Consider the following 71167-nt stretch of genomic DNA (forward strand, 5'->3'; position numbering starts at 1 on the left):
TTCATTTTCCCCCTTAATCCTGCCATGCTCGACTAGCTTCTTTGTCAGGAGTCTATGAGATATTGCATGACAGTTTTTAATTCCCTAAAACATTTCCAACAGCTTTTTCACAGAATAGGTTCTGTATTTACATGTGCATATAGAATGCACGAGGACACATTTTTATCTTGTGCTTTATTAGAAAGAGTGACACTATTCATTAGCGCGCTCTGTGCTGCTCTCTGGCATAGGGATGGATGTGAGCGGAGAGGACGGTTTGCCTTTGTAGCGCGCTCAACCTCCAGCATGAAAAAGTAATGACTTGAGCCTCTCAAAAGACAAAAGTTTACACTTGTTACTTAAAAAAAAAAACAACCAAACTAACCAAAAAACTATATTAAGGGAGTTTATATTTCCTTACTGAGTATTTAGGGCATGGCCACTACATGTTTTTCAGACCTTCCTCTATAACTCTGTGCTTTTAAATGTTAAATGAGAGTTTCCTATGGTCTTTGAATACTTGTGGTTAGTGCTTTGAGGAAAAAGCAAGCTTGTGAGATTCAAGGTAGCTCATACCTGGTGGACACATTACATTGGTAGCAAGAAAGTCAGAAAGCATTAGGAACTCCCACAAAGATAGGGGCCGTTGCAGGTGCACTCAGTGGTCAGTCCATGAGCGAGTGTGTGTAGCTATACGTACTCATGACGCATGAGATCAGGCACCCACACATGCACGGCATTCAGACACAGATAGATATAGTCACTGTATCTGTGTTGCTAATGTGCACAAGAGACCCTCAGGCGTACAGATCTCATTCAGTGAACATATATATAGGAACGCTGCCTGGGAGTGTGTTCAGAAGATCTCATGCACAAGTGTTCCTGCATGTGCGAGCAGGTCCCAGGCACAGATATAAGTAGGCTCAAGCTCAGTCTTGTATTTGTGGGGTCTTGAGACACAGTGTTGAGGTACTGGTGGGGGTGGGATTCACAAAAAAGGGGTGGAGGGTTTGCTGGCCACCTGCAGATGTGTATCTGTGGGGCTTGCATGTGGAATGTAGTTAGAAGCGAGTATGAACGGTGAACATAAATGTATATCCAACTGAGAATCAAATATTGGCATTTGAAAGTGGCAGTGGATATTGCAGTATATAGACTTGGGGATTTGCATAAGGTTCTGCATCAGAGAGAGAAAGACTTCAGGAACGGGGATTGAATGCATTTCCTTTTTTCTGGCAAAGGAGTGTTTTAAGCGGGTAGAGCAGCAGGGTGTAGGGGTTTCATGTTGTGGGAAGAGAACAGTGTGGCACACACGTGACTGTGCCTCCACCGACAGGGTGCACCGCGAGGGTGGACTCGGCTGTCCAAGTGTGTGTATACGGCAGGGATACCTGGGCGTTCTCGCCTCCATCGGGGACCATCACTTACAAACTATCTGAATTTCCTCTGGAACTGACCAGATACCTGTTCAGAGCAAGGAAGAAGCTCAGGCCAAAAAGCATCATAGTAAAAAAAAAAAAAAAAAAAAAGCATGCAAAGTAACCCAGGGAGGGCTTGTATGCAGTAAGCACCAACAGGCAGTAAATGATACCTTTCAGCTGACTGGCAATTACTGCCTTAGGACTGGGGGGGTGGGAGTTTGGGAATATGTGTAAACACTTCTGCATAGGCAATTCATCCTGAACAGCTGGTAACTTGTGGTGATACAGAAAACAGCTCCTAGCACCCACATAGGCTTTGTTGTGCCTGTAGGGTGCAGTACCTATAGGGAACTACCTAGAACTCACATCTGCTTAAGATGAGGATGGCTGACAGCACTGCCGGTGCTGGCTATGCCCCAAGTCATGATGGAAAGCTCTGGGAAAAGTTTTTGGTTAGCAATACCCGCACCTTGGATTTGTTTCACCAACTATGGTATCACTGCTGTACAAGCAGAGCAAATGAGATTGACCCTGCTTGTTGGTGTGGAAGGGCATGGCTTGGGTTCCTGGTGAGATGCTGAGGCCTCTCTTGATGGGGCAGGGCTGGTATTTCATAGGTAGATATTTTATTAAAGCTTTTTAATCTTGAGATCTGGTTTCTTCCCTGCTTCCCGCTCACCTGGAGCCACAGGATGGTGGCTCTGCTCTCTCATCCCCTGCCTCCCTCTTCCCTGAGAGCAGACAGGGCCAAGCCATGTGGGCTTCAGAACCTTGGGCAGAATCTCAGCATGAGTTCACTCTCTTTAAAAGCCAGGCCGTGTGTTTGGTGCTCTGGGGTACACGTGAGCATGAGGGAAGGGGTACCCCCACAGGGATGTGTCTCTGCTGTGGATGAAATACTGTCAAAACAAGCCCGATGTACCAATGGGCTCTCCAAATGCCCCTCTTTGGTGGATGCAGCTGGTTGTAGGCTTCCGGCACAGCCACGGCTGGATGCTGACGTTGGATATGCTGCTGACAGAGGGCATCCGCATCGCTGACCTTGATGGCTGTGTGTAAGTACAATGCCAAGGGTGCACGCTGCCGGCTGGGAAATGGCTGCCCAGAAGCTCCCTTGCCGGGAGCACCCAGGCGTAGAGGCCAGCCATCTACCAGCCGCTCAGTTTTACCTCGACCCTTGGGTCCCCACACCCAGCCTGCTGTGGGTGGGTCGCATCCACTCGTGCTTCTGTCAGCAGGCAACAGGCACTGAGGCGCTGGGATGCGGAAGGTTCTGGAAGAGCTTGGGGGTGCCCCACACGTGCGGCCATGGCACCCTCACCTCGCCCTCTGGCGCAGGGGTGCTTCGGCCTCGCCCTACCAGCCTGCTGCCAGTGCCAGCCCACCCAGGTGCATGGGGAGTACGGCCGCAGGGCTGCGGCCGTGGGCGCCGGCGGCTGGCAGCCAGGCGCAGGGGCCCCCGCCGCCGCCGGCACTGTCCTTCCCCCCCCCACCATGTGCGGTCTCGGGTGTGTGTGTGTGTGTGCGCGCGCGGAGAGGGGGGAGCGAGGGGGCGGACACAGTGGAAATTTCCACTCCCTGCAGCAGCCACAGCCGCCGCGGCGGCGGGAAGGAGGAAGGCGGGCGCAGGCCCTGAGCCGCCGCAGGGAGGGGAGGAGGAGGCGGCGGCCGCCCCGCGGCTCGGTCCCGCTGCCCGGCGGCGGGTGTCCCCCGCTCCCCTATCCCGCCCCCCCCCCATTCTCCCCGGGCCGGGGCGGCCGGGCAGCCCGCGGGCGGTGGCGGCCCCCCGGCGGGCGGGCGTGTGTGAGGCGAAGGCGGCGCTTGGCGCGGGCAGGGGGCGGCGCGGCGGAGCCTGCGCAGCTGCCGGCGCCCTTTAAGCCGCGCCGCCCGCCCGCCCGCCCGGGTCTGGGCGCAGCCTGGGAGCCGCGCGGGCAGGAGACGCTGCTGCCACCACCGCTTGTCGCCGGGGACGCGCCTTCCTCCTCCGGTCGTCCGTGCCCCCCCCCCCCCCCCCATCTCCTTCTCCGGCATCGCCGCCGCCCCCTCCTCCCCACCCTCAGCCCCGCCGCATCCCCGCTCCTCCCGCCACAGCCAGCTCTAAGATGCCCCGCTATGAACTGGCTTTGATCCTGAAAGCCATGCAGAGGGTGAGTGAGGGAGGGGAGACGGGAGGGAGGGAGCCAGGTGGGACCTGACAGACCCCCAGCCTCTCCTCGCCGCCGCCGAGTGCCGGCCTCCCCGCGGTGGCCGCACGCCGCGGCCCCGGCCGGCCCCTTCCCCGGGGCGAGCCCTGCCCTCCCCTCCGCACTCCGAGGCGGAGCTGCGCAGCGTGCTTCAGGCTTCTGTCTTTCTCTGCCCTCTCTCCTTCCCCTTTTTTTAATCATTCTCCCTCCCTCCCCGCTCCTTCAGAGAGTTTTGCTTAGTCGCTCCCCTCGAGCCGCAGTCCCCTCCTCACCCCCCCCCCCCCCCCCCCCCTTTCGGCCCGCAGGTAAGCAGATCCCACGCTTAGCGAAACAGATGCATTTCTCCCTCTCTTGTTTCCCCCCCCTTGCCTGGTGCGAGTGAACTTAGACTTCTCCTTGCTCCTGCACGCGGGTGCCAGCACGTCCCCCCCTTCCTCCGCAGCACCAGCGCTTTCCGTTTTTTTCCGTTGCCGTGTGCCCCCCCCCCCCCCCCCCGCCCCCGCCCCGCACCTGCCGTGGCCTCGCTGGGTACCTCCCTAGGTCGCAGCAGCCCCACGCCAGGTCACCTCGCCTGCGGGAGGCCTTGCGGTGAGCCTCGGCGGGGCGTGGGGGGGGGGGGAAGCAGGGACTAGCTCCGGCAGGCTTCCCCTCGTGGGGTGCCGGCTCCCTGCCTCTCCAGCCTCTCTCTGCACCAGGGGAGCCTCAAGAATCATTTTTCTTCTCTTTTTTTCCTGCCGCCGCTGGCACCAGTGGAGCTCCGCTGATGCGGCTCGCTGTGTCGCCCCCCCATGCGAAGGGTTGCTAGCCGTTGCCGCCTTTTTTTTTTTTTTTTTTTTTTTTTTTTTGTGGTGGCGTGATGATAAGCCGTGGTGTGAGCGAGTGAGGCTACATGATGCTCTTGCTGTTTTACGAGAGCTGAATCAGTGCGGGGGGTGTGCGTACTTGTCGGTAAATAATAATAATAATAAATAGAAGCATCCCGGTGTAGACGGAACCATTTATTTGGAAAATAATAGTTGATACTGGCCCTTCTCTAGTAGCTTTATAGCCTTGTTTATCTGCTACTTTCCAGCTTAATATACAGAGCTGGTGCTGGAATGTAGCAGCACTTCTGCTAGGCTGTAACCCTTCTGATCTGACCCAACGTGGGCATGCTTGCTCTCGCATTTAACCTTCATTTAAATGAACATGTGTATGTGTCATAGGATAGCAGGAAGCTAAATAGCGTTGCTGCGTTTCTTTTGTAGTTACGGGAGCATGTCTTCATGTATTACATGTGCTACATATACTGGTACATTTCCATTCATTTTACATGTACCATCCACATGTCAGGGTTGGCTTTTTTTTTTAACTTGGTTTAACTGCAGAAGCTGTAGTGGACTTCTCAGGTGAGTCCTCTAGTGGAGGAACACAGCAACAGGGGAAAAAAATCTGGTGACATTGCTGCACCACCTCATGGAGCAGCATTTGCTCTGACAAAAGCATGCTGCTTTTGGAGTTGGGTTGTCAACATGAGATTTTTTTTTTAATTATTTATTTTTCACACCCCTCCCCATCAGTGTATAAGCCATAGGTGAGGCGATGAGATGCTTTTTGCATGCATGCTGTTAATGTGGGAGATGCGTTATGTTGTGCAGACACTAGACATGCAGAGCAGGATAGAAAGCGTAGCGAATCTGACATAATACTGACACACGAATAAGCTGACTACTCTGAAAGGATGCCATGGAGTGCTGCCTAGTGGAAAGGATCTTTGGTTCCTAGGATCTAAGCACAGAGATGCAGGGATAAGCTTTTAGCTGTAAGATGCTTCTAATGAGCATCGATGCACTCAGGATTTAACATCTGCAACCTTTTCCTCTTTGAAGTTTGACTCTCTAGTATATTCTTTCCTGATAGATGTTCCTTAAGGTGTTTTTTAGCTCTGTGATTATGTTAAAACACTCAAGTTTTGGTTCAGGTATACTGCTGTTTTTAACCTGCCTTTGTTCTAACTCTAAAATTTAGAGAGTCTGTCTAGATGCTCGTTTTTTGTTGCTGTTGACAGTACACCAGATGTAGGGTGCTCTTTTTGTGTTCCAATATGTTGCTACTGCTGCCTTTCTCGTGTAGTGACAACACTTGAAAAACATTTCTCTGGTGGTTATGTGCTATATGGTGCTGCTGAATCCTGGCAAAAGGGTTGCTCTAAGGACCCCCATAGCATTACTTAATCTCAACCGTAATGCTAACTTAAATTAGTCAAGACATGGAGACCTGAATATGGGACTAGTAAAACAGTCTGAAATTACAGAATGACTACATAACTCCTTCCTGTAGAAGCTGGAGAGATCGTATACAGTCCTGAATAAATTACATGGCTTCTTAACAGTAGTGCTTCCTGATGAAGCTGCCCTGGGCAGGTGCTCACTGTCCTGCCGTGTCAGTCCCTGTGCATGGTGGCTGCGTGCTCTAGTGCCTACTTTAGTCTGAGGCTTGAGCAAGTGCTGAATGTTCTCTTGTTGTCTGTGGCATCCTTCCTCATCTCTGACGGCTCCCCTGCCTTGCAAAAAAAAAAAAAAAAGTCAGCCCCTGCTGCCTGGCTTTCTTGCACTTTAGAGCTGTTTTTAACTCCTGTGAGCTCCCTGGCAGCTTGAGCACAAACCTCAGAGCTACAGTCTGGTAGACTTCCACAGCTCTCTTCAGAGGCAAGCTTTGTGATTCTCTGGGGGTTTCCCCCACCCACAATTGTTTTTAATGGTTACATTTGGCATTTTCATAGATCTAGGCAGAGTAAATCCCTCAAATTAATTTTTGTTGCTTTAAACTCTGTTGCTCCCTAGCACTGCTTGTGTTCAAGTCAGGGATCCCTCCTCGCTCTTTTTTTGCATGTGGCTTCTGTTGTGAACCATGGAGTCTGTTGTGCAGCTGGTCTTCCCCCTACGCAGCTAGACTCGACATGGTTACAGGGTGAGCATGACCCCTCTCTCCTGCCTGATGCTCCTGTGTCCCCTTGCTTCTTGGCAAACTTCCTCAAAGCCTCTTCAGCTTTCCTTTTGTGTCTTAAAAATGCAACACCCAAGAGCCTGGGGGGGGGGGCAGTGGACTAGTGGAAAACTTTTACTTTCAAACTTTGTCACTAGTTATCTGCATGTAATTTTCACAAAAGCTCATGACTTCTTTCTGAAATCAAAGCTGAGCAGCCATTCTCTGTCCTGTTTTATAGGTAGTGTATGATCAGGTAATTGACTTGCACTAGAAATACTGGATTTGTAAATTGCCTTGATCAGCAGAGACCCCAGTCAGTGACTTTTAGGAAAGCAACACTTAAAAACCCTAAAAGCACCCCCAAAATAAATTAAATTAAAAACTGCTTCTCTGTGGTATCACTGTTTCACTGTTTTTGAAGGGTAGCTGCAGTGAGGGGCTTGGATTGTGTTCATTGATGTGTGAGTATATGGAGGAGATGCTTTGGGAGGAGACAAGTATAAGGCCAGTGAAGTGACTGGAACTTTGGGTGGAAATAATGAATTTTGCCCACGTGTGTAGCTTTCTACACTCCAACATGCAAATAACAAACAGTACGGGGTGTTTGCTAGCAGATTGGTTCAGTAGTGTACAGATGTGTGTAAACGGCATGTTGCCTACTCTCAGGAGCCTGAATCAAAGACTACAGTTGTGGTGAAGGTAGAGGTGCAAAATGAAGACACAGCTGTTCATGCTCTAACCTTTACTATTCATAGCAAAAGATGAACTTCTAATTACTTCTAACTTTCTCCCAGGAGAGTCATCTTTGGCGTTCAGCGGGGGGGATCATGGCACAGCAGGACCTTCAGCAGGAAAGGGTAGTGACCCGCTAGTGAATTAGCAGGAGTTCTCGCTTGCTGGAGAAAGGAAAGCTCTTCAGGGAGGCTTCCTCTTCCTACCCTTCCCGTCCTGCCGAAACTCCCTTGAGAGCCTGGGGAAGGAAGTTGGGGGGGGGGGGGGGTGTGGGGGGGAAGGGAAGGAAGAGCTGGAAATGGCTTCCTATTGCTCTGATGCTGTTTTGCAGACTGACCACAGGGCGGCAATGCAAGACACCCTCCAAGGAAAATTGGCAGCCTGGGGAGCCTAGGACAGACAGAGAAGGTGGCGGTATTCCCATGCTGTTCTTGCTGCTGCTCGACTCTTGGGACACCCATCTTCAACAAAACAACTTTGTAACTGGAACTGAAGTGAACGGACAGTCTGAAAATACTTTATATTAGAGTCTTTCACTAAGAATGAGGAAGCATATGGATATTTTTTAGCAGCATACTCTTCTCCCCCACTTCACCTGTAACAAAGGACAAATACATAGTATGTGTCGTGGTCTAAAACTGAATTGCCTTGTTTCAGCAAATACTTGGACTAGGGGACCCATCCACCCACCTCTGTAACACTGCAGTGAATCTGGGTTCTCAGTTTGGCTGGCATGTTCATACAGTGTAACTTGTCTTCAGCATCATGTTTGCCTTTGGAGTGGGTTGCCACCTTTCAAAAATTCCCTGCCTGCTGTGGAGATGGTTAGAGATTTTAGGAAAGCCATAGTAATGGGCAGAAGTGTTGCTTGACATCTTGACTATTACACTTAATTGCTGTGTAGGCAGCTGCAGCAATTGGGCTTTTGATATCTTAGTTGCTAGGAAGGAGAAGGGGAGAATGAAGAGGGCAGTAAGCAGGCAGATACTGGTTTTATTTTCTTTCCTTTCTGGTGAACCTACATGTTCTTACAGTTGAATTGTACATCTTCCCCACCCCGCCTCTCTACTTAGTAGGTTAAAATTACACAAAAGTTTTCCTCTGTTTCCTTTGACTTTTTTAGTAGGCTGAAACAGGCTTTTTTTCACCACATTATGCCGAGCAGGGAAGGAGCCTTGTGTTGGGGGTGGTGCTGGAAAGAAGGCCAGAGTTGGAACTAAAAGACAAGATTAGAAAACAACAAGATCTGGCATTGACTCCCTGTAGGAGTGAGCTTTTTGTTTTCTGCTTTAAGCATTTCCATAAGAATGACTAGATTTTGAAGTGTGTGATACAGACAGCATTTGAGAATGACACCCTCTTGGCTGGTGTTTGCTGCTTCTGAATCTTAAGACTTGAGAGTGGTCCTCTTTCTGCCAAGTGCCTGGCTTGGGTGTGGGGGGAGGTAGAGGATTATTCTCTTCTACAAAATAGTTTTAAGACTTCTTATGGCAGGTAGTTGCTAGCTAGATGAATGTGGCAAAGCTGTCCAGAGTGAGGACTAAGTTGATGGCAAGAATAAGGGACTTGAAGCCTCTTGGTTTATACAGGCTTCCACAGTGTATCGAGTGATGCGCTTCAGGGAGCGTATGTAATGGGATGCCCTGGTTAACTGTGCCACTCTTGCTCCCAAAGCCATAGAGCTGCAAGCCTGTGTGCTGAGGCAGGACTGTGGGCAGGCCCTTGTGCTGTGCTGGGACTGGCAGGCTTCAGTGGGAGCTGGCTAGCCCCTCTTCAGTGGGCAGGAATGGCAGCTTAATGTTTAAGATATGACTTCTGCTCTTTGCCCCCATTACCTACTTAGCAACGTGCTTTTTTCTCTTGGCTGTGTATCTCCCCTCATCTGTTCGCTGTGTGCATGTATACATGTGGATGCATCGTGTATATGAACAGGGGGATGCTTGTAAACTTCAGCATGAGAGCAGATTGTCTATCCTTTAACTCTTGAAAAAGAATGAAGGAGAACCTGTTGTGATAAAACAGCATTGTTGCTCTCCATTGTTGTAAAAACCCTTACAAGTGACTGACTCTTTTAAAGATGTCCGTTATATCACTTAAAATAAGCTGTTAAATTAATTCAAGTATGAATGTGTGTATATTTGCTTTCTTCTAATACGTCATACATACTGTATTTTGTAATGATGGAAGTTCGTTCTTTCTTCACACATTCTTTCAGGAGCTGATTTCTTCAGTTGCCTTATTCCAGAGCATGGAGCACTGGCAATTTCCACCCAAAAATTACTTTGGTGGTTGTTGATTATTCATCAAGTAACTTACCTTGCTTTTTGCCAGGCTCTAGCTAGAGCAGGCTGCCAATTCTTTGAGCCATAGCTGCCCAGACCTCTTCTGCTCCAAGTCTGTGGCAATGTAAGGGTTGCCTATATGGAAGCAGTTGCTTGATAGAGCTGCATATACCAGCCTCTGTGCAGCTTATCCGAGGGCAGCAGGAACCACCGGGCACCAGGTTGTTCCCTTCAAAACCACCTGGCCAGTGGAGCAGCAGGAATATCACTGGTGTACATTCTGTACAGGAGCTGATAAGAAGGTGAAAGGGCAGGAGGAAATAAAAGGGAGGACAGATAGGCAAATATAACTAGTTATGTAGAAGTGGAACAAGAAAGATGGGAAATAAAAATAAGGAAAATAAGGCAAGTTCTGTGTAAGTGAAGGACCTGTACTGTGGGAGCACTAGTGCAAATAATGGTGCTGGAAATGAGATACTAAAGAAAAGGTATCACCCCTTGTGAGGAGAGGGGAGGGAAAGAAGCAGATGGTGTAAAGGAAGGGTCATGAACCCTGGAAACATGATTGTGAGGAACTACGTAGAGACTATTGTTCTACTATTTCTCACATATTTTTAATCCTGATTTGTCCAGTTGCTTGTGCTTCAGTTATGCAAATATCTAAGCAGTAATAATTAAAACCAAAAGTACGTGCAGAGCATGGTTACAGGAGGGGAATATGGAGTGTTCAGTGGAGTTTGAGACGATTAGAAAAACAAATCAATGTTTGGTAGCTTTTAATATAGGTAATTACAAAGCTTGATGTAGAATAGCGCTAGTTGTTTTATAACCAAGATAACTTATTTCAGCCTTGTTTTGGTGTCCTAAAATCCCCAAGAAGGATCAGAAATCTTGCAAGACTACCCAGCAAGCTAGGAAGCTCAGAGGGCCTGAAATGTAAATTCTAGGATTATGTATGCCCCTGAAACTTCTGTCTCGCCTTTCAATGAAACTTGTGATACTTTATGTTCTTGGAAAGATTGTGGGCAGTCATAAATGTGATGGGAACGTGAAGAAATAGTAAATAAGCTTAATGAGTCTCTTTTTTTATTCTCTCTAGAAATTTCTTCCTAGTATTTTGCCTAGTTGCATGGAGACTCTCACTTCTGCTATTCCTTTCTACAAATTCCCCAAGTAACTTCTGAAGTCTTGTACTTTCCTAGCCAAAATCCTCTTCAAATGGGGCGAACTAGCACATTTTTCTAGGATAGGAGTATGCCAGTTACATCAGTTACTGTTGAATGGTGATAACCACCAACTGGATCGATCACATCTTTGTATGTTGCAGCTAAAGAAAAATGGTCATCTTCAGTAGTGGTAGAGATTTTAACGACGACTTCTGGTGGCGTGTTTCTAACAGGGTGATAACGTTTGTCGTCTGTGTCCCGAAAACTTGATTATGTGGTCCGAAATCCTCCACAAAAATCAAATACTTGCATATTTATGCTTGTTTTACCCATTCTCTTACTCTTGCTCTTAGTGACTAAGTACTTCATCAGACTAATTTAGGTAAATGGTATTTGGCAGTGGCGGTGAAAAATGTCTGTGCTTCTGAGCTTTGGGTTGCCACAAGAAGGAATTTGAGTCTTCAGGCTCAGTGTCCCTCTGCAGCTTCCAACTTGGTGTGTCATCTGATGTCTCGACACGCTTACGTGGCAGGGAAAATTCTGCCTGATGCTGCCTGTTGCCAGAATCTTCTATTTTTTTCCTTCTGGAGGAGACACCCCCTCCTGCCTCCATTAAAATGGCTTGCTTTCTCTGCCCTGTTGTGCTCTTTAGTTACTGTTGACTACGTACTTCTCAGTACCCTTTTTCCTCTTCTGCTTCCAGTTCCTGTGTGGAAGGAAGAACATCATCTGTTTGCAGTTACAAAGAAAAGCATGGTTTCCTTGCTGAGGGATGGAGCTGCTTATAGTGAGAACCTGTCTTTGGGCATTGGAGCCTCTGGTAGTCATCTGCCTGAGTTAAGGCAGAGGCAAGAATGATTCTGCTCATTTACCAGGGAAGAGTGGTCCAGTTCCTCAGAGGTGCGGAGCAGCAGCTGTACTTTCTGGTCTCTTTGCAGAAACCAGATAACATGTCACCCGTGTAAACATAAGCCAATTCTTTGGGCTGACAAGGAGAGAAGGAAGTACTTACCTACATACTTTCTTTAGAACTAATAGTTTAACTTAAGCTGATGGACTAGTCTTTCCTAAGACCCGAGGAAGATGACTACAGTATGTCTAGGTAGGCAGGGAGAAGATAAAGATATACCAGAAAGAAATATTTTAACAAATACAAAGGAACTTTCTGTCTCCTTTTATTCTATCCCTAGCTTAACACCCTCCTTCCTCTTTAGGTGTTTGGAGTTTTTGAAAGAACAGTGGAGGCAAATAAATCCACTATTCCTGACAGAGTGATGGGGACTGACTCCTGGGGAAAGAAGCCATCCAAATGTGAATGCCACAGGCAGTGGCATGAATTGGCTTGCTGAGGCACTGCTGGTGAAGTAGATTTCAGAAAATAAGCCATCTTCCTCTTGCTTTGCAATTCAACAGTACTATAGCTTCTGTGTGTTTACAGAGTACTGAACGAGCACTGCAGTGAAGCTGCTTCCTTTTTCTTTTGTCACTTTTTTCCCCCCTCCTTAATTTGTGATTTGGTGGGAGACCTAAATAAGTATCTACACTTGGGATGGGGGGGAAAGAATGGTTAAAAACAAAACCAACAGCTAAATTGATCTACTCTAACACTGACAGTCACAGTGCTCTTCAGCTGGCTTTACAGTACTCCAGTTACTGCTTCTGTCATAGTCCACCATAGCATTACATTTCTGACTGGCAAATGCAGTGTAGTTCTCTTGTTTCTGCTGCTGAACTGCATGCTGTGAGGTTACTTATTTCTCTCATGTCTTCTTCAGCAGTCCTTTAGAAAAGAATCAAGACGAATGTATTGTGGAGCAAGCTGCTTTTTCTGATGCTGCAGTAAAATGAAGACCAGAACTGAAGCGATTCCTGAAACCCAAGACAAAAAAAAAGCATTAGGTGTTCATAATGACTCCTTTGAGTGACTGACTTGAACCTTGCACCTCGAAATTGGACTTTTATGATAGTGATGATTTATAAGAGTAGCCTCTGCGGCACCTGTGTTCTCCAAGGCCATCAGAAGTTTTGATGCAGTACCACTTTGGGCAGCAGAGCATGTGTGGCAAACAGGTTAGTCAGGTTGCTGCTGGTGCAGGTAACTTGCAAATGTGGTCTTTTACTCCAGCCTGTTGAGCTGGGAATGCCAGTACAGACCTTAACTCAAGTTATTTAGTAGCTGCTACAGGTCATCTTCTGCCTCTGAGCTTTCCTGCTTCCTGCGACATACTCTGTCTCAGGTGGGATTCCTGCCCAGCTCTCCTGCCGTAGCTCTTGGTTTACGAGGGGAAGTCCTGAAACTGTGGTCATGGATGTTTAGGGCTCTGTTGAGTAGCTGGCAAGGATAGCCCCTGCTTTCTCAAGGGCATGTACTACATAAGGATAAGTTGATATGTATCAGTTATTCCATGAAGAACACTTGTGCTCTTTTTTTTTTTTTGTGTTCTGGAGTGCTGCAATAAATGGAACGAAGCAGGTTTTTTTTTCCACCCCTGAGAGATAGGCTACCTACCCTGGACTTGTAAACACAAGGTTATGGGAGGTAGCGTGTCCATTTTCTTCCAAATTTGTCCATACAAATACATATCCACCATGCAAGTGGACAGGTAGGAACTCATTTGTTTGTCCACAGCAGATTGCCTGCAGTGCGAGCAGGCCAGACAGCACACTCAAGGGGTGTGTATAGAAGCCTGCTCAGGGCATGAGGCTTTTTGTTCTCCCCTCACCCCTGGGAGAGAGATTGTTAATATCTTCCATGTAGGTGTTGAGCCTGGCAATCTGGGGACATTTCTTCCATACAAGTGAGTTGTTCAGTAGGTAAAATGCTACTAGTACGAGTTAACGTACCCCTGCTTGAAGAAGGTGGAGAAGAAAAATGCAGTTTCTAAGAGAGAACCTCAAAACTACTTTAAAGTCTATGAATAAAGTTAAGTATGTACTTAATTTGCTAACAAAATAGCAGTGGGCACCTGTGTGATATGTGAGCATCTGCATCCTAAATTAACCTTTAAAGCACTGGCCATTGGGACTTATTCCTTAACTGTAAGAGAAAAGGGAAGTCAACTGAGAAACTACCCATCTGCTAAGAAGAGAAATAGACTGTGCAGAAAACAAATAGTTGCTTTAGGGCTGGAGCAGTTTGATTCTGGCATATTTAAAGACCCATCTTATTAGAAAAGCACTGTGGAGAAAGTTTTTCTTCAAAACAATCACACAAATTTCTCCTAAAAATCCCACCCTAAATCTGCTTCACATTGTCTAATATCTCTTCAGGGAATTGCTTGAGACTTTTTTTTCCTTAAAGGACAGACTGCCTGTTGGAGAGACATATGCATTGTTTCACCAAAGCTGTAGCCCTCTATCTTCAGACAAGAGGGAAGCACATTGTTTTGTGTCTTTGATATGATCCAGCCAGAAAACAGCCTTAGGGGAAAAAAAATTCACAGTCCTTGGCAGCAGCGCCGTCTTTCTGTCTTTTTTTTTTTTTTTTTCTGTCAGTGCCACAATGTACGCTGTTCTAATAACTTGAGATTAAACTCGCATGGGGCATCTCAAAAGTCCTTCTTAAGACTTGAGGTCATAACTTGCTGAAAGTTCAGAGGGACGAGTCTCATTTTTGTAATGAAAAAAAGTTCCAGGGTTATTTTAGAATTAGGTCTAATAAGAAACTGGTACAAGAAGCTACTTCAGTGCAGTAATTTAGTGACGGTGCAGCAAATTTGTAGTTGCTATACTGAAAACTTTCCACCTTCCTGCTCAAGCAAGCTGAACCCTGCAAAATTCAGATGTTGATTACAAAGGTGATGGTTCAAGACTCTGTAGACTTCTTATTTCAAATGCATGGTCTGGCTGTACCTTCCAGTGGAAAATGCTCAAGAAACTTCATGTATTGTTTATTTTGGTTAGAATGAGCCTATTGTAGCTTGGCAAGTTGCCTAACTGAGAAATGTCGCGATTTATTCAAGGGCATCTGCATCTTCTACTTACATACTTCTCAGAGGGACTGAACATGCTTGTAATAGTCATGCTATGAGCTGGGTACCTCTTGTCTCAAACAGACATAGTTTTAACAAATATTTTTGTGATTTCTGCGTATTATTATATAGTATAGTAGGTTTTGCAAGGTTGTTGATTAATCTGCAGGGACGATGGTGGGAAGTGAACTAAAATTCAAGTCTAACATTTTTTTCAGTAACAGAGCAGGACAGTAGAAGAGGGAAAATATTGATTACTGCTATTTCTTTAGCTTGCCCATTATTCTGATTTTCTGTATAGTAGTTTTTCTTGTTTCTACTGTGTCTCAGTAAAATCTCTTCTTCCCCTTTCCTTAAAATAGTTATAGTTTTGGTCTAAACATTAAAATGTAGTTACATTTGAAAATTTAGCGGAATGTAGTAGAAGATGCAACACTATTAGAGCATTACTCAAAAGTGCTTAAAACTAAGAATAGTGCATTGTACTTCTATTTGATAGTGTCATATGATCTGTAGTGTTTATAGTGTTGTGTTCAGTTAAACTAATAGACCATTTAACTTCTGCTGCATTTGCGGGTGGGGATAAAAGTGAATTCTTCTATGGAAGAATTTAAAATACATCTGTGACTTGAGGCTTATGAGCATGATAAATTTAGCACACTACTGTAATCAGTCCACTTTGTGCCATGTCTCCATAGTCTCTCATTATTGGCTATAACTCCAGCAGAATGAATATCTGTATTCTCATGTGGGTTTGTGGTGGTGGTGGGGAACCCTTATTATCTTTCTTGATTCTGAACTACTCTTGAAAAACAGCCAGCTTGTAAGAATAACTTGATTGTGAATTTCTCCTTAAGGCTGAAGTTGTGGTTTGCTGTAAGCTATTTTAAAAATACATCTGCCTTAATGAGAAGTGCACATTCTTACCTCAGCACCATTGCTGCCTTCAGTAATGCACAAAGTTAGGCAGAGGAGGGAGTGTGCGCATTTTCCACCTTAGCTGTAGTTTTATTATGGTCTATGTGAGAGTTTGTAATGGTTTTATTTACTCTTTTTTTTTAAACAAAACGAATATGTTACAGGGATGCTTAAAAGGAAACCAACCAAATGCTAGAATATATTAGCTAGGTGTTTGCATTAATCACAGATGAATTAATAGGGAAATGTGAGCTTCAGCATAGTGCCAGAGGACTTCTGCAAAGGAAGTGGAAGGAGGAATGCCTGAAGGTGATGCTTGTAAGACTTCTAAGGCTGGTAGACCTTATGGTTAGAAAAAAGATCCAGTGATTTTTATTTTTTTTTTTTGTGCCTGCATTACCTTTAGCAGTGGGTGAGAAAGAGGAATGGAGTCAGACCTGTTCCTTACCCTCTGTAACAATCTTGAATACTAAAGATTTGTGTTCTGATCTTTAGACTAAACCAGTTCTTTGCTTTGGTCTTCTCCTCCCTTGCTGTGCCCATTCAGTGTCGGAAGAATTTTATGTCCAGCACTCTAAAGCATTAATGGTTTTGGGTGGGTATAGGTAAATGGTACCTCCCAAGGTATAAATAGGAGATAGGAGCATCCTTTCGCCATGGTGGAGGTAGGAGCTAGTGTGCAGCTCTTCAGTGTCCCTTCCTTTCCTGCCTGTCCGGTTTTTTGCCAGCAAGTCGTCTTATTTTCCCCTTCCCTCCACTTTGAACACTTCAGTCCTGCTTGCCTAGATTAGTGCCTGTTTCCTGACATCCTTTGGTAGAATTGGGTGTGATTGGGTGTTCAGGAATACAGTGGCAAGGTATGCTCTGCCTCAAAACCTTCTGCCGCTGATGTTAGTGATCCTCTTCACGCTTGAATGCAAATAGTGCTGGGAAGAGTGCTTCCTGGCAACCTAGCAACTGTGCTACCGAAATCCCTCTGTTCCTTCCTCCTGTGCCCAGGGTGCTCCCCAAAAATCCTGAAACCATGCAGGTGTGGGCATCAAAAGGCACACAGCAGACAAACCATAACGCCAGATGTCAGGCATAGTTTTTACTTTTGTCACTTGTTTGAATGAGACTTTTTCTTCACTTTGATTACATGGGATATGTATGAAGAGCTTTCAGAGTAAAATGTTAACGCTGTCATCATCTGTACCCCAAACAGGTGCAAACTCATCTAAAACCTGCGGAATAACCTTGGTTCTCCAGCTGATCTTAAGTTGATGTTGTTTTTTGACAGTGTTGTGTCTTTGCCTTGAGTTTTAGCTCTAGCAGCCAGCTGGTGTGCCTCAAGTGCATGCACGTGATGCCAGGATCTATGAAGATTTGTGGGGTGCAGTGCTAGAGCAATACAGGAAGTGATTAGCCAAGTTAATGCTCCTTAGAGGTTGGGGTTTGTTTGGTTTGGGGTTCCCCTGCACCCCTCCCCCCCAAGACTGCTTGAAAGAGGAAGGCCTGTTTTGTGGCGTGAGAAGTAGACTTGCGAGACTCTAAAATAAAGAGAAATGAAATGTATTTCTGTTCCTTGCCTTGTTCTGGGGAATTTGGGTCATTTAATACTCCAGAATTGCTGCGTCCCTTAAGTTACTTGTAAACATTAAAGTTGACTTGTAAAAGGCATAACTACTTAGTTCTACAAGTATTTAATTATGTGTATTATGGATTGCATAAATACAGCAGGAAGTATAAGGGGGAAAAATCTGTGGTGTTCAGTCATTGTTTTACTAGACTTCAAATTTTTTCTCATTACTTCATGAAATTCTTCTCTAATTCAATCTTTGTCTTTTGTCTTTGCTGCCTTGCAGGGTTGGTACAGTAGGCCTCACTAAACTTAGCTGCAACTAAGAATTTCTCCTACATCAACTGAGTTAAGGCTGATGCTCTTGTGGAATGTGGATTAAAAGTGCGTGCTAAGTTCCAAATTTCCATTTGAGAAGCGGAGAAAGTAAATGTACCACAACCACCAGCATCAGGACAGCAAACCAAGGGACAAAGAATTTGATCCACAGTGTTGATATATGTTAACTGGTTCACGTGTTGCTTAAAAGACGTTTGCTGGGGGGCGAGAAGTGGACGTCAGCTGTGCGAAGTCATTTTGTTTACAAAAATGAGGGCTTCTTTGGAAACAGCAGACATTGCCATTGTGGCACTGTACTTCGTGCTTGTAATGTGCATAGGTTTTTTTGCCATGTGGAAATACAATCGGAGCACCGTAAGTGGCTACTTTTTGGCAGGGCGTTCTATGACCTGGGTAGCTATTGGTGCATCTTTATTTGTGAGCAATATTGGAAGTGAACATTTCATTGGGCTCGCAGGATCTGGAGCAGCGAGTGGATTTGCAGTAGGTGCATGGGAATTCAACGCCTTAATGCTTTTGCAGCTTTTAGGATGGGTCTTCGTCCCAGTCTACATCCGGTCGGGAGTGTACACCATGCCTGAATACTTGTCCAAGCGTTTTGGAGGGCATAGAATTCAAATATATTTTGCAGCATTGTCTCTAATTCTTTATATCTTCACCAAACTCTCAGTTGACTTATATTCAGGGGCACTTTTTATTCAAGAATCACTAGGTTGGAACCTTTATTTGTCAGTTATCCTCCTTATTGGAATGACTGCACTGTTGACTGTGACTGGAGGTCTTGTGGCTGTCATCTACACAGACACCCTTCAAGCACTCCTTATGATTATTGGTGCCCTCACACTTATGATCATAAGTATTACGGAGGTTGGTGGGTTTGAAGAAGTTAAAAGAAGGTACATGTTAGCGTCACCAAATATTACGTCTATCTTGTTAACCTACAACATTTCCAATACTGATTCCTGCAATGTCGACCCAAAGCCTGATGCTCTTAAAATGTTGCGTGAGCCAACAGATGAAGATATTCCCTGGCCTGGATTTCTGCTGGGACAGACCCCAGCTTCTGTCTGGTACTGGTGTGCCGATCAAGTCATAGTGCAGAGAGTTTTAGCTGCAAAAAACATTGCTCATGCCAAAGGATCCACTCTGATGGCAGGCTTCTTAAAGTTGCTGCCGATGTTTATTATAGTTGTCCCAGGGATGATTTCACGAATACTGTTTGCAGATGATATCGCCTGCATTAATCCAGAACACTGTTTTCAAGTCTGCGGGAGCAGAGCTGGATGCTCTAACATTGCCTACCCACGCTTGGTGATGAAACTTGTGCCAGTTGGTCTGCGCGGACTGATGATGGCTGTGATGATCGCTGCACTGATGAGTGACTTGGACTCGATATTCAACAGTGCCAGCACCATATTCACACTTGATGTCTACAAACTCATTCGGAAGAGCGCGACGTCTAGAGAACTGATGATTGTAGGAAGAGTCTTTGTTGCGTTCATGGTAGTTATAAGCATTGCCTGGGTCCCGATAATTGTAGAAATGCAAGGTGGTCAGATGTACCTTTATATTCAAGAGGTAGCAGACTACTTGACCCCACCGGTGGCTGCTCTGTTTCTTATGGGTATCTTTTGGAAGCGTTGCAATGAGCAGGGGGCTTTCTATGGCGGAATGGCTGGGTTTGTTCTTGGAGCGATACGGTTGATACTGGCGTTTATCTATCGTGCTCCGGAGTGTAACCAGCCGGATACTAGGCCAAGCTTTATCAAAAACATCCATTACATGTATGTTGCGACAGCTCTGTTCTGGATCACTGGGATTGTGACCTTTATAGTAAGCCTCCTCACGCCTCCGCCTACGAAGGAGCAGGTTCGGACGACCACATTCTGGGCCGTGAAAAACAGGAGTGTAAAAGAGAACGCTGCAAAGGGGGAGCTGTACAAAGTGCAAGAAAAGAGTATCCTCAAGTGCAATGAAAATGCTAACCATATCATTCCAAATGGTAAATCGGAAGAAAATATTAAAAATATTAAGCCAGAGGATATCAATCTTCTGGTTACTTGCAGAGATGACAGCAACCCAGTGATTTCTGTGAGTCACTCTGAAGTCGAGACACCAGTTGATTGTTATTCGAACGGACAGGCGGCTTTGATGGGGGAGAAAAAGCACGAGGAAGAGACTGATGATAGAGAGAGACATTTGAAATTCATAGATTGGTTCTGTGGCTTTAAAAGTAAAAACATGAACAAGAGAGCTGTTCGGGAGATCGAGGAAGAGACTGTTTGTTTACAAATGCTGGAAGAGACTCCAAAAGTTAAACTATTACTAAATACTGGACTGGTCTGTGTCTGTTCGCTTGGAATATTCATGTTTGTCTATTTCTCTTTGTGAGTAGTGAACTTTTAAGGGTATGGCTAAACATACAGAAGTTGATACAGGTCTCTGGAGATTTTGTTTGTTTTGTTTTTCTTTTCAAATAACATAACTGCAACCCAGGCGTTGTTTACGCTATAGTTGTAAGATCAACTCAACTTTAGCCTGTTTAGAGACCATTTGAGACATGTCCTATCTCTGCTGAAGGCAGAACGTGTCTTGTGGTGTCTTTTTCTTTTTTGCCTTTTCCCTCCCCCCTCTCCATTTGCAGTACTTACCTTTTGTTTTCCATGTATACATGTATAACTATACCAAAGGCAGGCAGGTGGCTGTGTTTGTAATCAGGCAGTTACAGAGCTCAGTCAGCATTAGGGTGCAGATAACAAGTAATCATTTACCGATGTGTAAAATCTTTAGATTTTGATTAAAGCTGTGTTGAAACTTTGTTGGGCTTTTTTGGGTGTGGTTTTTTTTTTTTAATGTAAGGCTGTGACGCACATTGTTGTGTAGTCGTTCTTTGTAACATATCCATATTACCTTGGCCAACTTAGCACTTTTAAATTTTGCTCACTGCTTCTAGTTCTTTTTTTTTTGGTTTGTTTCTGGGGTTGGTGTTTTTTTTGTTTCTCATTTCTCTTGTGGCAAGAACAGGAGATTTTGTCTCATCTTGTAGCACTTAAAACATGATAGTTGTTAGTGGCTTTCTGTTTTTTTTCTCCGTAAGGAAATTTTTGTCTTTTGATTTTATCCACTGTAAATTCTGTGACTGAAAAGTTGTTATATTTAAAAACAGAGAAGAAAAAAAAACCCAACCTGGCAAACTGGTAATGAATGAGATGGGGAAAAGGAAAAAAAGAAATACTCTTTATTTAGGTTTTGTAGTATATTGAAATAGAATGGTGTATATTCAGCCCCTTTGGTCCCCAAACCTTTAGGCATAATTAGGGTTAGCCTCTTTTTAGAGAAAAACCTGTGCATAGATTCTACCACATGGGAAAAAGAAGTGTGAGACTTTGCATGTCTTCAGTTTGGCAAGCTCTATGAAAATAACTCTTCTCTGCTGTGTATGTGTAGGAGATACTCTGCAGCCCTACCACTGCTCCGTATTGAGTCTGTAAGGGGAGAAAAACAAGTGGAAAGACAAGAGGAAGGGGAAGTGTGGGAAAGAGGAGGAAGTGGTCCTTATTTTCCAGAGTCCTTTTGCTTCATGGCTACTCCCACATCCCCTTTCACCCTGTCAAACCTTCTTTTTTTTAAGGAATGACTCCTGAGGGGTTCTGTGCCGGGAGATAAGGAGAGCGTGCAGTCATAATCTGTGTCGGCAATTGAGGTCTGCCCTTACAATTCTTCAGAAAAAGGTGACACTTTTCCCAGGCGATCACAGATGATCAGTAGGTCTCGAGATGCTGAGGTTCTTTTCTCCCGAAGGATGGATGCCCGAGGCAGGGATGAACAGTTTACAGCTTTGGAGGACGTGTGTGCAGCAAGTCTGTGGAGCTCAGCAGACTGAAAGGTCACAGATCTCGGTCTGCTTACCCCTTGGTAAAGCAGGAGAACGTGTTGCCATCTGGGGTGCCAGGGCCCATTTTCGGGCGTGGAGGCCAGCTGACAGTGTGAGGCTGCACTTGTAGTATTAAACTCCCTTACCCTCCAGGACAGAGTGGTCATATCCCGCCTTCCCATGTAAATAATTCCTCCAGTTGTCTTTGTTCCCGAGCTCATCTAGAGAATTCTTTGGGAGAGCATGAAGTGGCTGGGCCAAAAATGGTCTAAGGGACCATGCTGACAATTCAACAGCATTGATTCAAGGGTCCAGTATAATTTAATAATATAAACAAGAACCAATACCTATGGGTGAAATAGTTCTGTAGAGGTGAAATTTGGGTTAATCCTGCCATTGGAGAAAGTTTGCTTTCCAGTACAGTGGAGCCATAAGCTGCAGGCCATCTAAATAGCTTCTACTAGTATGATGTACAGTACATTTTTTCAGATGAAATTATTAGCTTCCATTTTTGTTGGGATTTTTGTTTGGTTTTCAAATCAGTTGAATCCCATTAATTCTGGGACTTGAAACAGAGGCCAAGATGTCCCACCTTTATTCACTTTCTCAGAAACCTAGAATGGTTTGGACTGGAAGGGACCTATAAAGGTCATCTAGTCCAACCCCCCTGCAGTGAGCAGGAGAATCTTCAACTAGAAGATTTGTTGAAGAACAAACTAAACAAACAACTTTGTTTAGTAGTTGTTGTTTTTGCTGGAAAGTAGACTACTCTAACTGGAAATACAGTAATAAGTGTAGGAGCGGTGTTGCAATATATGTAGAAGAGTTACCATATCTGAGTCTTGATGTTAATACCAGCGTGTTGAGACAGATCATCTTACTGTTTATGTGGCTGGCTTCGTTCAGAAAAATATTTTAAGTCCTTTTTAATGGTAGAATTGTAGCATGTGAAATATGTGAGTGGCATCTCAAGTTAATTCGTTAGTGGGCTGAGTTGGGAAGGACGGTACTATAAGAAACATGTAAAACATAGTTAATTGTTTCTGTGCAGGATAAAGCAATCCAGGGCAAAATTTGATCTTAGTGGGATGGAAAATAACAGCTTGTGGAGGTTAAAGATAAGTCAACAATATCTTCTTGGAATGGATGGGGTCTGGCTAATATGCCTAATTTGATATAAGGAGAGAGACTCATGTACCAGGCACTGTCCCTAAGTAACTTGGCATGTCTTTCCATTAGTGACTGGTACTTGGGTTTTCCAGACCGGTCCTCTTTGCTCTCAATCTTAATAAATGCTGTGCCACCTAACCTGTGAAGCCAGGTTAGCTCAGGGACCCTTTTGCTTGGCTGCCATTGCTTCATCTGTGCTTGCTTTTTTCCCAGGGTGCCTTACATGGTTATGAAGCTGAAGGCATGGCTTTAATTGTCACCTGAAGAGTGATTTGCTTGTAATGGCTTTTCCCAGCTCTTTTTTTTTTTTCTTTTCCTTCTCTCTTCCCCCAAGTCATTTGCTATTTAAAGAGAATGCTGTGTAAAGAGTTAATACACAGGATGCCTGTGTCCTGTGCTGTATAACTACAGTCAGATCCATGGTGAAATTATCCTTCGACTGTGGTAGGGAGTCGTAATCCTTCGCAAATGTATGGTGCAGCCTTTGACTGTTGAATCTGAGATACTTCATCTCCCAGTTAACGTATTCTCACTTTTGTTAAACTAACAAGTTGCCGCACTAATCACAGTGGTAATCGGCAGTCAGTCAGGCTCTTAATGAAGTAATACTTTGCGCCCCCATCTTTAGTCGTGTTATTGTGAAGAAGCTTTTAAGCAAATTATTTCTCTAGTGCTTTTTCTCTTAAGTCATTTAAAAATGTGTTTCTGTGCTACTCTCTGCCTAATGCCAGCCTCTTCAGCTGTATTTTGTTTTCATGTCTTCACGGTCATAGAACTTGCTAATGTTCTTTGCTGCGTATAACCGCTTAATAAAAGGCCTTTCTGGGGGAGGGGGGAACCAACAACCAACCCTAACTTCTAAGGCTTCAAGCAAACTGTCTCTTGGTGAGCAAGTACCTTGCCCTGTGTTATGGACCTTATTATAATAAGTTTCTTGAGTTTTTTTTTTTTATAGCGTAAACATGCCTTTGCTAATCTTCTGATTGTGATCTGTGTGGAAAAGGTATTAACCCAGTTTAATATGTTTTGGTTTAAACACCGACTTTTGCCTGGTAAAATGATAAAAGTGTTTCCCGTAATGGACAATCGGCTCCATCAATTTTAATGCCTGGCCTCCTCCTCGGTGGGACTAGCTAGTCATGCAGGGGTAGATCTAGGAGGACATCTGCTTCTGTCTTGCAGCAATTGGTATATTTATATCCTTGAGCTTAGAATGACAGTCTTGAAAAACTTATTTTGGAACGACACCTTTTTTGTTATTACCCTTAACTTATTTTTCTGTTAAGATATTTGAATTTTCTCCCAGAAATTTGTTAGAAGCCTTTTATTTAAAAAAAAAAGAAAAAAAGAAAAAAAGAAGAGGCATCTTGAGAGCTTAATAGTACATTCTGGGGGACTATTCTTATTTATTTTTTTTAATGAATGATTCGATGCTATTCTCTGCCAAAGTTTTGGGTTTTTTTTTGTTATTTTTCATGTTAGCTTTTACTAATACCTGAAAGGAAACAGTGAGCAATTGTAAGAAATTAAAATGGCCTTCAGTATGCCACTTGTGTATTTTCCACTTCTCCACTTCTGCGTTCCCCTTTCCACCCTAATCCCAGAAGGGCCAGCATGAGACTTCTGATGCAAGTCATGAGAGCACTGTAACTGAGTAGGGAAAAGGATTTCCCACAAGGTTACAGTGACGAGGGCAGAGCCATCAAAGGATCTCTGCGTGAACAGTTAAAGCAGAAGATGCTTACAACTTCAAAACGTACAGCTTTATTTTTTTTACATATATATTTTTTTAAATCCTAAGATACAGGAGGTGTTGGGACATGTTCCCTTTCAGAGAACAGGATACGTGGAAGAAGTTAAGGTTGTTAAGCTCTAGCTTTCTTGAGGAAATCTTTGGATTTAGCATGTATAGCAAAGCAAAAGTACTCATCTGTTAATTTGGTATGCTGTATGTTCTGTGCCCTTAAATGTAATTGTTTTAAAAAGAAAACTAACCTTGTTATGTGATGTTAAGAAGCAGACTTGTGTGCAATGTTTTAAATTTTTTTTAAGAAAATGTTTGTATATAATTAAATGGTTTAATGTGCTTTAATTGGCCTAAGGTAAAGAGTAGTCCTAGAATGTAAACATATATAATTAGGATTTCTGATTTCACTGTGAGATCTCTGAATTCTCTTGTTTTGCAAAGTGGTTTGTTTTGTTTACAAAACACTTTCTATTATTTCTTTTATGGTGTTGGTTTAAAGGCATTTGCTTCACTTCTGTTCTAATACTGAATTCATGGTATAGTGACATCTGGTGACACTTAGCATTATCAGTTTCACTGTGTAAAGTCAGACACTTTGAGCAAAAATGGTAATGATATGACAATTCTCTGTGTCTATGAATACACGTTTTTAAATGAGGTGGTTATAAAAATAGTTGCTGTGCAAAATGTTAGTAGTCTTCTTCAAGAAGAAAGCAAATTTTCTAATATCACTAGAGCAGTCTCTTCATTCATTTTCTTATTTTTAAAGCACAGTGTCAAAGTGATGCTGCTTTACCTTGTATTTCTGATACAATGTTTTTTTTAGATATCTGTGAAGTATTTTTGGTTTTTGTTGCTGTTGTATTTTTCTGCAGATTTTATATAAAATACCAGTTATGAACTGCCTTTTTGTTTTGTTTTTTAACTATTCAACTAAAATACATTTCAGACCAAAACCAAATTATATCATATAGTATTTGAAACTTGTCTTTTTCCTTGTCCCTTGTTTTCTTTGAAATAAGCCAAATGGGCATGTAGATAAGATCACTATAATGGATCCAGGTCTCCTTTGGTAAAGTGTTATTTAAAGGTCTGTTAAGATCTTACAAGACAATATACTGAAAAAAAAATATTGTAGTAGGAATATAGATTTAGAAGTGTTAATGAAATGAATACAGCTTAATTATATTGTAAGTTGCTACTGTCCATAATGACAAGCTTTTTGTCATAGAAACGATGTATGATAAATTAATTTTGGTCTAGTGTATAGAATTATCATATTGCTATAAATCTTTGAAGTAAATCTGATGCAAAATTTTCATAGTTAGCATTGCTGGCCCTGTGTATACTGTTCTTTGTATACTGTATGCATATTATTTTGCCTACTGCATTAGTCTTCAAACTAAAACTCTTATTAGAGAGTATTTGGATACTTCAGACTGTGTTTCTTGCAGTTTACATTCCTTTACCATGGCATTTTGTCCTGTCTAAAAGTATTGTATGGAAATGTTTAAAACTTCTGTACAAAGTTTCAATAAAAATAGAGGAAAAAAAACCCAAACCAGAATAGATATTTTTGAAGCTATTTTGGAGAACTTGTCCATAATTATGTCATACTTATCATATTCTTACTTGTAGTAAGTGTTGCATATATATATAAAATAAAAGATACTTCTGGTTTTGCCCCCATTATTAAAAGGCAGGCCTTTTGAAGCAGGGCATGGGCATTTGTTTAGAGAAGTGGGGAAAAAAACCCTAGATTCTTTAAAACTGCAAGAAGAACTTAAGCATCCAAAACATGGTTGTGGAGTTTGGCTGCAAAACTTAAGGCTGAGTTGTGTTGTGGGGAGGTGGGGCTGGGGGTGGGCTGGACCGATCTTTCTGTAAACTTGGAATGCTGCAGCCACCTAAAGCACCCTGCAGAGCAGCAGCCTGCATGCAAAACAAAATATGGGTGAACCTTCATTTAGTGGAGCAGCCTTGTTGGATATCGTGCAAAATTTCATGGATTGTTTTTCCTTGTTTGTTCTTAAAATGCCCTGTTCAGCTGCTGCTTAACCAGTTCTTGGGTGGGACAGGCACCTTCTTCATTCTGGAGTGTCCTTAAATACCTCCAGTTGTGCATTGGTATCCCTCTGGGACTACCCCAGCCTGGATGCCTCAGTGGCTGTCTTCTGTTTATTTCTGACTGCAATCTAAAAATCAGTCCTGGTGCCCAGGACCTCCAAGGAGCCCATGCCAGCAGTCATGCTCTGAGAAGGATGCGTGTGATGCTGTCTTCTCCTGTGTAGGAAGTAGTTACAGCTTGTGGTCATGAGTGCTTAGATAGTTGCCTTTGGGGAGGTAAGGGTACTTTCTCATTACCTCTATTTCAAAAAGATTAAAACACCAACACAGGTCTGGAAGTGGAGACCAAACACAAGCCTTCCACTTCCTTCTCCCCCTCATCCTTTCCCCATAAGAACATATTTGAACTAACAGCCATGGAAAGCGCAATGTGAATTGTGACTTCTTCATTGTCTGGTAGTGACAGTTCAGCAAGGAGGGGGGCAGGCCTGTGGTTAATCACCTGTGGATTTGGGATGAAGGTGTCCTTTCAAAGACGGGGTGTTGGCATCTTTTAGAGATGGGTATGTTGGCAAAAATTGTGGGAAGGACACTAAAGCCAGATTTTTCGACTGCAGAGGAAATGCTGTATTCATCAAAATTATTATTGGCATACTTTTGCTGCTGTATTTTAAAGGAAAAGTGGAAGCTATTGGTTGGTTGAAGGAATGGGTACAAAACATACTTGAAGAGGAAGCTTTGGATTTGGGATAAAAAATAAGCAGAGCTTTCCAGCTGGCAGAGTTGGTTTGGATTTGTGATTTCCAGGAAGGAGTGGGACTCCTGTGTTTTTCTTAGTTAGCTGTTAATTAATTGGTTATCTAGTTAGCTAAGTAAGTGGTTTTTCTATTCAGTGAACAGCTTCCCATTTCATTGATTTTTAAGAGAGACTCAAGAAGCCTCTTTGTCACCAGCTGGTTCCATTTGTGTTAGTTAGGAAAGACTCTGTCAATTTCCAATTTACTGATGTCTGATACTTTTATGCTTCTCTGGGTGTGGAGTCCTGGCCCAAGCAAGTTGTGGGCAGGTTCAATAAATGCTGCAGCAGCACTTATTTTGAGGGTTCACTGGAAAAACCCAAGGAGATGATGGTAATGAGTACTCTTTGCCCATTGGCTCTGAAGTGAACTGTCCCTCCTTGGATGTGGCTGTCCCAGTTTGCCCTCTGCTAGTTCTCATGCCAGGAAAGTGAACCAGCCGGGAGGTTTCAGCTCCATGATCTCTTCCTGCCTGTCTAGCAAGCATGTTTAATCGAGCTGTACTTAGTGATTTTAGATTTTTTTATTTAGGTGCTCATGGCCTGATAGGAATAAGGTGACAATTGGACTTTATGGTTGTGATACTGATAACCCTTTAACCTGTCAGAAACTGCTAATACTTATCTGAACGATGAAACTAGTTTTGTAACTTAGCTTTGAGTATCCCAGAATATATGCAGTAACATACAGGAGAATTTGAGCAAGAAATTGACAAGGTTCACTTTCACTTGTGCATACCAGTTGGTCAAAACAGTGCAACCTCCTCCCTAAATGCTCTTCTGGTTCAGAGCCAAAGATAGTTCTGCAAAAATGAGGATTTAAAAATTATGGCTATGGTCCTCACACACTCTTTGGAAAGGTTTTTCACTAACCATGTTCACTTTTTCCTTAGTCCTGACTTTTCTTTGTTCTGTGGCAGTAAGGATGTGTGTGATGGGTAGGACACCTACATGTTAGGAATCAGATCTCTAGCCCCTAAAAGACTTCTCTCATAGAAGGGAGCTTTTCAGTGGTATAGACTAGTCTGGATGGTGCTAGTGGTACACCCTAGGTCTGGAGTGTTGGTGACTTGGTTGCAGTATATCCGCACACCGAACTGCTACAATGGATGCTTTGGACAGTTGCAGGTATTTCTCCCAAGACTGGACTGTTGCTGGCACTTAGAGGCTGGACGCCTCCAACCCAGAGAACGTAAAAATTAATTGTATTTGGCCTTCACAGCTGCATCTCTCAACCAAACTAGTGTTTGTCTTCTGGAAGCCATGCAGTGCCTGTTGCCTTTGCTGCTGTGCAGATTTTCCCCAATTACAGATCTGCGAAAGCTACTTTGAAAAATGCTGAACGTGCCCAGAGCACTTACACTGGAAGAACCTCTGTGGGTTCAGAGCTGCCTGCGCATGGGTTGTGAGTGAGCTATTGCTTGTGGGGCAAAGTACCAGGCTCAGTATCGCATGGCAGGGGGGTGACTTGGGTTGTGAACCCTGGACATGCTGTCTACTGTTTCCAACACACCGAAACCCTTCTGCTTCTTAATACCACTGACTTTGTCCCTGATGCATCCAGGGAAACAAGTGGTAACAGCAGCAGCGTGAAGGTGGTTTGATTTGTGTCCCTTCCCCAACTTGCACTGAAGCTGGTGGATGGAGGTGCCAGGCAGCTGAAGCAGCATTTAGCTCTGCATTCAGGCAGCCTTTTCCTGTCAAACACCTGGGGCAAGGGGATGATGGGTTTCAGCACACTTTGGAATAGCAGCCATTGCTTTTGGACACTTTCTGTCAGTGTCTGTAAGTCTTCCAAGCTGGTGTTCAATATATGAGTGAATAGAAAAGCTTAAAATAAGGTGATGAGAGAAAATAATAGGGGAGCTATACACACAGGGTATGGAGATGGAAACAAAGCTGAGTTAGAGGCAGGAGATGGAAAGACAAAGCTTATTTGAGAATAGAGATTTTATCCAGAATTAAAATTCTAATAATTAGTCTTGTCTTGAGAAATTTGATAGTATAGGTGACATTCTTGAGAAGTAAGCTTCCAAACTTAAGTTCCAACTTAATTCTGGTGCTGGTTTTTATTTCATCCTCAGCCTGTTTTCATAGGAATTATGTAATATTAAGCATCTTAATGGGTAAAATTGCACTACAAGACCTCTTATCCAGAGGAGGCATAATCAGCTTTCTCAAGAAAGGAGTAGACTAACAGTCAGCTGTTATCTTGGAAGAAGGAGAGAAAGAAAGAGCAAAACTTCTGCTCTGTGGTGGTTAAAATCCTGAATACATCTAAAAATACTGTCATGCACTGGATTTCTTTTTTAAACTTGTCTAAGGATGACTTAATGCAGCTCTTGATTAGGCTGCGCAGTTAAGTCTGGCTTTACGTTTTGCTTATCTCGGGGTCTTGTGAGGTTGGGCAATCGTAGTCCAAACGCTTGAGGAATCAAAGGGAAGGCTTGAGAAGTCAGTAAGTTCCAGAGTATCTTAAAACTAGCAGCTCATTGCTTTGGGGAGAGCAACTGATGACTTGAATTGGCAAACTGCAACCAGGTGTCCCCTCACAATGTGCTCAGGGAGAGGTTTAGCATTGCGAAGTGAGGAGGAGGTGAAAGAAGCATTGGCTTCTTCACTGTAGTTCCAGTTTCTGTATCACAAGATGGGAGAATTTTTCTTTTCCTCTCACCTCCCCCTTTTTCTGCTTTTAGTCTTATCTTTTTGTTCTCTTCATTGGGATGTCTTCTGTTTTTCATCTTATATACAACAAATGTGGAAACAACAGGAATTGTGTGTGAGTGCGTACGTGTGTGTTTGCATGTGTTTCAAAGACCAGGGACAAAAGCTGTCTGAAAATATCTCCCTCCGTGTTTTTTTTTTGTTTGTTTTTTAATTTATTTTTCTTTCCACTCTTGATTATTGAAGCTTAATGAACACATAAAGTAAACCTGATGAAATGTATTCACATCTAAAAGTCATGAGAGGGTCAAAACTTACTGTTAGTTTCTGGTAAGCTTGGCCGTAGCACATTTCTGATAAGCAGACTTTAGCTGACCAGGAGTGTTACACTGCAGTCTGTATTATAATTTATTGTGGGTGAGAAGAAGAGGGTAAGTTTCTAAATGGAGTTTTAAGGAAGGTGTTTAATGGATTCTGAAGTTGTGGCCAGTTTTTATGTTAACTGTTTCTAGTAATAAACACTTGAAATGGCCCTGAATCGTGGAGGATTTTGTTGCTGTTTACTTCAGACTTACAATACACCTTCTAGAATTCTTTTTAGAAATTATCAAGAGTAACAGCTCTATAAAATTAATTAAATTCAGCTAAGTTCAGTGTTAAGACTGATATGTTAATTTAACTGAGACTTCGTATTTATAGGGCACTCGTATTGCTTGGTTTTTAGTTCAGTTTCTTTAATAATTTCCTTTGATCTTAAATGTTGAGTTAAAAAAATATATTGTCGAATTTAGGTTCTTTGAAGAAGAAAGGGGGATTTTGGAACAGAAGAGGTACTCGCATCACTTTGACTTTAAAGGTGCTGCTTCCTCTGCATCCAAGTTCCTGGGATTCATATTTACATGAAGTGAAGTTGCTAGTTCCTTGACCAGTACCCCATTAAAATGCTAATTAAAGATCTGTTTTGAGGGTGGGGGGTTATATTTAATTCAGACTGAGTCAGTTTTGATCACTCCCTCAAACTTATTTTTGGTGACTTTCCTGCTATAACTTTCTCGCTATTTGCTGAATCTGTTTCTAGAATAGTATCACGCCTTTTTGTTCAATCAATGTTTGCTGGAAATACAAAAGGGTACCATGTTCAGGAGCACCTGGATTTCTCCCATTTGTTCCTTATTCTGTATTGGGAAACTTGTACTGTTGTAGTTAGAGAAACCTCTGTCCCTACCTAGTGCTGTCCTATGTCCAGCTTTCCCTAGACTGATCCCTCCCCACCCTTGTGCGGGTCTGAACTTCCAGGCAGGTGTCCAGAGTCCTCACATTTTTGTCGCTCAGTTTCCGGACATCCTGATTGCACTAGTCGGTCACATGCAGCCGTTTTTAGCAGGGGTGCAGCACGGCTCCCATATATTCTGTTTACTTGATCTACTGCTTTTATCTTTATTTTGATCTTTTCTGAATAGTACATATCCTTCAGTGGCTGTACCCTACTTAGGACTGCTGCTCTGTGTTGTTTGTGCTTTTATAGTAATTGCACCTTTACATCTTGCACCCGGAGTTCAAGTTTGTTCCCTAGCCAGATAAAGAACAACCCTGCCACTAGCTGTGTTGTATGCTTGGCTATAATTTTTAACTATTATTAGCAGAAATTTTTTCTTTGCTGTCCATTCTTAATCTGCTGATTATTTTTTCATCTGTTTGCTATGTCTTCTTGTGTACTAAAACAGGGTGTGACAATCAAATGGCTCTTTCCAGCTTCCCCTGGTTTCTTATTGCAAAGCTCTTCTTTCTTATGCCAGTGTTGATCTTGGCTAGTTCACAAATGTATGTGCGTTTTTTTTATCATTTTCACTAATAAGTTTCTAGTGGTATGTAGTAAATGACAGTAAGGAGTTGTTTTTTCCCCCTAGTTTTGCTGCTTCTGGATTGCAGCTTTCCTGTAAACATAGATTTTGCATTCTTTGATTTCCACCTCAGTAAATAATTTCAGAATCTTTTGTAACTGTTTAACGACCAAAGACAGACATAATTTTATCCTACTGTTACTACATTGCAGGGATAATCAAGCTAATTATGATGGATTGCTTTCTGTTTATAATTTAAGGAGATGTGCCCACTGACTTTAAATGCTTCCTGTTGAACTGAGTAAGTGGCCAGAAAAGCTTGAGTACAGTCCTAGCCCTAAAACTAAGTCTCTTCCTTTCCTCTCTCTAAAGACTTTTTGGAGGAGCTTTGGTGGCTTCTTTTTCAGCTAGTTATGCTTTTTATACTTTTGACTTTCTGTCCTCTCTTAAGCTCCCTCTGGCCAGCTAACAAGATGGAAAATTGAGCAGTGGTGCAGAGTCCTTTCACGTGGCTCTAGTTCTAGCCACAGCATTGTCCTTCCCTTTAGGACTGGGTGGGTGGCTCCTTGATTTTTAGGAGATACCAGCGTTACAAAAGCTTTATTTCAAGCCCTTGCTATGTTTCTGGTCTGTCTCCAAGCTGTTCTTCGCAGCTTCATGGCTGACGAGCTCATGTCTGTTTGGCCTCTGGTAGAACAGAAGATACTTTGCTGTCACAGTATTCCCTGTTCGCCTATTTTTAATACACTTTCTGGTTGCCGTGTGAGTTCTGTCTGACTGATAAAAACCACGTTATAGTTTTTTTTACTCACACTGGTGGTACATAACTTCCTCTCAAAAAGAGGTTGTTGGTGCTGTGTTGCAGTACTCGCTGGTTATTATGGTGCATTTATGACTTTGATCCTGGGCAGTAATTGATGGTGCACCCCTGTCCATTTCCATCTGCACAGTCTGGTGAGATGCTGAAGAAGGCTGTGCTGTTAAACAGCTTTCTGATCACTTCAGTGATGATCATGCTAAGCTGAAAGGCTGGCGAGGAGAAGGGGAGAAGCCAGAAGTATGGAGGAAGTACTTAGGTCATGGTGTTCAGCTGTGGTTTGTGTGACACCTGGGGCTACATATAACTTAATGGGAATAGTGGAATTTTAAATAAACTGAACTGGACACTTTGTGGAAAGGTGCCCAGTGATCTCAATGTGTGTAGTTCTTGCAGCATCGGCAGCAGCTCCATGGGGTCTCGCTGGTGGTGCAGGTGCGTGGTAAACATGGCTGCAGTGATCCTCATCTGTGGAGAAAGCCAATGATACACAGAAAGTATGTTTTGTGGTGTACTTCTGTTGTGATTGTTTTGCCCGGCAGATACGGGGTTGACATGGTAGTTAACATGTTCTTCTGGGCAGCTCTCATTTTAAAAAGCGTGGGAGTAGAGGAGTGGGGAATTTTGATCTGTAGACAAGTCCTTCAGTTACTTCTTCCAGGGGCAGTTTTCCAAAGAAAAGCCCTTAGACAGCCTGCAGTGACCTCCCTTTTCTTCTCATGGCTTGGTCGGGTCTGTAGGGCTGTACCTTTCTGAGAACAGGATAACTACTTGTGGCCAAATGATAGTGAACCAAGTTCACTAACAAAGTTCACCAAGTTCACTAAGGGTGAAGCCAGCTGAAAGGGCTCTGGCTTGACTATGCACACAGGAGGGGGAACCAGGGCTAGAATTACATACCAGGGCTTACGTGCTCCTGCTAGCGCTTCCTCCTCTCCAGCATGGATGTCCTGGCACCAGCTTCCATTTTCTCCTTTTCTCTCCCCCATCTTTGCTTCCCCACATCTGTGGTACTGGAATTAGTGCTGGCTGTTCAGGAAAAAATGTTGTGGGTCCTGGGTTGGGAGCCAGGCAATACCATTTCCTATGTCCTCAGCTGGGCTGGCTCTGAGGCAAACCAAGGAACCTGTGTCTGTGGATATTATGGTTAGCAAGGGCTAGCCTATATATAGTTTGGTCAATGGGTTTAGGCAAGCTATGATAAACCATGGTCTTTTTTGGAGAGGAAGAATGAGAGGGATTACAGTGACAAGCTTTCAAAACCAACAATTAGTTTGTGTTTTCAAAGTATGTCCACAAGTGGGGAGGTTGCAGAAACGCGTTATATTTTACAATCCTTAATGTAGAAATCTGCGGCTTTCTTTTCTTGTTCTTTTTGTTTTGTTTTGTTTTTAAATACATGGGACTTGATCTTAGGCTTCATTGTGTTTAGAAACTGCACATCATGTTGGACATGGAGCCACTCAGGGAATGTGCTGATCTGTTGGCATGTATGAAAGAGACAAAAAACTTGTGTGTCATGCGAGGGTATGAGGGATGTAGAGGAGTGAGCTTACCCAATAATGTTGAACTTAAATGCGCATGGTTGTTAAGAAGTTTATGTCAGACAACTCCACTGCTGGACATACAGCTGTTTGTCTAAAGGTCTCAGTCAATTAAGGTCTCTTTTGAACAGAGCTCTGTTTATGGATCAGCATTTTTTATGCAAGTGGGAGACAAGTAGCAACAGTAAACTTAACAGTGTTTTTATTCATTGACCTGACAGATTTCTCCTGTGATAATTGCCTGAGCGCCGTGGAGGCTTCTGCAACCTAACCACACACAGCAGGCACAGTGGGAGAAGATTTGAATGGCAGATCCTGTTGCTTTCCAAGAGTGTATTTTCAAGCCTAGGGTTGGAAGCACTACAGGTGCACTGCAGTGCACGAAATATTAAAGCTGTTACGTTAGCTGCCCTTTCTCTCCTAAAACTGCTCATTTCCCTTACTGAGGTGGATAAGTAAAATCCTGATGGTTGGTGTCAGATTATTGTTTAAAAGGCAAAACCTTTTAGATAGGAATGTGTAGCTTGGTTCCTGCTTTGTGAACTCAGTTGTTCTTGTTTTTCCTCTTCTTTCTTGAAACTAGAAAAGATTTCTGGTATGGTTCTTCCAGCATTAAACTCTGGATATCGCTAGCAGCTCTGCTACCCTAGTTTTTGGCTTGTCTGTGTGAAACTTGCCTCACAACAAACGAGGGTGTCTCACCAGTAGCTCCTCATTTAGATGGGTTTGGGTGCTGAGATCCTGTGTTGATAGAAGCAACACAAAAACTGTCTAGAGTTTGGGCCAGCTTCTCTTGCCTTTGTGCCATGTAAGTTAAGCTAAAACAGCAATAAGGAGCTTGGGTAGAAATTCTTGACGGGGAAAGTATTAAGAAAAGACCCTATGCTTCCCTCTCTCCCCTTGTGTTTTGGCGTTTGTAGAGTGTGGAGGGCAGAGTCAAGTAAAGGGGAGCTGCTACCTTTCTCTGGCTGTTAATGATGTTTCTCCAATAGCAGAATTTGAAAGAACACTTTCCACTATGGCAAACAAGACGTGGGTGTGATGCAGAATAACAGATTTTGTTCTACGCTTTTCTCCATTATTGTGAAAACACTACTTGATCTCCTTACTTGGCTTTTCTTGATGCTGTTCCTCACCTTCAGTCCTGTCAGCTCAGCCAACAGATTTCACAGTCACCCTTCCTACTCCTTGAATACTGCTCCAAGTATGGAGGGAGTAACGTGCCGTAGCTGCCGCTTCCCAGGTCTTCTCTGATAGTATTTGCTTGTCCTTCTTCTTGGGTTCCTGGAGAGAGAGAGGACTGCAAGGGACTGCTTGGTGGTAGCTTTCAGACACGTTAGAGGATGAAAAGTAATGCAAAATATAAGCATGTAGGGAAAATTAAGAATCCAGTCCTGGAAGAAAATCCTTGTGTTGATGTGGTCCTCTGTAGTATTTGAATCTAGTATGCAGAAGTATTTGAGAGATGAGAGAGAGATTTAGAGGGGGGAATGGAAGTATTAACATAGTCAGCATCAGCAGCTAGCCAGCATCAGTAGCTGTAGCATCGACGTGCGAGTGCCCAAATGATTTTACAGAATTGGTTTAATGCTATTTTTCTAGCAAAGGGCTGTATAGTTGCAGTCCGCCTGTTCATCTGCCAGTCTCCCCTTTGTAAGTTTTGAACACACTGGTTTTGTTCCAGGTAAGCTCGAATGAGTTTTGGAAATCTCTAGAAAATCAGACTCCTATAACGTTTGTGGGAATGGCTTGCTTTGTGGCAAAAGACCAAGAGGAATTTTAAAAGGAGACCCAATTAGTTCTGCAAACATTTTGGGGAGGGAGGTCCTAAGCATGAAAGGTGCTTCCTTGAAAATCTAATCAGTGATAATGGAGGCAGCCATCCAAAGTCAACAGAAGAATAGTGTTATTCCTGATTTTGAGCTAAAATGTGATTTAAATTAGTATAGTATAATCCATAAAATTTCTTAATCCCTTCATCCTAACTTTTCACACTGTGACAGGACATACCTTTAGTATTTGTCTGTTGTGAGAAACAATAGTTTTAATGCATTGAAGAATTTTGGCAGGGTAGCAACACTTCTTCATGTGTGAACATACTTGTCTGGTCCCCGTAATTGTTTCACAACACAATCTAAACATATGTTGAAAAAAAGGTCCAGGCATTTTTGCTGACCTTATAACTGTTTAGGCTCTTTGTGTTGAAAATAAATTTCCCAAACGGTTTATGCAGCTGCAGAGAGGGCGATAAAATTTCCGATTGATAGCAAGGAGCAGTAGGCATGATCCCGTGATTGACTCTTGACTGCCACAGGGCAGTTGGCCTGTGGAAACAAGAAACCGTTTCAGGCCATCTGTACTTCAGGTCTTTGAAAGAGCCATCAGCCTTGCAAAACATCATATATTGAACATTTCTGCTCTGCATTTGGAAGCTCTTTTGTATCACCTTGTATCCTCAGGAAAATGAAAGATAAATTTCACATGCTGGAGCATGGGCTGCACTGCATGTTGTGAGATTCTAGTACCACCTTTTCCCACCAATTTCTATTAAGGGATCTGGACATTAAACAACCCTTTTTCTTAGTCATGGTGTACATCTCTACCTTAGACTTAGGAAACTAACTTTCAGTCATCTTATACATAAGGTGATTGAAGGCTTACACAAGTTTTACTCTTGTCCGAGAAGGGACAGTGAAATTATTATGGTGGTCTGATTTAACAAAATAAAATCTGAATAAAGCTGAAAATCAGCTCTTCCATTACTTTTCCATTTACAGCTGTTGCGATCTCTCTGGACAAATAGACTTGGGCATATCTTCACGTGCAGGTGTTGCAAGGAACACAGAAGAAAGCTGTACAGTTTGGTTTGTGTTCAGTTGGGCATCCATTTAGTTTAATTTCTCTGTAGGAGTTCTGTTTCTTAAAATACTTCTTGTTGCTGAGAGTGTATAAGTTTGCAGTTGTTTTCAAAACATTCTAATTTGTACTTTATTAACATTTTCGTAGATATTGTTGAGTGTCATTACCGCAATGATTCAGCACTCTGAAGAGCTCTGATACTCAGTGAGCGAGAAAACGTGGCATCTGTTTTACCTACTGTTTTTTGGCTGCCTGTCCCTCAAACTTGTTTTTCTAAGGAGTGAAATCTCTGCATGTTAGACTAATTACTGCACCTCAGTCCCTTAACTCTTAAAAGGGCTTGGGTGTTGGCTATGCAAAAGTAATGAGACGTGCAGTGATGTAGCCAAGGGTCCAAATACCTATTATGCACATGCAGTTGAAATGACCATATAAAATTCACGTGGTGCTAATTGTTAGCTCTGTAGCGAGCCATGGATTAGTGTTCCCCCCACACTGTTCGCTTTAAATATTGGGGTGAGCGATATTAATGAGCATCGATGGCCCAGGGACCTTAAAACTGTTGCCAATTCATAATTGCGCTTAGCTACATGTATTTACTTACAGCTGTGCAAGGGTCAGCCAGAGTGATGCCAGGTGAGTTAGATCCATTAACTCTTTCCTTTTTCTTCTTGTTGTTGGGGCCTGACTTTGAAGTTGGTGGAAACTTCACTGTTGCCATAATTCAGAGGAATTGGTTGGTTGTTCTTAAAAACAGTCTTCCTTAGGAGGAGATCTGCTTCTGCTTCCACTTTGCCCTCCCAGGATATGGAATGATCTCTTCCAGTGCTGAGCGGTGCGAGTACAAATGTCCCTGCTAATAGCATGATAAGAATAACCAGATTTGTGTACGTTTCTCACTTTCTCTTTTTTTTTTTTTTCTTTTAAAGCCTGAAACTGCAGCTGTGCTGAAGCGCACCGTTGAGGCTCTGATGGAGAGAGGAGCCATTGTGAGGAACCTAGAAAACCTGGGAGAAAGGTCTCTACCTTACAAAATCTCCAAGCACAAGGAGCGCCACAGAAGAGGAGGGTATGTGTGATGCGTTTTTCCTTAAAATCCCTTAAGTGTTCCTTTATACACATACATATGTAACTCTCATTGTTTGGTCTTCCTTGTGCTTTTTGGGAGTACGCCTGTAATGTCTGTGATCTCAGTGAGGTGGTGCATGGCTGTGCGTGCATGTGTGCATTCTGCTTCAAGTGTTTTGGGTTTTTTATTCTGTGTGGTGTCGGCTTTTTGTTGCTGTTTAGTCGTCGTGTTACGAGCAGCCTGAGTCCAGGCCTGCAGAACTACTTTCCCCAGGATATGCAATGTTATTTCGTTATGTCATTTTTACGTAACTATTTTCAAAGCCAGTCAGGATGTTGACTGATAAAAGTCATACTTAATCTGCTGGTTGCTAATTGGCAGGATTGATTCTTTTTCTCTAATGCATCTGAACTAAATGTTAATTACCATATGTACCCTGTAGGACTTGCTTGTGTTTCTGATACGGTTTTTGTTAAGGATGTTAAAGATGACCGTGTGGTTTATGGGAAGTATGATGAACGTAAATTAAGCTGTGAACTGGCATCTCGGATGTCAGGCTTCCCCCGCAGCGCAGGAGGAAGGTGCTGTGGATCACACCCCCTGCTCGCTTACACCAGTGTGTTGTTGCTCCTTGAGGCTACCTCCGAAATGGATGCTGGCTCTCGCAAGGACTGAGAAATGTTGCTAGGCAACCCGCACTGCGCTGGGGCTGCCTGCGGTAATCAACATAACAATTAGTGGCACGCTCCTCCTCATCCCTGTAATGCAGCTGTGTCTAGTCGGGTGGTTGGCCAACCTGGCGACCTATGCCACTGGAGGAAGGCGAGGTGGCTCCAGAGGTGCGCCTTTTGTGAAGCCCTTCTTGGATCATCTCCCCAGGGGTGGCTCGTGGTTTCACTCCCTCTTCTGAGGTCCTCTTCGTTCCCCTGCGAAGTGGGAGTGGTGACAGCTGCCAGTTACAGCAGACTGACAGATAGGGCGAGGGAGCAAATCTCCGCCATGTGCCTGTTACTTAACCGAAAGCAATGGCGTTGTGGTCATGACTGTCTTGCACTCCTGCTCCACGATGTCCTTCAAAATGTGGCTTGATCCTGCCAGTTTTGCATTTTAGGATGAAGGCTTGTTGCCTACACACAGGAGCTAACCAAAGCCTTGCCTCAAGACAGAATTACTAACTACCTCATCCTTCTGTTGGAGTAGAAGCATTTTATAAACACTAAAATACCTTCCGATGGCTTCAGCAGAACAAGGAGCTGGTGTTACTCTCCTTGTACAGGTGGGGAGCTTAAGGCAGAGGGACCAAGTTCCACTAATTTTGGATGCTGAAGTTGAGACTTTTAGCTTCTAGATTTTTTTTTTTCCTAGAGTACTTAGCACTCTAACATCTCACCACTTTGGATGACAATTACTGCTTGGCTTGGGTAGCAGTCCTTCCATGGATCAGGTCTCGGGTTCTTCAACAGGGAGACCAGGACAGGAGAAGACAGTAACCAGCATCTTGAGAACTATGTAGCAGAGGTGAATAGAAGCCATTTCTCCAATGGATCTTCCAGATGCGTAAACTAGCTTAACTCACTTACTGTAGCAGATCGCCTACTTAGTAAGCAGGACGAGGGGTTCTGTAGGCTATAACGCTCTTTGCAGAGGCCTCAGAGCAGACGTATTTTGTGTTCTGAATGAGACAAGGTTTTAGGAGAAAATAATTGTGATTGTGTCTTGAAACACGGGCAGGAAGCCTTCAGATTAATGTCACCATCGCTGTTCCGCCTCCATCTCCCAGTTCAAGTATCTCTAAATATTTAGCAGACACTCTACCTTCCCTGGATTTGGATCCCCTGTATTTGAACATGACAGTTCCCTCCCCTAAATTGCTTGGCTTCTTGAAAGGGAGAAGTGATTGAGAGAGGGCACTACAGGAAATAGTTGTTTTGTGTGCTTTTAATTGGGGAACTCAGGAGACAAGCTATTACAAGGGGAAGCAGCAGGCAGTTTCAGTACCTGGTAATGTGGGAGAATTGCATTTTTGTAGATTTTGCTGAGGAGATTTCTGTTCAGTGTATGGGTATGGTGAATTCCTGGTATACCATCCAATATTTTATATGGTCTGGAAAAGAAGTTACTCAGGATACTACACATGATCTAGGAATAGGAAGTGAAAAGTCAGTTCTTGATCCACCTTGTAAAATCAGTCAGTTCTACATTACAGCATCTGTTGAAAAGAATATTTTTTTTTAAACAGGACAAAATTAAAAGTGGAAAAAAAAAAGGCTTTTCAAGAGATGTCACTGAGCTGAATATATATCTGTACTTACTGAGAAATCCTAAGGTCTTCTCTCCTTCACAACCAATTTTTAATTCTGTCTATGTTCCCTTTCTTAGCAAGTTGGTGTAGAGTGGTGTATTAAGCAGTATAGTGTGTCACCTTTCCCTGAGTTTTTTCTGAGGTAACTGAAAAGGCTTCTGAGAGTGCGAATGATACTGTGTGTCTATGTGGGGGAGAGTGTTGAATCTTTCACAGCTTTTCATTTTGGTTATTTTCTTTGTTTGCTTTTTAAATTTTATTTTATTTTATTTAGTTTTGTGATTCTTCACAGAGCTTCAGCTAGTTTATATTCCAATGGTACATAGATGGTTGGACCCTGAATCCCTTACTTCCTTGGACCTCCTGGCTGGTGAATTATATGAAAATTAGTGGAACACAATATTTGTAGCAACAAATTGTATGAAAATTAGTGCAATACAATAGTTGTAGCATGGGTTGCAGCTTAACAGTGTGTCTCTTAGAGTCAGCCCTTGTCCTAGTGACCGCTGCAGAAACCATCTTCCTGTCACTCAAAATGGTGTGGAATCCCCACACCTGTGTGGAGTGGTTGCCTGAAAAACAAAACAAACAAAGCGATATTCCTCAGCAGCATAGTGAGCCTAGCTTTGCTCCCTTATAAAACTCCCAGTGCTATCCAGGCTGTGTCCCCTTAACCTCAAATCAAGGGCCATCAGTAGGGCAGCACCAGCTATTTGCAGGTCAACTGAGACGTGCTCTGCAGCATGCCTAGTAGTCATCCTTCTCCCAGACTTCTGCTGTATGTTTTCTTCATTTAGTTAATTGCAATTCAAGTCTTCCTATACAGCATATCATAAAACTGAGTGATTGACAGCAAAAGGACACACAAGTACGATGTGCACGGCAAAGCTACTGCTGGACTTTGCCAGGTTTTGGCAGTGTCCTTAGTGAACAGTAAAGAATTAAACTGGAAAATACATATTCATAGGTCAATAGGGAGGATAGTTGTCTCCTTAATAATAAAGCACTCTCTCCACTCTGAGTTCTGTAGTGTGTCGGCATCATCTGTCTCAGATATACTGTGTTACAGGCACATTACAAATTTAAGAATATCCAGGAGACTTTGCAGAGAATGAGAATTTTACTGCCAATTGATCTGTAAAGCAGCGATTTTTCAAAGCCTGCCATAGGGGATTGTGGCCCACAGCTGTCACTGGAATGAGCAGTTTTACTCTCCCAGGCAGCTTTGAAGACTTCAGATCATACATATAATTGACTTGTTTCTTCTCAGGAAATTATATTCACTGAGCAGGTGGTGCTTGTGCATTGAGGGTATATTAAAACAAATTTAGGTCTTTCCCTTAAATGCATCTCTTGGCAGAAAACACCCTCCTTTTTTTAGAGACCTAATATTGACAGCTTTTGCATTTAAGTAATTATGAAAATAGTATGTTTCAGAAACTGTGTGGATACGTCTGAAGAATCAAACTTTTAAATCACTGGTTCACCGATATTTTAAACTGAAGTTCAATTAGCTACTAACTCACATTTATGGTTCTAATTGCCGCAGTAGAACATCAATATTTTGTTTTTAAAGTGTTTAGGAGTGTGATTCAAGCAACATCTCACAAAATTGTAACAAATACTGTTCATCTATAACATGAGGAAAACATGACAAGGACACATTGGTTCCAGTGTGGGTTAGGTATGTAAATTAAGTTGAGGCATTCAGCCTGAATGACTTGCCCACAGCCACTGTGTCTCTGAGAAAACAGTGGAAGAATGTAAATAAGGATTCCCAACTTTATCTCCTAATGGGCAATAGATTTGTGCCAAATATTTGTTCTACTAGTCACTATTTGTTTATAATTTTTAATGAGTTGCATTTAAATTGCTTTTACCACAGTGCATTTTTTTAATATTGTATTACATGTGTCAGGAGGTGCTTAGTTCTGGAACAAACAAAAGTGAACTGATTTAAATAAGGTGTGTGCTAGTATTTGAATTCAAGGAATGTTAGACTCTAGATTTGTAGGCTGATTAAGATGATACAGAAGCACTGAATCCCTCAAAGCAGCTTTCAAATAAAGGGTCCAGACTGGGGTGGGATTATGACATTGCCGAGCCATTGCTGCATATTTGGTCAGTGCTAAACTGGAGAATATTGCAACTGCTTGTAAAATGATAGATCTCAGTAGCACAGTCTGTGGGTTTGCACTTTGTGGCGTACCTGTTTTCTTTGGCCTTGCCAGGCTATGCCTTAATCATATGCTTGTGACACTTCATGCTTCAGGGCATCAGATAAAGGAGGTGGTTTGGGGGACATGGTTGGTATGCAGGATATTTTTACTTTAGGAGAGATGGGCCAAGGACAGCTGCAAAACAGATCTTTAAAAAAAAATGAGATTTAGACACCCTTTGGGAAGGTAATGGGTCAAACTTTTTGCGGACCAGGAATCTATTGAACTGGGTGGAGCTACGACAGGGCTTTGGGGAGGAGAAAGTGGCCAGGTGTAACTGGGTTTTGAATACTAGGTATCTTGCTATCCCCTGGAGGTTTGTTAGTGATTTTTATCCACACACACACGCCCAAGTGTAATTTCTGTTCTTATTTTTATCTCTGTTGTAGAAAGGATGATATACATCAGCCTGGTCAGTGCTCAGATTTAGTATGGTTTTGTAAATTGGTAGAGCACCGTGCCCTTTCCTTTCTACTTTGTTGCGTGTATGCTTTCCCCTATTAAACCTACCTGTAATACAGTAATGTTTTTAGACCTTCATCCCCACAGTTTTGTAATCTCCTTTTACTTCATTTGTGAGTTCTCCAGCTAAACTCTGCATAATTCTGATTATTCATAACAATTTCCATGTTCTGTTTGCCAGTTTTTCATTGCCTTGTTTTTTCCCTTTCAAATTTGATTTTGAAAAGATGGTAATTTTCTTTTGTTATTTGCTTGCTTGTCTCTTAATCTTTTTGTTTTGCTCTTCACTCCCAGTTATCTCATCAGCCCACTTGTTCTCTGAAATAGCAAACTCTTCAGGTCTTACTTTTTTGTTCTTGCTGAATTGTAGTTTGGGAGCTTATCTTAACACGTGCACGGGGAATTTTCTGTGAGCTGTGCAGGGACTCTGGTCCACTGAGGAGCACAGGGTATATACCGATAGCATCTAGTGGGATCAGGAGTCGGAAAATCCAGGTTGCAATGTTAGCTGTGCTGCGGACTTGTTTGTGCCATGGGGGAAAATGGCAAGGCAAGGAGGTCCTTTCCCAAGGACGCAGCACGGTGAACTCAGCTTGGCCCTGCAGTGCTGCAATTACTCCCCAGGAGCTGGGAGCACCAAGTTTTGGTACCGGCTTCTCTTCTGCTACGGTGGGGAAAGCCTGGAGGCTGTCCTGGCCTTTCCACAAATCATTCCCACCTTCTCTGGGTGGTTTAGGGTCTGAAGTGGTTGGCCCTCCTAGGGGAGCACTTCGTGTTTTGCCTTCGTTATGTGGCACGTGACGTACGGTTGCTTTATCAAAGCGCATGCTCAGGAAAGGGGGCATGACTCTCCATTTCTTGTTGACTTGGTGGCCCAATGCACAAGAAATAGTTATTAAGGGGAGTATTTCAGTAATTGAGCATCATGTTGTTTAAGAGATTCTAGTATTTTGGAAACATTCCTATGTAAATTTCATTACATGTTCAAACTTTTCCTCTTTCCTTAAAGTGTCTGAGCTTAGGCACTGTACTTACACAACTGATTTTGAAACAAGCAGCTTGTGGCAGAATAGTGTTCCATGTGGACAAGAGATGGTGAAGTGTCTTCCAATAACCCACGCTATCTGGATACAATTTTATTTACTTTGTTTGTAAGAGTAAAATAATAGTTACTCATCAAACTGTTCTCTGGAGTGTTTACAAGTTTTAACAACCTTCTTCTCCCCACCCCCTAGTAAAATACGAACTATTGCAAAAGAATACAAAGAACTTCAAAAAGAACTTCATCCTGTGGATAAATGTACCGACATGTTTAGCTTCACATGTGACGTTTTAGCGACGTGTTTAGTTTCACTCAGGTGATTTTCCTGTCCATTGAAGACCAAAGAGGAGGGAAGAAAAACAGGTGAAAGAGGTTGCAAGCTTTCCTTTCTTAATACCACCAAACTATAAATTTATAGCTAATGCACAACCTGTGTGGTTTGTTTCTGTTCAGATTTTAGAACATCTTGGTCTGTTTCAGCAAAAAGGAGTCCTGGATCTGTAACGCACTTGGATGAGTATAAAACCAGTTTGAATATTTGAGTATTGGGCATATTTGTAGTATTTTCTGCTAAATTGATTGTCTTCCACTAGATGGGGCTTTCTTCATTGATGAGTTGAACCATTACTTTTCCTTAGAATGCTTTTGTCCGCGTGCACATGCATGTAAGCGCACATATGCCTCAGGCATCCCTGAAATGTTTTTTTTCCTCTCTCACCAGATCTGTGGGGGTGCAATTTGCATTTTTGATGCTTTTCAGAAGAAATGGCACGGTGCAATAGTTGGTGATGCTGATTTGCCAGTATAATTTTCTGATGCATTAAGTTCTGTAGCATTCTTGTGCAAGCACACTGATTAAATGTGATAGCTGCCCTTAAATAGCGGGCTTGGTGGGATAGGAATCAGTCACCATTTTGGTGGTTTTTAAGCTGTGAATTATACAGAAGGCAGAGAAGTGACACAAGCAGAATTGATACTCACGATGTAACTTCAGCCCTGCTCATAACAACTTTGCAAACTTTTCAAATGCTGCCCAGCGAGCATGACTTTTCAAATACTCCAGATAAGTCAGCCCAGTTTCTTTTTTGCAGTGTAACAGTATTTTTTTTTTTTATTTTTCTGTAATGCTGCAAAATGCCTTTTCATTATTTAATTAGCTTAATTACAGGCTTCTACGTATAGGATTTGGCAAATGAAATTTCGGACGACTGTGGATAGTAAAATGTATTTTTCCCCAAAGTACTTGCTCATTACAGATTATTGGTGTCAGTGCTGTGGCACAGTCTAGTTACTAAGGTACTAGCTTTTGGTTTTGATCTGGTACTTCCCGGTTGTTGCCCTCGTGATTTTCAAGGGACAGTCATCTATTCCATACCTGTGTTTTAAAACATAGAAATAATACGTCTACTAGTCCTTCCAGCTATGAAATGATAATCCTTCTGAGCATGAATTTGCCTGCCTGCCCTGCTGAGGAAGGGTAGTTACCACCAGAGTTGAGAAGAAAAGCAAACTACCTCTCTTCAGAGCAACGCAGTGGTCCCAAAGATTAAGTGATCATTCAGGTAGCAAACCAATTTCACTGATATAGGATTACCTTAATGGGAACGGATGTCCAGCGGCTCTCACGTGAGTGCCGCAGCTTGCTTTCCTTCAGGTGGTTTCCTGTTTCCCTGTTCGATGCTTCGGCTCTACCTGTTCATCAGAACGTTTTATTTCCTTTGTATCTTCTACCTCCCAACTGGGGAAGCTTACATCGACTTACTGCCACTATGTAAAGGAGAAATTTAAGCACACAGATGTTTGCTGGGCACAACCACGGGACGACCGCACAGCCTCTTCCAAGTCCACTGTACGTGTGCTTTTCCCTCAGGTCCCCAGGTTGGCAGAGATGTATTCTAGGAGGATTTAAAAGTGAGTCTTGATCCAGGTGTTTTTCAGGGTTCTTTGAAGTCCTAGACTAGACCATTTGAAAGCAAAATATTTGAGTATACTTAGGAGTCAAGGTTCAAACAATTTCTGGCTTGAATATGTTAAAAAGGATAAATGAAACCTGACTGTTTTTTCCTCTTTTCTTCCAGTTAATGCATTGTTTTAATATGCTTCAGTCGCTCTCCTGTATTTAAATCATCCTTCTATTTACAGTCGAGCAGGATGACAAAAATAACTGTGGTCTCAGTGAATCAGTGGAATTTTCCTGCATTTTTCCCCTGATGACTCGGCTGACTCCTAGAGAGCCTAAATGCTTTTGCATTTTTGCTTGCAAGAATGAGGTGGTTTCCCTCCTGCATGCCTGTATTTTTCCCTATCATTAAGTCTCACTGGGATTTGGTTTTGTTTAGTACACAAACAGTAGCTACAGCATTGCATATCGGGTCATAGATCATGCCTGAAATTAAGGTTGCTGAATGCCGTATTGAGGGTGGGTTAAAAAAAACGCCCAGCCTCATGACCACTGATTTAAATGTGCATATTTGGGGAGAAGGAGTTCCAGATCTCCTCAGGGATTGCATTGTCGATTGTGTTTGGTTATTGTTTTTGTAGCCATGAGTATCTTCTCTTTCTTTAATGAAGAAATAATATTTTTTTTATGCTCTTTTCCTTCTCTCTTTTTTGGCACAGGAAGGCAATCATTGCTTGTTAACGTTGAAGAGTGGTGGTTGTTTTTTAAAAACTCGCATTGTCCCCAATTACTGCAGTTTTGTATCCTCAGATAAAATACCTATTCTGCAAGGAGTCATAAAGATATGCTGTAACAGCTCATCCTCCCATCCCCCCTTCTCCTTCAGTTATCAACAGTGCGTCAGTGGAAATTTCCACCCTTTGCTAATGTGAGAGAAAGCACAAAGTTGCAAAGCAGCCTTTGGAGAAAAAAAACTATTGCCGTTTTAGGAACACGATGAAAAGCAGCATACGACTTGTAAGCAGAAATGAAATTCTTGAGAAATGGTGGGACTAAAACGGTGCAGCAAAGAGTATGGTTTGCAATACAAATGAATGTTCTTGATAAGGGAAGGGGGCATGGAAGTGGTGGCGGATCACCAGCTGGAATTTCTCCCCCATCCTCCTTTCTGTTAGTTGCAACTGTGAGAGGATTTGGAAGGCTTCTTCCCAAGGAGAAGAGTTAAGTGTCATCTGTTAAATTTACCAGTGGCTTTTAATGGCTTTAACAGAAAATACAACTTCCCCTTTTTAAGGGGTGCATCCTTCAGATGTTGCTGTGTGGTATTTCTAAAGAATTGTCCAAGCTTAAAAATTGTTTCTCTCCCTAAGCTTTTAACCGGGTGGCATATCTTAATTCTGGAAACCAGAAAACATTAGGCCGTTCAGTTTTCCAGATATGTTAATCCAAATCCTGTTCCCTGTTGAAGCCTGTGAGGATTGAGACCACCAGAATTCCTCCAAATCCTTCGTGAGGCAAGTTTTCCCTGCAGCTCTCAGTAGCCCTGCTGCAGTCAGAGGAGCAGCACCTTCTCTGACGTGACCTGGCGCTGGTCCCTTGGCTTCAGTGACGCACGACCGCAGCCCGCACCAGCTGGGCATCTCTTCTGGAGGACTCGTTGCTTCAGTATGGCTGCAGGGAGATTTTTTCCATCAGACCTCTCACATAAGAGAATTCAGTGCTTCAGTCTGGTCTTTCTGAAAAAGAATTTAGAGCTGAATTGTGGCTATTAAGATTTTCAGGATCAGGATGTCTGACTAAGGAGAATTTTCTTCAATGTGTTTTCCACGGGTGGGTTCTGCCCTGTGCAGTAATCCAGCACATGCTGCTTGAGTCATTTCTGGCCCGAAGGGTCGGCTCTGTCTGTGATATTTTTGATGTAACACGTTTAGTTGGATGAAACTGAACTCCATGCAGCATGAAGAACACGAGCGTGTCTGTTCTTCATGACCCCATCCTCCTGTATTTCCTGTTCTGACTCAGAGTTCAGCTTCTGGTCTCGGGGACTTGCCATGCAAGATTACCTTTATGAAGGTGGACTGTGAAGTGAGCGTCTCGCACTATAGTTGACTTAGTAAGAATCCATACCTCTTGCAGAGCAAATTCCTCTCTGTTAGGTATAGTTTTTAAATAGAAGTGGGACGCTTGATCCTGCTTGGGTAATATGACAATTTAAGGGATATCATTTTCAGGTTATACTGATGCTTCATGGGGAGGTGTGCTCGAGTGGACTAGGAGGAAAGGGAAGCTTTAATCAGAGGATGCGTAAAGATTAAAATGAAATAGCTAGGTAGGAAGTGCTGTCCTGTACACTTAGCCTTTAAATTGCTGCTAGTCTTGGAAATGAGGTGACTGGTTAGTTCTCTTCAGCAGGATTTCTGAGGCAGTGTCTTTTTACTGTACTGTAGTTAGTGCTGTGCCAAATGCAGATGAAGTGATTAAAAAGTGTTCTGGTTACAGCCCCATTGACAATGCTGGTTCGTTCGCAGCATTTTGAGGGAAGAGGGATGACCAGTGTCATGGCTCCCGCAGTTTTGCATTAGTATGATGGCTGGCACTAGGTCTCTCATAACTTGCAGGAACAATAGACATAACGTTGCTAATGAATTTAAGGTACATCTCATGGTAAGAGATGGGATTTGAATTTGCATATCTGAGATTAAGTTAATGCACAGTGTGTGGTTGTGCCCCTTGTCAGAAATGGGGCTGACGAAGTGCAGTACACCTCTTTGCTTCTTTGGGTCTACTGGAGTTTTAAAAGCCTCTTGCAAAATTATAGTTAAGCTCTTGAAGAAGGTTCAGTTCTTCAACAAAGACGTTTATTGCAGAAGTGACCTTGGTGACCTAAGATATTAATGGGGAGCAGCATTCTCCTTCCCATATGTAGGCAGTTGGCTTTTTCTTTATAGATGTCAAAGATAGCTGTGTGGTGGACGTGAAGTGCTTACCTGGAGCAGTGCGCTTTGTGTGTGCTGTGCATGTGTGGAAGTAAGATCTTTTCAGTCCTGCCAAGGTCAACAGAATGGTGTGCTCATCAGGTGCCAGCTGTGCGAGTGGGCGCTGCCTGTACGCAGCTTCAGCTTCTGCTGTCAGATTGAAAATCTAAGACGTGTTCGCATCAAAGGTGTGCCTAATCTGGGATAAGTCCCCCTCCTTGGGTTTCTTTTGCTGCTTTGTTTTTATGTTCATTCAACTCTGAAGCAGAACTTTCAAGGAAGAAATGTGCCTGTACATATATATAAGCTTGAGATGTCTTGCACTGGCATCTGCTTCCCAAAGAAACAAAGAAGGAGAATGCTTGTTGTAACAAAAGAATGTGTCACTCTACCTTGTTTGTTTGTTTGTTTGTTTTTAAGACTGTTCAAATCAAGGTGTAGAAGTGAGTGGAATAGGTACAAGAAGAGTAAGCTCTCTTTAATCTCCTTGGGTAAGCAGTGCTGTACAACCAAGAAAAGTTCAGGCTGAGCCTGCTCCAATTGAACTTTTCTTATTTGAAATCAAGATAATACTGAGCTTTTATTTAAAACAATTCTGGTACCAAAAATATATGAAAAATTAGAAAGTTCCATTTAAGAAACCCCACAGAACAGTTACTTGAATTAAAGTTGTTGCAGTACAGGTATTTTTTTTATTTTGTGTGTGTGTTTCTCATTGCAGGTATTTTTTGATAGACTTAGAGGGCCCACCTTCGATTGTGTCGACCATGATGGATCATTTAGGACGTGATATTGATGTAATTAGACGTGCTTTTGTAAAGCATCCTGTTTCAAAGACAGAAGAATGCAGTGGCATAACCCCAGTCAACTATGAAGATAAACTAATTTCCAAGAAGTGAATATTCCAAATAGCATGTTTGAAACTTTTTTAAAAAATTTTTATTCCTGCTTTGGAAAACAATTGTGATAACTAATGTCCATCAGAAATAATGAGTTTTGGCCATGTTATGTGTATGGTATAGTACACTATCTTAAGTTACTGTAATGTTTGAGGTTTCGTTGTGTTTCAAATAATTTGAATAGACTTAATCTGTATGCTTCTCTTGATATTTGACAACTCTGAAAATTGATTTTCTTTTCTCTTAGAGCACTACATTGAAAATGAAGATTTATACATCATCAGAATGCCAAAAATAGCACTCTTTCCTAAAGAGAGATTACTTCAGAATATGTATATTTACATAAGAGATTAAAAGACTGCAGTGTAAATATAGCAGTATAGGATGTGATTTGTTGGAGGAGTTTTTTTGCTTGTTTTTGGAAAAAGGTAATAAAAGCATGATTAAAAATAAAACTTGACTCATTTTTTAAAAGCAGAAAAGGTACAAGAAAAAACTTACACTGCCAAAAGACATGTCATACTTCTTTCTTTAAGGTAATAACTCTGTTCAAAGTACAGGTAAAAAATTACTTTCTATAGAGAAGGCCAGAAATTTCCAGGTGGCAGGTTAGAGAATAACCTGGCTTTTTTTATGAACAGAAGAATAAAAGATCCATGTTTTTACCATCAGCTAGACCCAGGTGGACATTTCAAACTGAGAAAAATGTCAGGACAAAGGTCTTAATGTATATTTTGTCTTTCTTTTGCTCTTGTGAAAAGAGGAGAAACAGCAAGTGTATGGAAGACGTCATTAATGTAGTACAACCTCCTGCAGGACTGACAAATTCAGTAGTTTTCAGAGGATCTGCATGCTACTGAAGGAATGCACTGGCCATTTCTCCCAACTAAGGAGTGTGCGGGTAATTTCTGTAGAAAAACGTAAGTTGACACAGATATGTTGTTAGTCAAAGTAGATGTTCTTCACATGAATGAGCTTCATGTAGAAGCTGCCTCCTCTGGTGCTCCAGCGTTGTGTGTTGCCCGAGGGAAAGCCGTTGGAGGCCAAGGTCAGATTCCCAGAGACGTGTGACAAGCCACTCTCTAGCATGCTATTTCATCTCAAGTTTGTCTGTTCTCTTTTGTGGAGGTAGCTGGGTCATGTTTTTGGGGTGATGCTGCTCTTGTTTTTTTAGATACAGAACTTCGGGGGAGAAAGAAATGAGCGTTTCTTCTGAGTATCTTCTTTGTTTAAGGAAAAAGTGAATTAGAAAAATGAAAGAGGAAATGTTTGTTCTGTACATCTTTATTTAGGAGACATGAATGCTTGTACGTTTGTGGTTTTGGTGGTACATCCACCCCCCTTCCCTCCCCCTGTAGTTTTTCCTTTTCTGTTTTTAAATCTGCTTTTCTTTTAAGAGTGGACTGTCACATTTTGTCTCATCTTTCCTGGAAAAAGTGTTGGGAGAATAGAGAGAATGCACTACACACTTACTGAAGCCGGATTTATATTAGGTGTGCTTTTTTTTTGTAGTTACTGCCAGTTTTGATCACACGGTTGCTGTGTGTGCCGGTGCCTGCTCCAGGCAGAACTTTTCTTATCAATGATTTTGGCTTGTAGTACAGACGTTCCTTCCATACAGGTGTGATCTTAGTCAAGCGGAGCCATAGGTTTGCAAGTCTATGCCATGGGTTTGGCTCCCTGAGCTGCTGCTTCTGGTGGGCTGCTGAAAATTCAGATTCGCAGCATAGAAAGTGCAAACTTCTAGCAGGGAAATACAGAATGCTTTAAAGAATGTTTTTCATTCAAAAGTTTCTCAGAAGCTTTTCTTAAACAGAAAGTGAACAGAAAGCCTATAGTTTAAAGACAATTTGCTTCTGGCTGGGACTTTGGGCCCTAGATTTCATTTGAGTAGAAAGGAGAATATATAAGCTTTCAACATCACAAAATGAAGACGACTGTCAACAGAGGCTGTACGCATATAAATGTTGTAGGTTTGTCTTTATTCAATTTCCTTTAGTATTAGATTTTGCATTTAATTTGTTCCAATTTCTAGGTTGATGCCTGCTGTCAGTAGGAAAATCCTAGATGCTCATTAGAGACAAGCCCATCAGCTTATTATTAAATATGTGACATTATTTATTGTGAACTAAGACCTTTGGTCAGTCAGACATTCGTGCCTCTCTTTTCTGTGGGGCCCATTTCTGATCTTAATGGAAGATTGATGGATGTCAAGAGCAGGCTTGGGCTCCTGAGTCTTGCTTATCCCAAGAGTGGATCAGCAGTAGCACACATGCTTGAATCTCAGCTGATCCCCCAAAATACAGCAGTGCTGGCTCTGAGGGAAAGTGGTTTCCCATAGGCCACAAAACAAGGTGTAAGGAGATGTTACCAAGCCTGTTTTCCTGTCTCCTGAAGTACTGAACGTGCAAAGGGGAGTGATGGAAAGTTGTCTTTGCCTTTGGGGTAGAAAGACTGACCACTGAAACCAGTGGCCACAAGCAGAGCGTGCTTGCCGGACTGGTGCATGGTTATATAAGCACTGGTGCTTTCTCAGCAGCAGGATTTATTTATAAAAAGTCTGCTGAATAGCTGGCTCTCAACTGGATGTACTATTTTCTTCATAATTGATAGTTTCTAATATGAACATTTTTTTTTTTTAATAGGGGGTGGGGTGGGGGAGGCTAAGGAAGGAGTCTTGGGTTGCAATTTGTTCAGCCCAGTCAGCCACCCAGACTGGTAGTTAGCTATTTTGGGAAGCTAATGCATAACAGTGTGCGCCTTCTCTCTCAATAGCGGTAAACGCAGGAATGGACACTGGAGTATATCAGAAGATTTGAGCAGTTTTGGGTTTGAGCAAACAGTCTGAGTTATGCCATGGAAGAGAGCAAGTAACTGTACCCTGGACAGTCGTAAATTCTCCCTTCAGAGGAAGGGAAACCTTAGCACATCTTTCAGATGTGTTTGCCTTTTTGATCGTCGATAGCTGGTTTGTCCTGCTGGGCTATGGCAGCTCTTGATCTCCAAGAATAAAATTTCAGGACCCTGTGGTGTCACTGGAGAGCCAGAAGAGTCTGTGCGGCCAAACCATGGCCAAATACCTAAAATGTCAAACTCTGTTGGCACACCCAAAGGCCGAAACAGTTTGAATGCCAGCACTTTAAATTTTGTTTACTAAAGAATCTGATAGTGAAGCTCTTCAACCCTTCCTTAGATTATGTTCCCAAGTGTATAAAATAAGTAGTTTTATGCTCCTAGATACTCTGGTTTTCTTGTTTGTGGATTGTGGAGAAACACTGAGTTGGGTAAGTATTAAAATAACAACTGGCAGTTTTCCTGGCTCAGGAATGTTTTCTCCCTCTTAACCTTCAGCAAACAAATGAATACAAGTGGTTTTATGGTGAAGATCTTAGGTATGTCTTCAATCACTCATTTTTCCTGATCTCCCTCTTTCTCAGCTGAATTTTGCTCTCTGGAGGTTTCTTCAGCAGCCTGAGGGCTGTGCACCATCAAAGCACTCCACTCTGCTTGCAAAGCACTTGATGTGGCCCCTGGCTTGACCCCAGGAGGTTTGTGTGTGCAGTGATTTGCTCCCACAGACCCAGAGCTTATGCATCTTCTGTACATCTGACTAGTCTGTCAAAATCCTGTTTGTTGATTGTGTGAGCGTAAAGAATTTCAGGATCCTCAATGTCAGCAGAATATTTCTGTCACTAAATATTTTGACGGCACTCTGAAAATCATCTTTCAGCTGGACTTCTACTTTGGAGTAAACTGTTGGAGCTGCAGGCTGAGCTGGGTACAGCAAATGCACAGGGATGTGTTGCTTTGGAAATAATCCGAGGAGCAGTTAGAATGGCAACAAGTCGACATGACTCATGGGCTCCTACTGTTGAATCTAGGCTTTGATCACTGAAACACATCATCTGTCACTTAATGAGATCAGTGTCTGTTTAGTAAGTTGCTACACTCTGTTATGAAGAAAGGCTTTGAAATTTAAAGTAGTCCTGTTGGAGTCATAGAACTTTCTCTTAAGACATGAGCGGCCTGCCACACGTTTCTGCTCAGAGGCTCCTGGGATCTGTCCAGCACTGCCAGTGTCTCCAGCACAAATATTCGAGAATCATAAGGCAAACCCCCCAGATACTTTGAACTTGTGGCATGTAATCATGAGCTTAAAAATCATAAGTATTGTCTAAAATGTAAGGTTCTTTTTATTGGCCTTTTAGATTAGATCTTATGATTCACTTTTTTCAAACTTTGTTGCTGGCGTGATTTTCACGTAACATCTGACTGAAGAGCTCTCAGAAAAACACAAGCTATAGTAGTGAGATGCTTGATAAGTTCATTGGGACTGGTGCTATGTCCCTCCACCCACTGAAACAGAACAAGTGAAATTAAAAAGGGAATCATCATTGAGTCCTTTCCTAGAACTCTGAGGTTCAGATAGGATAAAAGTGAGAATTGGTGTGAAGCGAAAACATGCATTTTCCCAACTGCTGCACAAAGGGAAGGTTAAAATGCGTTATTCTCCATGACCTATGTAAAGTGCTGCTTCAACAGACCTTTAAAAACACTTAGGCTGCAGCTGCTGGAGTACCTTAGGCTAATGCTGCTCCTCTTTGCACAGCTATTTGTGCAATGCTGCGGAGGAGTGGGAGAGTCACCACTTATTGAATGCTGGTTAAGAAGGAGAATGATGCATTGACAGATTCCAGTTCCAGTGTTTAAGGTTGCCTCCTAAAAGCATTTTTAATGAGAGGTAATGCTCACTGTAAAACTGGGAGAATTCCATCCCTGTTGTTTCTGCATTGTGCTTAGGCTGCCAAGTCAACCTTGTTTGGAGAATGCTTACTGGCACACGGAAAGTCTGGCTTATTAAAATCTTCAACATGTTTATGTTGAGGATAGTTTGGGGGATAGTGCGGCTCAACTGCATCAGTAAGAGGCCTCTGGCTGAGTTCTGTAGGAGCAGATGTATCCTGACAGTATGATGCACTTTCTCCCAAGGGGACTCCTTCAGCCACCTTAGCAGGGTTTGCAGACTTCTGAACTTTTGTTGGTGAAGACTCACGTGATGCTTCCATGTAGGGGCTGGTTGGTGCAACTTGGAGAACGCCTAACATGTGCAGGACTCTCACGGAGCTTCTAACTGTGGTAATGAGGTAAGTTCAGCTCAATTTTCTGCTGAGGGTTGACATGAAAGTTACATGCAGGGAGAAAAAGGCATTAATTTCGAGTTTCCCTTCACAATTCACCTTGAAGGCAGCAGTAGGGTGAGGCAGGGTGGAGAAGGCTTGTTGCATACTCAGTGTTCTTGCAGGCTGTCTGCTCCACTGGTTTTTGTACGTGATGAGCAGAATGAAAATGTCATATATAACCTGTCTATATGCATTGGTACCTGAGGAAAATGTAAAGAGCAGGATGTTTATCATCTTATTAACACATGGGCATCATTCCCATTCTTTTGCGCAGTGAGTGGGAATGTCATGAAAGAAATACTGTCGCTCCTTAAATGTCGAGGAGGTAGGCACCTTAGAAGTGCTAGGATCTGTAGCACTGGGGTGGAGGGGTGAATGGGGCCGAGCATCCGATTCAACAGTAAGTGGCTGCAACCATGGACATAACAGACCACAGTGGGTGAGAAGGGTGTCAAAGGAGTAAAGGGCCCGTGTGGAGAAGCTGAAGGGACCCACGCTAAGTACAGGCCACAGAGGCGCGTAGGAATGTTGGGGGGGGGAACCAAAGCGCATCCCTCCCTCCTGCCCTGAAGCAATCTGTATGTTTGCACAGAGTAGTACTGGAAGCAGCTCGTGGGTATGGGACTGTGCCCGGCGTGCTCAAAGTGTAGACACTAGACTTGTGCTGTGTCAGCATGCTGGAGGAGAATCAAACCAAAATTGTTTGATCCTCCAACTTGCTAACTATGAGGCAGGGTAGGATATTGCAAGTTGTACCAGCCACTGGAAAGTGAAAATGGTTTGCTTTAGTAATCCCTGTAATCCCTTATAAATAATGCCCTCCCCTATATTGATGAAAAAAATTACATAACAGCTACACCCAGCCAAAAGGGAAAAAAGAAATGAAGCAAAAATGAACTAGCGCACTCGTGATGCTGGTCAGATTCGTTTGAGCCGCATTAGGACAGCTTAGGATTCCTGCCAGAGAAAAGAGGACTATCATCAGGAAGGAAAATCTGCGTAATCTTGGGCTGGAAAAGTAGTTTTCAAGAAACTCCAGACCCCAAGGCTTTGTTTGTTATGCAGGCTGAGCTGGGAGGTGGGGGACTGGTATGTTGGGTCATGCTCAGCTACTCGTTCATGGGGACTTTCACTCTGGGGTTCCTACACTGACTGTCCTCCACATCAGTAGCGGCCACCCCCGCTTTGATGTGGTGGCTCGTCCATGTTCCACATGCACAGAGGAATTGCTACCGACTTGCTCTGGCACCCTTGTTAAGTGTCACTGAAAAGTGATTTAGTGGATCAGGAGATAGAGCTGCAAAGAACTTCTCTCCCAAGGCTGATACACTGGCAGGGCTGTTGGGAGATATTTGCACTGTAGCTGTAGGAAACTTTATTCTCTGGGTAAAGAACAGCAAGAGGACCATCAACTGCTGATTGATGGACCTAAGATTTGGCTTTAAAAATGTGTGCAAATTTGTTCAGTGTACACTTAGATGCTTGGGGTTGTCCTGAGATCTCAGGCTGTGCTTTGGGCTGCAGTCCACAGGAGTTGCCTGTGATTGACAGAGCTGACAGTAATGCCCATTTGATGGTCCTTGGATATGGGGTCCATGGGGTTATGGAGTGCACAGAGAGACATGGCTAATGAGTGCTGGCACTGCACCTGCCTTCTCTTTCTTCCTCTCCTGCCTTAGTCATCTCCCAAGAAGCACTCCCCCACCATCCTCTGCGACAGCTGCCCAGAGACTGCCAGCCCAGCCACCCAAACTTCTTGTGAGACCTGGGCTTACATGTTGGTGGCAAGTCAGAATGAGGTGTGGGCAGGTGGCCTGTGGCAGAGGTCAGGGCTGTCACAGATGCTGGTAAATGAGTAGGCCAGAGCTGGAGTCACTTCATGGATCCTCACATGTATCTCCTTCTGTGTCCCGTGGGACAAGTGCATCACCTTGGTTGGACTCAATGATCTTAAAGGTCTTTTCCAACCTAAATGATGCTATGATTCCATGAGCTGGGGTGTCCACGTGCTGGGAGGTGCATTCCCACACCAGGTGGCTGGTGCCTGCCTTAGTTGGAGACAGCACTGGGTGGGCTTGTCCTTCTGTAGCACCCTGGCTTTGCAGGTTAGGTTCCAGGGTGCACAGAGAGGGCTTTCCTGGGACAGGGAGGGTGGGGAGCAATAGCCTTGCACATGACAAAATGGTGTCGGGCCTGTGCAAGAAGTGCTGTGCCCAGGGAGACCCGCTGCGCTGGCTGGCGCTGCCCAGGCTCTGCGTGGGTGGAGGAAGTCTGTGGGCCTGGTGGCAGGATGAGTAGCAAGTGGGACTTGCCTCTGGTGCCAGAGCTGGCTGCAGTCCCCCCACACTGGTGCGCCTGCTGATGTGCAGCCTCGGAGGAGACACGCTGTCTGTGGCGGGGCAGGGAGCAGTTTGGGCGTGCAGTGGTTTGGCTGGCGCTCTGTTATCCTGCGGGTGCCTAAGGAGTTTGGGCAGCTCTGGGAAAGCCACTGATGAGGTTCCCAGCCCGTTGTGCCAACTGAGGGGCTCTCATGGCATCCCTGCAGAGAGTCTGAGGCCAGGGCAGCATGAAGGGTCAGGGAAGGGGTGCCAGGAAGCACACCGACAAGGCAGCATAGATACAGGCCTTCTTTCCACTTGAAGAAGGCTGCAGCATGTTTCTCTGAAGGCTTTCCATGCTCAGTGGGTGAATCACTACCAAGAAGTAGTGATTCTTGTGTAGGTCTGTGCTGCTGGCTTCTCCACAGCCTCCGCTGACACTGAGTAATCGGTTGAAGATGAGTGGGGCCGATGACTGTGAAGAGGATTGTAAATCACAGCATTATAATTGCTCCTGCACGTGACATTCCTCTTGACCTCTGGGAACTCTAAAAACAGCTGTGGTCTAAAACCCCCAGTTAATTGCACTGTGAAGAGCAAGAGCCCCCCCTGAGTGTTGTTATGATTTGAATTACATAGTCCTTAAATGCTGGCATTTAAGAAAATACAATAGTGGTCTTCCTCATGTGAGAATCCACAGAAATGTTATGGGTTCTTCTAATGGTAAATGTGGCCAACCCGCTGAAGCCACTTGGAGTCCATAGCAGACGGTTTTACCAAAAGTATTTGCTAAGGTATTTTTGAAAGGATGAAAATTAAGAAGTCCAGATGGACATCAAGGTATCTCATTCTTGCAGGCACACACACATGCTTTGTTTTATTCCCATGTCACTGATTTCTCCTTGGATCTGGGGGAGAACATGCGTTTACCTTGCTTGCCCTGTTGATTTCAATCTGAGTGCTTACTTGCACAAAGTTAAGTGCATACCTGAAAATTAGCAGGATCAACAACTTGCTTGATGTCATCCAGGTACAAAAATCAGAGCTTTCTGCAGAGTTCTCCTAAAAGATTTCTAACAAACATTCCTTGAAAAATAGTAGGTTGAGGTTTTTTTCAAATCCTGAAAATAAAGTGTAGCAGGTTACCCACATACCAGTTATTTCCTCATTCAGATATCAGTTTTTCCTCAGACCAGGGTGAAAGTAAAAGTTCTGGAAGATTTTACTAAGAGTTCAGCTCTTTTGACTTTGATCAGTGCTAGCAACAGAGTTCTTTTTAAAAAAAAAAAAAAAAAAAAGAAAAAGCAACTCTTGGCAGAGAGAAGACTCTCTAGGTGGGCCAATTAACTTTAATGAGTTTTCTCCTCTTTGCTATGTATGTCCATTATTGAAAATACCTTGTAGCGTTTGGTTGAGAGACTTCTGGAGTTTATGGAAAGCCTGCTGGCTTCTCCAGGCTGACATGTTGTAGGCATGCTTAGAGAAAGATAGAGACTTTTTCTGACTTCAGATAGATGCCATTTTTTTCTGACATCTTTCAAAGTTCTGTCCCTTACTTGGAGGTTGGACAGAATTTCAGTGGAAATGCCTGAATCTTTTTTTATCCCTTGTCCAGTTCTTTGTAGGTTTTCCACAATAGTTTTTACCATAAAGAAGTTAAATTTTATTTTTTAATTTGAGCCTCATTGTCAGGAAACAAACAATTTCAAACAGGATATGTCAATCTTCTTTCTATTGTAGGAAGCTCTTCAGTTCAGAGATACCTGCACTTACTTGACTTTCAAGCTGTTTCAGGTGCCTTTCTATAATTAGGTTAGTTTTCACATATTCTCCTACACTTCTCTCATCTCTTCTTCAGTGCATTCCTGAATCAATTTCTTCTATTTTGAGTTCTTCTAATTGAGCATTTCTACCATTGTCCATTGCCAGTGAGCTGTTTGAGGAACCTTCTATCATGTCCTCTGCAGAGATCATGGAGGAGATCAGATGAGCTGTACAGCAAGTCGCAAAGCATTTAGTTATAACTGCACTCTCCTGGCTCCATAGAGTCATCGACACCTTAAGGGCCAGAAACTGCCTGCAATCATTTAGTTTAATCTACTGGCTATCACAGACTACTTATTGCCATACTCCAACCTGTTTTGAGTTGGCCCAGTAAGTTCAGTTTGGCATAGATTTTCTTTCTGAAAGGTAGCCAAATTTCAAATGAAGATTTCAAGTGAAAGTTAATCTAGGCCCTCCTCTGGAGCGTCTCTTCCACTGGTTAATCACTCTTGCTGTAAAATATAAGTGTTGTTTCTGCCTGGCTTCCTACAACTTGCCATCTGTTTGAGAGAGGCAGGTTCCCACTTTTGGGTTTGAAAAATCCATGGATTTAGTTTCTGAAATGCATCTTGCCCTTGTCTCATGGACCTTAGGAAAAAAAAAAAAAAGGAAGATGGGATCTCTGGTTCTCCACTCTCCCAATGACATGCTAAAAGCAACCAATCTCTTTTCATATCAAATATTGTTAAGGTACTGCTTTTTAGATGCAGGGCTTTTCCAAATCTGCCCACTGTCTTTGCTATTGTTCATAACCGTATCTGGTGTTGCTTTTGTAGATGAGCTTCTCCACATCCTCCACTGTTGGAAGAGTGAAAGAAACACAAAGTGGAAGGTGTAAGCTCAGAAAAAAGGCAGCATGAGGCACTGTGCCTGTCACCTTTAGAAACAGAAGTCAAAGTGTGTTCATTAGAACACTTGTTTGTAAACCTTATATCACTCATGATTTTGTTTCTCTGATGTACAACTTCCCATTAGTAGGAACAGTCTTACAAGAGACTTCGCAGGAAAAGTCATCTATATTTATATAGCTAGTATGTTTATTTGTAGCTTTGTATATATTACCTGCAAGTAAAACTATTGCTTCCAAGAGCCTTTCTTTGGGGGAGCAGTAGGAGGCAAGATATCTCATTTAACAAGAGAAAAAGGGAGAGAATTAAAATATACCAAACATGAAGTAAGGGAAAGAGGGATGGCCAAGCTTGATATTTTTCAGTAGAAAAAGGGAGAGACTTGAAGCAAAGGAAAATAATGAAATAGTTTGAGAAAACACTTGACTAAAAAAATTAAGTGGTCTAATCAGGAAGAAGAAAATTCACGAGAAAGTGAGGAGATAAATGAATTTTAGAAATAAACCATCCAAATTATGGCCTTTGGTACTATTATATTTGATTTCCTAAGTTGTCCATAATTTGTTTGGGGTATAAAGGTATAAACACAGAAAATGTACGTGTAGTGTCTAGTTACTTTAGGCCATGTGGTCACACTTTAGCCTGAACTCCCTGTTCTTACTCTCTGTGTGTTGGCTTTCTCTGGCCATTACCTGGAGAGCAGCACTCTGCTCTCTAGGCTGGAAAGGGTAAGTGTAGGAGAGGACTAATTTACACTCAAGCTCTGTTCCTGTGGGTACTTCTAATGCTACCAGCCCACACCACTTATATCTCCAAGCTCAGATCTGGACTCCAGGCACACCTTGACAGTGTGGACAAATTCAAGCTGACCAGAGATGAAGATCTACTGCTACAGCTGAGAGATCTGCCTGATTAAGGTGGCCCTTGTGTGATCCACCACTTAGAGTTTGCTGGCAAAAAACTTCGTCAGCCTTCAGGACTGACTGCTGTGTATTTGGGCTGATATGGCCAAGAAAACCTCTGTCCTCTACAGGTGGTGCTGCTGCAGATTGGGCTAAAGAAGGTAAGAACACAGAGTGAGGCCTCATGGCAAGAACCTAAATGGTCATAAAAGGCTAGGGTCTTGGTTTCATATCTAATAACCTGGTATCTGAACCTAGGAGAAACTCTCCTGCCTCAGATCACTTCCTCCTACTCAGGAGACTCTTTCCTTATACTGAACTCTTGGCATGTTTCAGAAAGCTTGGGCTTGCCTACTTGGCTGGGAACAGATACTAGGGCTTTAGTTTCACCGTAAAACAGAGAGTTTCCAACTGTTTGTCCAGCAGTAAGAAGTTAACCAAAATCTGGACACCAAAGCCTATAAGCCAGGTTCTGATAGTCTTCTAATGCCTTCCCGCACCAACCTGCATCTTTGTTTTCTGGCTTTTGTACTTACTACCCATTCACTGTCTGTATGCTGCAAGCTGCGTATGCACGGCTGCCTAGCATTTCAGTCGTTGTTGGGAGGGGACTGGCATCAGGATAACATGAGAAGGTTGTAAGGCTGGAGAATGCCCACTGCAAGGCAAGCAATGGTAACTATGGGTCGTGTAATTCTCTGCTTACTAGCTTTTACTGCAGGGAGTTTGTCCCACCCTGAGTCCATAAGCTGTTCACCCTGGGATATCTGGAATTTAGAGCCTCACAGGCATGCAGGCACTTGGCTTTCACTGGAAGTCCTACCTGCATATCTTCTAGGGCCAGGACTGGAGCACCCTCTAAGTCCCTGCATTAAATCTGAGTCAGTGCAGTTCCACTATGGCCATGGATGTTTAGATAAAAGGCACATGTAGCTTGCAGATGAATACTCAAGAGCTGCTGTATCCCAGCAAGGGTAATGAAGATGCTCAAGGGCATGCTGTTACTTTCCTTAAATTATCTCCTGCTTTGCACTGCTGCTTTAAAAAAAGGAACAGGCAGGAATGCGCTAACGTGCATGTGTGCTTATACAGTTTTGCAGAACCAGCTGAGTTTGTAAAACTCTTGGAAAAACACTTGGCAATGAAAGGCTGCATCTGAGCGTGTGTCATTGTAACCCGTATGAGCTTTATAGATACATAGAAATGAAATTAACTGCTTATTTTAAAAGTGGGTGCCAGAGGTTCCCTTCTGTCATTCTCAGGTTGTGAGAAAAGCCCCCTCGTTCCTCCTCATCGACAGCTGTGCTCAGGGTAAGATTTGTAGGGAGATGTTAGGACATGAACAAGTCTTACCCCATCACACCACCACGTTTTAATGAAGTGGTTTCCTGTTAAATCAGGGACGATATTAAGATACAGATCAGGCATCCACCAGCCTCAGATGTTTATTTCCCCCAAGAAGATGTGGGGTTTTGTTGTCACTGCGAGATGCTGTCGCCGACCTCGGCCCACTGCAGAGTCTGTCTGGAGCAGGTTCTCAAAATCCAATCTTGAGCACGGCAGGGGGCTGCTTCTGGTGATGAAGCTGTTTTCTCCACTCTTCATTAGGAGAGTTTCATTAGGAGAACTTCTTCCATTTATATAAATGGGCTTCCTTACATCTCAGTCTCTGTGAGGTGGGAAAAAGAGAGAAACTGAGCACCCACCCAACTCTGACTTGCTTCCTGCCAGCACCTTAATTCTGTTCCCAGGGATAAGCATGGAGATGTTCATTCTTCATGTAAGAGCAGAGGCTGGCAATGGCCATACCCAAAAGGCTTCGTGTCCACCTTACTGCAGGTGTCAGCAGCAGGCCCTGGGCATGTGGCAGTTTTGGGGTGGGCAGGGAGGGGCAGCCATGACATGAGTGACGCCTCTCTGGTGGTGGGGACTTTAGGAACTACCGTCCACTCATTTGGACCCTGATTCTAAAATAGCCATTTATTTATTTAAACTTTTTTTTTTTTTTTAAGTTGCTTAGGACACCAGTTAGGTAAGCCCTGGCAGGATCTGAGGGGCAGATGGGGGCCTGATGGTTCCTGGGCATGTAATGGCTGCCAGGCACTATTGTGTGCATTGCAAATGGCATATCCAGGGCCCAGAAACCTGGGCCCCCTGCCTTTGGTTTTTTTTTGTTTTTTTTTTGAAACCTAATTAAATAAAATTTACCTTATAGTTCAGGTAACAGAAATACTTGAGCACTCTCTGAAAAATGCCAATATCTCAGCATGTTAGTTTGGTATGGGCCTACCGCTGGCTCTGTGGAGCTGTCTGCCGTGGCCTTACCTTCTACAAGGAAAGTGCCTCTGCAGAGCTGTGGCTCATGGGCGTTTTGCCTCTTTTCTGTGCTTCACAGCTGCAAATTCCAGTTTTATCTTTGCTCAGCCATTTGGTGGGTCCCTGTCGGGTCGCTGGAATGGACAGACGGCATTTTGGGATTTTCCCTTTCGTTGCAGAGGCATCAGCAGAGCTAAAGATGTTGCATAAGTACGTTTCCCTACAAATGAAAAAAGTCACAAAGAGGCCATGCATTGAATTTGGTTTCCTTGGCATTTTAAATGTGCTGGGGCAAATTACGCAGGTATTATCCCGGTATATTCCAGATCACCTGAAGGTTATTAGAGAAAACTTAGAGATAAGGTGTGACTGTTAATTAGTAGTAACACAGAAGTGTTTAAAAAAACAGAAGAATTTGATATAATTTTTTATCACTTCCTTCTCTTCAAGAAAGACGTTTTCCAAGCCAATTTTTTTTTTTTTGGCTATTCTCACAGAAGTGGTTTTATCAGCTTCAGAGAAGAATGCTTTCATCAGTAAGATGGAGCCAGATTTGGACTCAAAAATTGCAGCAGAATGAAATGTATTGCTACTCTCTTCCTCATGGTACACATTTTGTTTTGGAAAATAACCTAATTTTACATAATTGTAATGTTCTTTTTTATTTAAAAATATATTTCTTCTTTTTTATTTTGTATTTTTCATTGTTTTGAACTATTTCTAAATATTGTATGCGCTATTAGCATTGATGTAGTACATACAATATGACATGCGGTTCAAACATTCTACCACTTAAGTTTTATTTTTTATTTTATTCTAAATGTAATTTAGAGTAGCTTCTCCTTGGTGCTGACTGAAATATTTTATCTTCCTTTCTTTTCTGTGTCAAAGCATCAAACTATCCTATGAGAGAAAAATAAAAAGATGTTTTGATCAGTACAAGGTAGCAACTGCCCTTAATGGTTTTAAAACAACACTTATTAGTAGAATAGAAGGATATTTAAATTATGATATGTCATATTATGACATGTTGATATTTGTATGCATAATTGTATTGATTAGTCATGATATAACAGGAAAATATGAGAACTTCAAAAAATGTAATAATTTAAAAATGAAAATTCAAAGTTCTAAAATTGACTCTGGAAACAAGATAGTTCTTAATTCTTGTTTTCCTCCAGATTTTCCATTTGTTGAGAAATTGCTGAAATACGTGGTTTTATCCTTGGATCAAACCCAAATTTCAAAATGTCAAACTTTGATGAGAAAAGAAGCTCTGAGTTTTGATCAGCTCTGAAGTGAATGCATGCTGCTGAAACTACATAAGATGATCTCAGGCCATTTTCTTTTTCTTGTCCTTATTTTATGACTTCATGTTGCTATACAAATATTGCATAATATCAATGGTCATCATTGTCATGGTTTAGCTCCAGTCAGCAACTAAGCCCTACACAGCTGCTTGCTTACTCCCCTCCAGTGGGCAGGGGAGAGAATCAGAAGAGTAAAAGTGAGGAAACTCAGGTTGAGATAAAGACAGTTTAATAGGTAAAGCAGAAGCTGTGCACGCAAGCAAAGCAAAACAAGGAATTAATTCACTGCTTCCCATCAGCAGGCAGGTGTTCAGCCATCTCCAGGAAAGCAGGGCTTCATCAAGTGTAATGGTTACTTGGGAAGACTAATGCCATCACTCCAAACGTCCCCCCTTTCCTTCTTCTCCCCTCAGCTGTATATACTGAGCATGACGTCATATGGTATGGAATATCCCTTTGGTCAGTTGGGGTCAGCTGTCCCAGCCGCGTCCCCTCCCAGCTTCTTGTGCACCTGGCACAGGATGGGAAGCTGAAAAAGTCCTTGACTAGTGCAAGCACTACTTAGCTGCAACTAAAACATCTCCACATTATTAACACTGTTTTTAGCACTAGCTACCATGAGGAAAATTAACTCTATCCCAGCTGAAACCAGGACAGTCACACATGGAGAATTTTAATTTTGTGAAACTTGCTTGTAGAGATGTTATGTGTAGAGTTTTATTTATGGTAGAATTTAAAGCTGCTAGAAGCTCTATACAGCATCTGAGACAGAAGATCAGTTTTAAGTATGTGTCTAAGTTCCTTCTGACAGCAAGAGAACTTAAGTATGAGCCTACAGATAAGCAGATGATTATGCTGGAAAGGCCATCACATTCCCCTGACCTCTCTTTTCTACTGAAATGCTCATGGTATTAATGCCACTGCAGTTGCATGCCATGCCAGGTTGATTGTCTGAAAACCAACCTAACAGGAAAAAAAAGATCTGTTTTTAGATGAATTGGTTCCCTGATCTGGATCACTGTTTGGCTACTCGATTTCTTAGTGCACGAAAGCCCTGGGCAGGCAGCAGGAGCATGCTGATGTGCTCTGGGGTAAAGGCAAAGCCAAGCAGCCTAAGCCAGTGGCAGCATAGACTTGTATTAAATTAAAGTAACCAAGTAAGCACAGCCTAAGTAACTTCAAGTTTTGTTTACTTGTGTGCATAAGACTGTTTGGGCACACTGGTTCCTGGCTAAGAGAACAAGTACATACAACGCTGTGTGAGACCGATGTTTACAGATAAACATAACACCCGGTTCCTCCATCCCCAAGCAAACAATTCCAATGTATGTATCCTTTTGTGGCCAAAAAATGTGAGCATTGAGAATGCAAAAACAGGAGTACCATATGATAACCAATGTCTACCTACTTTGAACCCTTTTCCCATCCCTCTACTGTGACAGCACCTGCTGAATTCAAACTGCTCTCTGCATGTCTATTAGATAGCGCTCGTGCAGTTTAAGTGAATGGAGAGTGCTGATGAGCCCAAGCCCTCTATATATGGGAAATGAGCTGCTGATCTAAGCAGATAAGGCCTTGCAGCTGCCAGGACGATCACAGAGTTTGCTTAGCTGCACCTCTGAGTGCTGGGGCCCCTACCTGTCCCTCCTTGCATAGTGGTGAGAGCACACGAGTGTTACCTCAGCAGCCTTGGGTGCATTTTGGAGTTTCTAGTGACTGCAAGCATTTCACCCTTAGGTACTAATAGCGGGGACAAGTCACAGATGCCCTGCAGAACCTCCAAGGAGAGATTGCAGTGAGAACATGCTCTCAGTTTACTCTTCTGGATCCTCTTGGCTTAACATTTACCACACTAAGCCTGGAAAGATTGATTCATAAGGCAGTACTCAAAACATTTTATCGACCATCACATTAAAATGCATTACATGCACTTACGGTTAATGGTTTTAGATAACTGAATAGCCTCATTGGAATTGCCTCCCCATTTTTGGGGTACAGTCAATGCATCCTGTTTCTGGTGCTACAGCTAAATATTGTCATATTCTTTACCCCTTCACAGTCCTCCAAGCTTGTCCACAGCTATTTCTCACACCTCACTGCATAAAGAACTTATTTTGTCTCTGATTTGATGGCATAATTGCCTGTGTGAGTACTCTTTAACCTGTTCCAAACAAAGTGAGTCTACTGTGGCAGCAAAACCCTACTGTATAAACTGTTTAAATTAACTTAGCTTCTTTTGACTGAGTTGGCAGATGGAAGAGGACAACAGGAGGTCAATGATCAGTAGTGACTTCTGTGATGCTGACTTTGAAATGAGGTGACCACTGCCTTTTCCCAGCTGGGCCTACACCTCTGCTTATGTAGGAAGCTGGAATGATAAACTCTTTGCATTGTTCTGCAGGCCATTTCTTCTACAGCCAAAGTATCTTAGTTCTTTGACTGCACTCAAATCCTGAGTCAGGGTACCCTGGACTCATCTGAAGTGGCACACATAGCCCTTTGCTGAGCTGATGCAGTTCTGCTAGTGTTCTGCAACAATGAAAGGCAGTTTTCCCCTGCACTGTGCATTACTTATGAGCATTAAATTTTGCTTGGCATCATATAGCTACTGTCCATCTCTCTCAGAAATCTTATTGCCTGACTAACCTAAAAAACTGTGCACCGTTTAGAAATATTGCTGCCTCCCTGCCTAATTCCCTTTCCAGGTCCTCAGTGCCTGTGTTTAAAGACGGTAGGCCTAGCGTGGCACTGGAAGAGTCTCATTGCCACCCTTGGCCATGAGGAAAATTGATTCTTGATTTTCACGTCATTGCTTCCTGGTTTTTAGATCATTTTTTGCTGCATGAGATGACCTGGTCTCACAGACTAGGATCATTTTGTGTCCACAGAGCATGGACACCAGAGTGAAGGCACGCTGTTACAATGGCATGGAGCCTTGGCAGATCAGCTGATGAGTACTTCTGCAGGGCCTTTGCTGGCAGCCTTTAGAATGCCTGCAAAGCTTTGTCAAATGGTTCTCCGGTGCCTTTACCAATATGTTCTAGAAAACAGATGACACATGATTTTTGTAAGACAGAAACCACATTTGTGAGAAATGACCATGTCTAAGTGATCCTCTGTGGACATCTTGTTCTCTTTTTAAACTATTTTAACCTAGGCCTAGTGGTGTGTAACTCAGCCCTTCAGCTTCTGGGAAAAAAGGGTACAAAACTGTGCTGTCCTCCCAGCCATTGAAACAGGGACTGTTTTTAATGAGTTTAGTAATTTCTGTAAGAACCTGACTTGATTCCATCCAGACTCATGAAGGTCAACCTAGAAAGTGGGTGCTTTTTAAACTCATTCCTGTGCTCTAGCATAAGCCACAATTGCTTACATATTCATTTCCTAGTCAGACTGTTTTAGGAGCTAAAAAATGCAGCTTGGGATAGACATTACCTCAACATCTTTAGTGCTGAAGATGGGTGCAAAGGAATCCTTTAGCTTCTCAGAAATGTAGTCTCTGCTATGAAGTTTTCCCCAATGCCTCACCAATTTAGTGAGCACCCGGGTTACTTCACATATGTCCTAGTTCAGATTTCATTTCAGATTCTCAGTTCAAGATTCTCAGCCTCAGAGACACTGAGGCTGTGTGTATGCTAACACATGGTGATGGCTAGTTGGAGAAGGCCTGCAAAGCAGAACGGTTAGTGCTGATGAGGATGCAGAATCCACATGCTCCACAAATTTCAAGGGGCTTTTATTTTAGATTTGTTCTGGCCTAGTCCCTTAAAGTGACCACCACTTAGCAACTGGAGCACGTTCAGTACGTTCCCAGAATGCATCTTCTGGTTTAGTTTCATCTGAGAAGAATCTAGATTGTCTGCTCTGAGACATGAGCACAGCATATTAAGTGAAGATGAATAGATTTGCTTCAGAAGCATACTCCTGATCTAAATGGAAGTGCTAATGTAGACAAATCCTGAAAGGACCTCTAGTTGATCTGTTTTAACACTTTGGGCTATTTATTTTTCAAACTCAATTTTGGCTCTTCTGATTTCCCTCTTGTTTTTTGCTCACAATCATTTATCATTGCCTTCATTATGACTGGTTTCCAAACATGCAACTGCATGCTAGTCAAGCCTGAATAGCCTCTTGAATTTTCCCATTTAGCCATATGTTATTTCCTTAGGGCCTTTTATTAATGAGTTACCATTGGTGATGATTCTGTGTTGGCCCCAGGTGGCTTCTTTCTTTTCCCTCCTTAATTTCAATGATTTGTGAGCCTGAACATAGTACCTCTCCAGCTTCCCCCTCCCTCACCCTCCGCTTCATGTAACAATTATACATTTATGAATGCATTTGTCATAGTTGATTATCTAGGACTTACAACATGCTTGTTTCACAAGTGTCATTTCTACTCTATTGTTCCTTAGGTCCTTGTTCTCATTTGCTTGGAAGCAAGACAGAACAAGCAATTACTGTCAGCTGCTTTACGATTGAAATGAGGGGACCGGCTTTCTGAACTGTTTCAGGAGATGGAGCAGAGCTGGTGCACTTTACGTTAACAAAGAACCTTCCTGAAGTTTATATATGGTCTCACAGCAGTGTGAAGAATGACTGTAGGGAAGGCAGTTTAGTAGCTAGGAAAAGTCACCTCAAAGTCAAATGGTCAGAAGTGGACTGAGAACTTAACTGGGTGCCATTTATTTTCATGATAAGGTCATAGAAGACATTTGGAACTAGACCTTGCTGGCTGCCTGTCACCATAGACCTTTTAAAGTTCACTTTTCAGAATGCACATATTCATTTTGCAGGTGGATTTGCGTATTCCAGCCTGGCAGTTGCACGAACAATTAGATGGTTGATTATATGTGAACAATTCACTGAGTTATTCTCTCTTTTGTGTTCAGCAACTGGCAAACTGCAGGCAGGTATCATTATAAGAACTGGATTCTTTACGGAAAAGTTTTTTCAGTCCTGGCATTTTCCCAGTCACCCCTTGCAGCCTCTGAAATCAAGAATCGTGTCAGCTGTCTAAAAGAAGCCTACATTTTCACGCCCAAATTCAGCCATGTTTAACATCAAATCAAAATTGTCTAATTATAGGCCTGTCTACTATAGTGGCTTAACTAAACTCCTGCTGGTGTGCATGAGAACATTTTCGTGAGCACATGTGGCCTGGTTTTCATGGGTACAGGGCACCAAAGACAGCCCATGAAATTCTGGGTTTGGCCTGACTCAGCAAATTCATACTGCAGTGTAAACACCCTTTGGCTGGGAACAAATGTGCTCTGGCAATTCCTTGTCCTCCTGGTGAGTTTGCCTGAGGTGAGATGTCTTTCAGGAGTCAATTCCTCAGATGCTTTCTCACTTCTGTGTGTTTTCACTGATTCCAGTGTAAAGGCTTTTTGTAGCTTTGTGGCAGAGGTGAGCCTTGCTGCTGTAGGATTATTTGTGTATCAAACAGTGGGGACTGCAGGGCAAGGAGGGTAATTCTGACTCCTGCTGTTCCTCCTTGGCCCTCCATAGGTACCAGTGTGTCCTTTGATCTAATTCATGGGAATGCTGTCTGAGATAATCGGTCCCAATTTTCTTGAATATGCTCAGCTTCTAAGTAAGGCTCAGCAGGCAGAGAGATGTAGCGCAGATAAGGTGTGCCTTCTTTACTCCTTAACCAAATGGGTGTACCAAAGGGAAGTGATGCTGCTTCAGGTACTGCAAGCTGCTTCTCAGACCCAAGGGATTCAGAAGCATCCATCTTGCCTGAATTTTTCATGTTGTTCTGCAGGAAAATTATAACAAGCTCAGGTTTCCCTTACAGCTGAGCCTTTACTAAGGCAAAATTGAATTAATCTGTTCATTACTTCTTTATGGCCTGATAAATAGCTATCACAGCAAATAGATTAGGGCTTGCTAATGTTGGATTTTTTAAAAATTGGGGGTTTTTGGGTGAGAATTCTCAGGCCTTACCTCCCCTCTCTTAGCTGGGGTTTTTTCTAAATGAATGAGGTATCACTTGAGGTTGAAACCTAAACTACTGCTCCCCTCCCTTACCCCAAGGAGGGGGGACTAGTTGGATTAAGCTAATCCTCTTGACTTGAAACCTCATTGACTTGGATATTAAATGACATTCCAGATGGGACCACACTAGGAGCTCTGCGCTCTGTTCTGGGCATCGCAATACCAGAATGGGCCTCTTCTCACTTCAGTTTCTCTTGTAATGTGGGCTGTGTGGTGCTGTAGGGCAATGTTTGACCTAAAAATGAAGGAATTATTTTCATATGTCCCCAATAGTGGCACTTTCAGCCATGGTGAAGTAGTGTCATCTTAAAACAATTGATTAGAAGAAGTGGTGGCATCTTTCCCAGAAACTGTACTCCCTGGCATGAAACTGTAGGATGTTTCCTTGATGTAGTAGACTGCATGTGGGAACTGTGAGGGTACAGTGGGCAAGTTGAGTCTGGATTGCTTTCAGCTAGCTGAACTTAGGAAATTAGCTGTGAATTGACTGCATCAGACGCAGTCAATGCAGACAGTGAGTAGAAATGAATGGAGAAGGACTCGAAACTTGCTGAGGCTTTCCTTTTTTGTTTTTTAATGCTTTTCTGGGCTCACCTAGCCATGTGCTCTGGATGTCCAACCAGCCAGGTAACCTCCTCATCAGGTGTGGGCTAATGGAAAGGACTGTGAGGGTTTTAGCTCAGTAGCTAGTGTTTGTCCATGTGGC

General features: G+C 42.9%; 2 protein-coding genes across 3 annotated transcripts; both read left to right on the forward strand.

Annotated features, from left to right (window-relative positions):
- The first annotated feature begins 3413 nt into the window (after positions 1 to 3413).
- On the forward strand, positions 3414 to 50218 carry MRPS6 (mitochondrial ribosomal protein S6). The gene is made up of 3 exons (XM_064471261.1): positions 3414 to 3547; positions 37825 to 37964; positions 49586 to 50218. Exons 1-3 carry the CDS (start codon positions 3503 to 3505, stop codon positions 49761 to 49763), a joined length of 363 nt encoding a protein of 120 aa, XP_064327331.1. The 5' UTR covers positions 3414 to 3502; the 3' UTR covers positions 49764 to 50218.
- Positions 3456 to 25874, forward strand: SLC5A3 (solute carrier family 5 member 3). 2 transcript variants are annotated; one of them, XM_064471249.1, is made up of 3 exons: positions 6147 to 6532; positions 7614 to 12800; positions 17464 to 25874. In XM_064471249.1, the coding sequence occupies exon 3, from the start codon at positions 17766 to 17768 to the stop codon at positions 19905 to 19907; it is 2142 nt and encodes a 713-aa protein (XP_064327319.1). In that variant the 5' UTR covers positions 6147 to 6532; positions 7614 to 12800; positions 17464 to 17765; the 3' UTR covers positions 19908 to 25874. The 2 variants fall into 2 exon arrangements, with proteins under 2 accessions (XP_064327312.1, XP_064327319.1); XM_064471242.1 differs by lacking the exons at positions 6147 to 6532; positions 7614 to 12800 and adding an exon at positions 3456 to 3547.
- Positions 50219 to 71167: the final 20949 nt, after the last annotated feature.

The sequence above is a fragment of the Phalacrocorax carbo genome, chromosome 1 (genome assembly GCF_963921805.1).
Source record: "Phalacrocorax carbo chromosome 1, bPhaCar2.1, whole genome shotgun sequence".
NCBI classification, from domain to species: domain Eukaryota; kingdom Metazoa; phylum Chordata; class Aves; order Suliformes; family Phalacrocoracidae; genus Phalacrocorax; species Phalacrocorax carbo.

Coding starts and splice junctions, on each gene's coding strand:
- SLC5A3 (XM_064471242.1), top strand. CDS start 17,766: ATGAGGGCTTCTTTGGAAACAGCAGACATTGCCATTGTGGCACTGTAC.
- MRPS6 (XM_064471261.1), top strand. CDS start 3,503: ATGCCCCGCTATGAACTGGCTTTGATCCTGAAAGCCATGCAGAGG. Junction 3,548..37,824: donor TCCTGAAAGCCATGCAGAGG/GTGAGTGAGGGA, acceptor TTTCTTTTAAAG/CCTGAAACTGCAGCTGTGCT. Junction 37,965..49,585: donor GAGCGCCACAGAAGAGGAGG/GTATGTGTGATG, acceptor TTCTCATTGCAG/GTATTTTTTGATAGACTTAG.